We start from the raw sequence: 72,089 nt of genomic DNA, 5'->3' as shown, positions 1-72,089 counted from the left end.
TGTGTGGGTGGGGTGGGGTGGGGAGATAGACAGGGAAACATAACAAAGAATGACGATAAATGTGACATGTGTTTTCATTTATTTCCTGAGATTTTACAATAGATACTGACTTCTTTCTCTGCCTTCCTTCTCTCTCTTCTGATCCATTCTCTTCATTGATATCAGAATCACTTTTCCAAAACACAGATTTGATCATGTCATGGAAATATGGAAGCATCCATACTTAACATAATTTTTTGTCTCCCTGTTCCCTGAAGAATGAAGGCCAGAGTCAGCACATTATTCAAAACCTTCCCAAGCTGGCTCCAACTTCTCTGTCCACCTCTCTTATTGTCACTTACTTCCACCTCTATGCCCTTCTATTTCACTGTCATTTCCCTCCAGCTTTGAACCCTATGCTTTAGCACATTAGACTAAATCACCAAATTTTCCATATTCCTCAGATAATCTCATATTTCTGTCTCCCCTCCTCCCATTCCTTTTGCCTTGAATGCTCTTCAAATCTCCTTCACCTGTAAGTTCTTACTCATCTTCACTTACTCAATGTTTAGAAGTCACCTTCCTCAACTTCCCTACCCTGAGGCAGAATAAATTACACCCTCCACTATTAGAGAATTTATTTCACAGCATTATAGTTAATTCATAGCTTACATGGTGAGTTCCTTCCCAACCCCAAACACAGTGCTCAATATATGTTTGTTGAATGATTGGAAAAAGAACATTTATAAAATATTTAAAATGTACAGTGTACCATTGTAAAGAGTGTTCTTATTTTTACTGGTAATGCCACTGTGAAAAATAAGGATATTTAGAGTCTCCAAATACCTGGACAGGGCAATCAAAATTCCTGCATTTTGAAATAAAAAAGAAATTTCCTTTTTTTTTTTTTTGTCAATCCCTTCTTTTTTGGGTCAAGTTTGGGGATATGAATTGAAACATTTCTGTTACGTTATCCAGATTTTCCAAAATGTAAAATTAGACCAGATGACCTCAGGAATTCTCATCGAAGTCAGCAGTGGTGTGAGAGAGTATTCGTCAGGGGTGCTGGAGGTCAGGAGAAAGTTCCCACTTTCATTTCATCAGTGTGACTTAGGTTCTTTCACAATCTGTCTCATAGTTATGGTGGTGAGGCATATGTGAAAGTGTGTAGCAATAGTTGGAAATAGTTTAAAACTAAAACCTTAGAAATGAAATGACCTAGGCATGATTCACTAGTCACTGTCAGCGCATCTTCCCTAACAACTTTATGAGTAAGTGGCAAGATATCTAGGCCTAAGTGCTTTTTCCTACCAAACCCTGCTTTGAGAATACAAACAGAATGCTTTAGAAAAGAATCTACCCCACATCCAGTTGGCTAAAGATTTCTCATACATTTGGGAAAAATCACTCAGAAAATTTTTACCCTTGGAAATGTGTCCTGCATTGCAGAATAATCTCCAGAATTTCATTTTATGGAATGTCCACTATTTCAAAACATTCCCCACAGGGAATGCTATCAATGGATAGGAAGTCTCTGGGAGGTTACAGATAGGGGCTGGGATTCTTTCCTTTTTTTTTTTTTAAAGGATTTCCAAGAAGTAAGACACATGATCCCTAGAACTGGTTTAGTGTTGCATGTTTTTAGACTCTTACAATGTTGGAACTGGAAGGGACTTGAGGGAACATGAGGGTTAAACCCCATCACTTTACACATGGTGTCAGAGAGATTAAGGGCTTTTTAAGGTCATATAGATTGTTAGGGGTGGAGCTGGGACCAGGACCCTAGTCTCCTAATTCTTAGTCCAAGGATTTTTCTTCTATACCAAGTTAGACACAAGACAAATTGATGCACACTTTACATGGAGAAATTTTGAAGTCTAAGTGTAAGAGTTTAAACATTTCAAGTATGGACTTGTGCCACTGTTTTTCTGAGACCTGAATTTCATGGTAAGATTAGCTCTCAAAGACAGCTCAGTAGAGGCTTGCATGCCAACCGTGACCTCAGATATCATATAACTTATGTCCTATAGTATTTGCTAGAAGTGAATCACTAGGTTCAGGCCATATATAAATGGAGGAGATTACAAAAGAGCATAGATACCAGGAGTGGGTATTAACAGGAACCTTTTAGAAGCTAACAACCCTCTAAGCCTTCTCCTCAAACCTGCTGGTACCCATTAAAGTTAGGTGTCACCTATTTTTCTCCTTGTATTTACTACTCAGCTTCTTAAGAGAGGAGTCTAAATTGCTGGCCTTTGCTTTCTGTAATACATTTACACCTTAACTGTAGCTTTCATTCTCACCATACTATGGAAAGTATTTTTTTTGAAGATTGAAAGTGCAATCCTGATTGCCTGATCCTTTTCTTCTCCTCTATCTAGGCACTTTTCAGCATCTGATTGCCCTTTCTCCCTTAATAGTCTCCTTCCTTGACTTCCATGGTACTGTACTTTCCAGAACTTCTCTGCTCATGTCTTCTCTGGCTCCTTCTCTACTGGCTCCTCAAATTTGACCAATTGTTACACTAGACTGGATATATTAATTTTGTATTTGAATAGGACATATCATCTGAGAGAGACTGGAGAAGTTTTGGGACTGTATCAAGATTTCAAAGGACAGCAAATAATGAATCCACTAAGCCGGTTTGGAGGGCAGTATAAGAAAAGATAAATTACTTTAAAATGCACAGTATCAACTATCAAAGCCAAGAAGAGCCTAAGGAGATATGATGACTAAATACAATGTGGTATCCAGGATGGGATGCTGGAACAGAAAAAAAGACATAGGTAAGAAAGTGGTAACTGAGCATAAGGTATACGGGAACTCTCTTTACTATCTTCACAATTTTCCTATAAATCTAAAAATGTTCTAAAATAAAAATCTGATTAAAAATGAGCACATATAGTTCTACTCTTCCTATGTAAAGTTCATACTTGTGTTATGGATATTTATGTACATATCTCATGTCTCTACAAGACTCTACCCTCACCTACTGTGTTTACCTTCATACCCTCTTAGAACTGAGAGTCTTGGACTTTTGGTAAGATGGTGGAATAGGCAGATAAGCTACACAGAACCTCTACAACAAAGAAATGAGAAACCAGTCGACACAGATACAGAAGATAATCCTGGAACCCTGAGCTTTGAAGGGAAGAAGGATAAAGAAGTGGATTAAATAGCAGCCACTAGAAGAACCTGCATGAAAACAGTGAATAAGTGAATAAGGAGACAAATGGAGCTGTGAACTATCAGCTGACCTGATGGCACAGCCATTTTGAATATTGCAAATGGCTTTCTGATCCAGACAATAACCTAAGAATTGGCTCCATTTGCCAAGGACTGGTGATTGATGACTAGAAAGGTATGATATTCCCCTAGAACCTTACACCCCTCTCAGTGAACAGAGGTGTGGCCATCCCCCAACCCCACCCACCTCTTAGACCAGTAGGAATTCCATATCAGTCCATGCGCCCTGCCATCAACTGCCTTCTGGCACTAGGCACCCTGTTCCCAGTCACCTTTTGGGTTAATAAGAACTTTTTATGAGATCAGGTACCCTATACCCAGATGCGTTTTGGGATGGCAGGAAGTTGTTTTTCTGAGGAAGGGACCCTAATGCCAGTGACCTTTTGAGACAGCAAGAATTTCATCTGGTACTAGACACTCTACCAACAGCTGCTTTTTGAGGTGATTGGAACTCGCTCTGGAACCAAGTGCCTTGTTCCCAATCACCTTTTGGACCAGCAAGAACTTCTTCTGGGTCCAGGAGCTCTGCCCCAGATACCTTCAGGACCAGCAGAAACTCATTTGAGATCAGGTGTCCTGATCCCAGTTGCCTTCTAGTTAGCTAGAAACTAGCTCTGAGATCAACTGCCCTGTTCCAAGCAGCATTTTGGGCTGACAAGAACTTTTGCTGGGATCCAGCATCCTATGCTAAAACCCCTTTCAGGACAGCAGGAACTTTTTCTGGGAGTAGGGCACTGTGCCCAGCTGCCTTTTGGGACCAAAAGAACTTTTTCTGAGACCAGATGCCTTGTCTCCAGTTCCCTCCTGAGTAGGCAGGAACTAGTACTAGGACAAGGTGCCCTGCTCCCTATTGCCTTCTTGGCCAGCAGAAACACAGTCCAGGTGCCATGCCCCCACTCCCCATATTTTTTTTTTTTCCTCTTTCCCATCCCTTTTTTTTTTTCCTGCATTTTTGTGTCTCCCTTTCTTTCTTTTCTTCTTTTACATTTTTGTTCTTCCCATCACTTTTTGTTTTGCATTTTTCTCATTTTTCCTTTATTATTTTTTTTCTTGTTCCCTTCTCTTCTTCATCCCTTCCCAGATTTTTTTTTAGCCTTTTTTTTTTTCTCCTTGTCATTCTTTTGTCCCTTTTTTTTGTTTTTATTTATATTTCTTTTCATTTATTGCTTTTCCCTTTTGGGGTTGTTGCTATTTTTCATTGTTTTTTTCTTTTCCTTATTTTTAATTTTTTGGCATTGTGTTTTTTTATCCAATTGAGTGGGAGACAGCAATTGTGCTCACATGATGCAACCACATCCACACCTCCTTCAGCCCCACCCACTGGGCAAAAGCCACCACCTACTTCTGTACCAACTGATCAATGACAGATGGCAGCCAATACCAGCCTAACTTGCCTTCAACTGCTCTACATGAATAGCTAACAGAGATCTGTGCACACATTCTCACCTTCTATTACACCCACCAGGAGACAAGTGGTAAGAACGTAAGTGTTGCCAAACTAGTGAACAGAGTAGCACTTCAGTCCTGCTCACTTGGATATAGCAACACAAAATATGGCAAACAAGCAAACAAGCAAACCTGGGTGAATCACACCAACATACAATCACCAATTGTGGTGGTTATGTTTGTGTGTCAACTTGGTTGGGCCTGGTTGAGTGGCTGGGCAGCTGGTGGTAGTTGTTCCCCATGATAAGACTGGCAATCAACTCCATGGTGGGATCTACCACAAGCAGCTGAGTAGCTGCCTTAGGGAATATGGTCTGCTTCCTATATATAAGAAGAAGCCTTGGGGAATGATCTCTAGCTTATGGTACCTTGAACCCTGCATGTAGCCATGTCATTCATTGTTCAGCAGCCTGCCATGCTCTGTTGACCTTGGGACTTACAATGGACTTGAATCAATGGCCTGCCATGTGATTTGGTAATATCTGGACTGTGCCTTTTTATTTTGTCAACCTTGGGCTTGGCAGCTTCAGCAATCAGTAGCTTTCTGAGTGAAGAAAAGCCTCTAGCTTCAGTGGGCTGGGAGCTGGAGGCAGAGCTAAAGCTTAAGGCTGAGGGGCTTTCAACCAGCCCCTAGGGCCTGGCAGTTTGAACTTGGACTTAAAGCCTCCAAATTTTAAGAATAAATTCCTGTTTGTTAAGGCCATCCCATTTGTGGTATATTTCTTGTCAGAGCAGCACTAGATAACCAGAAAACCAATTAAATACAAATAAAATGACATCACAATGTCTTGGAGACAACTGACCATCTCAGTTCACACAAGGAAGCAAGATAAAGTAGTACAAACAAGGGACCAGGATACAGATGCAGAACACATCCCTGATGAAGAAGCAGCTTTGGAAGTACCCGATAAAGACTTCAAAACAATTATATTTAGGTACTTTCAATGGATCAACATTCTGATGAAAGAAAATACAGACAAAATCAAGGAAAACACTAACAAAATTAAGGAACATATTCTGTATGATTTAGGAAAACAATACAAGAACAAACTAACAAAATCATAGAAAAATTAGAAACCATAAAAAACCAGCAAATAGAAATTCAGAAAATTAATATTAAGATTTTAGAAATAGATAACACACTAAAAGGGCAAAGGAATAGAATCAAATCAGTGGGAGGCAGAAATAGTGAGAGTGATGACAAATCTCTCAATACTACTTTGTTAAGGGATCAGTCAAAGAACAAAATTAAGAAAGCCTAAGATTTATGTGGAACACAATCTAGAGGAATAACTTATGTGTGGTTAGAATTCCAGAACAGGAAAAGACAAATAAAACCACAGAAAATATTTGTTGGAAGAGACTTCCCTAATATGATGAAAGACAGGAAAATATCCATTCAAGAAGGTCAACTAACCCCAAATATGATAGACCCCCAAAGAAAATCACTGAAACTTATAATCAAACTTACCAAACTTACCCAAAGGCAAAGAAAGAATCCTGAAAAGCATGAGAAAAATAAAAAGTTACCTACAAAGAAAACCAATCAGACTAAGTTCTGATTTGTCAGCAGAAACCATGCAGGTGAAAAGGCAACGGGATGACATATATAAAACCCTGAAAGAAAAAAATTTCCAACCAACAATCAAATATTCAGAAAAATTATCCCTCAGATATGATGGTGAAATTAGGACATTTCCAGATAAAAAGAAATTAAGAGAATTTTTTAAAAACCAGACCAACCTTACAAGGCATACTAAAGGGAATCTTTGGACAGAGAACCAACAACAGCAGACAACAAACGATGATTAATACACATGACTCCATAACATAGAAAACAACCCAGAAATAGATGTATCTAAAGTAAAATAAACTTACAAGACTGTAAACAGATAACCAGAGACATTAATTGGCAAGTGAGGACAATTACAGACCAAAAAGAGGGAATAAATAGTGTACAGAACTTCCAAATGAAGAGGAAGTCAAGATAATTGTGAGATAGAACAGACTTTTAAACTTGGGAAGAAAATTATAAATGACAGGGTAACCTCAAAGAAAAATAATGAACTTTGCCATCAAAATAAAAAAAAAAAAAAAAAGGAAAGGCACAAATCTTTAACAAATACTAAAATGACTAAAAACAAAAATCATAAACAAAATGAACTGAGCACAGAAAATTATATGGAACAAATAACTCAACAAACCAAGAAGAAATCCATAACAAAATGACAGTAATGAATTCATACTAGTCAATAATTACACAGAATGTAAATGGATTAAATGCACCAATTGAGAGAAGAGAGTTGCAGAATGGACAAGAAAACATGCCCCATCAATATACTGTCTACTGTCAAGGGGCTCAACTTAGACACAAACACAAAAATAAGCTAAAAATCAGAGGTTGGAAAAAATATATTAAGTACTTGACAATCAAAAAAGAGCAGGAATGGTAATATTAATTTCTGATAAAATAGACTTTAAGACAAAAACCAGCAAAAGAGACAAAGAAGGACATAATACAATGATTAAAGAATACATTGAACAAGAGCACATAACCATAATAAATATATATGCACCCAATGAAAGACCCCCAAAATATGTAAATCAGACTTTAACAAAATTGTAAAGACAAATAGATAACTCCACAGTAATAAGAGACTTTGATATACCACTTTCAATGAGGGTTAGAACAACTATAAAGAAACTCAACAATGAGATAGAGAAACTAAGCAATACAATCAAGCAACTTGACCTTATAGACAAATACATAGCACTTCACCCAACAATGGGAGCTCTGCTGATGTAGTGCATAAGGCATTTCACTGCTAACCAAAAGGCTGATGGTTCAAACCCATCAGCCACTCCTTGGAAGTCAGGTTGGCAATCTACTTCTGTAGTAACACTGCCTCAGAAACCCAAGGAGAGGTCACTCTGAGTCTAAATTGACTCAATGGCAGTGAGTTTGGTTTTGTTTTTTGGTCACCCAACAACAGCACAATACATATTCTTTTCCAGTGCACATGGAACATTCTTCAGAATAGGCCATAAGCTAGGTCACAAAACAAACCTCAATAAATTAAAAAACATTGAAATACTGCAAAGTGTCTTCTCAGATGACAATGCTATAAAATTAGAAATCAACAATAGGAAGGTCAAGAAAAAACAAACAAACAAACAAAAAACCAGGAAAACTGAACAATACCCTGTTTAAAAACTCCTGCATGATAGAAGAAATAAAAAGTGAAATAAAAAATTCCTTGAATCAAAAGAGAATGAAAATACAACATACTAAAAGTTTTGGGACACAGCAAAAGCAGTAATCAGAAGGCAATTAATAGCAATCACACATCAAAAAGGAAAAAGGAGCCAAAATCAACACCTTAACCCAACATTTCCAATAATTAGAAAAAAGCAGCAAAAATATCTATAATCACCAGAAGAAAAGAAATAGTAAAGATTTGAGCAGAAATAAATAAAACAAAGTAATAGAAAGAATCAACAAGATTAGAAATTAGTTCTTTGAGAAGATTAATACAGTTGACAAACCACTGACAAATTTAACAAAGAAAAAGAAGGAGAAGATGCAAATAACATAAATAAGAAAAGAAACAGGCAACAATAGACTAGACTACAATAGAATCAACTGAAATAAAAAGGATAATATCAGGATACTATGAAGAACTGTACTCCAACAAATTTGAAAAACTGAAGAAATGGACAGATTTCTAGAAGCACACCATTTACCTAAACAAAAACAGATTGAGGTAGAAAATTTCATCAGACCCATAACAAAAGAAATTGAATAGGTCATTAAAAAAACTACCAACAAAAAAATTCTGGCCCAAATGGCTTCACTGGAAAATTCTATCAAACATTCAGAGAAGAGATGACACTAATCCTACTCAAGTATTACAGACAATAGAAAAGGATGGAATCCTCCCAATCCTTTATTTCATGAAGCAAGCATAATCCTGATCCCAAGAACTAGGCAAAGCTACCTCCAGAAAGGAAAACTATAGACAAATATCCCTTATGAACATAGATGCAAAAATTTTTAACAAAATGCTAGCCAATAGACTCCAACAACATATCAAAAAAAAACAATACATCATGACCAAGTAGGATTCATACCAGGTGTGTAAGGATGGTTCAACACAAGAAAACAATCAACATAATTTGTCACATAAGTAATATAAATAAATAAGAAATAGCAGGATCATATCAATCAATGCAGAAAAAGCATTTGATAAAGTCCAATATCCATTTCTGATTATTAAAACAAAACAAAGCAAAAACCTCCAAGCAAAATAGGAATAGCAGGGAAATTTCTCACCATAATAAATGATATATATGCAAAATGAACAGCCAACATTATTCTCAATGGAAAGAAACTGAAATCATTCTCCTTGAGAATGGGAACCAGACAAAGATGCCTTCTATCACTACTTCTCTTCAACATTGTATTGGAAATCCAAGACAGGGAAATAAGGCAAGAAAGGGAAAGAAATGACATCCAAATTGGTAAGGAAGAAGTAAAACTGTCCTTATTTACAGATGATATGATCCTATACATAGGAAATTCCAGTGACTCAGCAAGTAAGCTACTGGAACCAATAGAACGATTCAGCAAAGTGGCAGGCAGGATACAAGATCAACATGGAAAAATCAGTTGGATTCCTCTACACCAAGAAAAACATTGCTGAAAAGAAAATAAGAAAAATGGTATCATTTACAATCACTACCAAAAAGATAAAATCCTTAAGAATAATTTTTTTTTTAAATTTTTATTGTGATTTGGGTGAAAGTTTACAGAGCAAATTCACTTTCCATACAGCAGCTCACATACACCTTGACTCATGATATTGACTGCAATTTCCCACAATGCAACAGCTCTCTGCCCACTTCCTCCCCATAGTTAAGTCTTCCCTATGTTCTTCCCTCGTGTGCATTCCTGCTCCCTGAACTATCTCCCTGTGGATACACAGCCCTTCTATTCTCCCATGATTGATCTCTCTAAGGAGTGTATTTACCTAATGTAAATGTTCAGCTCATATGTCTGTCTTGTGTTGGACTGGAGGCCCAAGAGTGGGTTCAATTCCAGACCTGAAAGACAGCTAGGGTCCATAGTCTCAGAGGTTTCGCCAGTCTCTATCAGACCAGCAAACCTGATCCCCCTCCCCCCGCCTTTTTTTTTTTTTTTTTTTTTAAATTTTGAGTTTTGTTCCACATTGTTCTCCCACTCTATCCAGGAACTCCTGCATAGATCCCCCTCCAAGTGGTTGACAGTGGTAGCCAGGCACCATCTAGTTCTTCTGGTCTTATAGTCATACAGGCTGAGGATTGCATGGTGGACCAGTCCCTTGGACTAATTGTTCCCAAGCATCTTTGGTTTTCTTTGTTCTTTTTTGCTCTGGATGAGGAGAGACTCATTGTTGTATCTAGATAGCCGCTTGCAAGCTTTTAAGATCCCAGTCACTACTCGCCAAAGGATGTCAAACAATGTTTTTATGTAGTATGTTATGCCAATTGAGCTTGATGTCCCCTGTGATCATGGCCCCTTGGGAATAAATCTTACCAGGGACACAAAAGACTCATACAAAGAAAAACTACAAAATGCTATTACAAGAAACTATAAGAGATCTACATAAATGGAAGAACGTACCATGTTCATAGATAGGATGACTGAACATTGTGAAAATGTCAATACTACCCAAAACGATCTACAGATTCAATGCAATGTTGATCCAGATTCCATTAGTATTCCTCAAGAACATGGAAAAACCAGTCACTAAGATAAGGAATGAAAAGGGACCTTGAATAAGCAAAGAACTACTGAGGAAGAGGAACAAAGTAAGAAGTATTACACTTCCTAATCTCAAAACCTACTATACAGTCTCTGTGGTCAAAACAGCCTGGTATTGGTACAACAATAGACACATAGACTAGAATAGAATATGAACTAGGATAGAGTATAGAGAATAGACACATGAGAATAGAATTAAGAACCCAGAAATAGAGCTATGAACAGCTGATCTTTGACAAGGGCTGAAATTCATTAAATGGGAAAGAGACAGTCTCTTTAACAAGAGATGCTGGCATAACTGGATACCTGTTTTCAGAAAAATGATACAAGATCCACACCTCACACCATACACAAAAACTAACTCAAGAAAGAGTGAAGAGTTAAAATTTTAAAGTTCATCAATGAAAAAATAGTGACAAACTTAAAAAAAAAAGCCCAACTCACTGCTGTTGAGTCGTTTCCAATTCATAGAGACTCCTCCCATAAATAGTCTATCAAACATCACTAAAAATGCGCAAACAGCAGAAGGTAAACTAGATGACTAGGACTTTCTGAAAATTAAATTCTTATGCCCATCAAAAAACTTCTCCAAAAAAATAAGAGAACCTACAGATTGGGAAGAATATATTTGGCAGCAACATATCTGACAAGGGACTTATCTAGAATTTATAGAAAACTCCAATATTTCGACATCAAAAAGACAAACAATCCAACTAAAAAATGGGCAGAAGATGTGAATGACACTTCACCAAGAAAATATTCAGGAAGCCAATGAACACATGAAGAAATGTTCACAATCATTAGACATTAGAGAGATGCAGATCAAAACAAAAATGAGATATCATCTCACCCCAGCACTAATAGCAAAGTTCAAGAAGACAGAAAATAAAAGATGCTGGTGAGGATGCGGAGGGTTTGGGAATCTTGTACATTGCTGGTGGGACTGTAAAGTGTTACAACCACTGTGGAAAATGGTTTAGTGCTTCCTTAAAAAGTTCAAAATAGAAATACCATTTCATCCAGCAATCCCACAACTAGGTATATACCTAAAGAAATAAGAGCCAAGACACAAAAAGATACTTGTACACCCATGTTCATCACAGCACTATTCACAATAGGAAAGAGATGGAAGCACCTAAGTGCCCATCAGTGGATGAATGGATAACCAAACTATGGTATGTACATACACACAATGGAACACTATGCAACATTAAAGGATAGTGAAGAATCCATGAAACATCTCATAAGTGGAGAACATATTCTGAGTGAAATAAATCAATCACAGAGGGATAAATATTGTTTGAGTCCACTATTATAAAAAGTCAAGGAAAGATTTAAACATGGAAGGAAATTTTCTTTGTTGTTTACCATGGATGGGAGGGGAGGGGAGGGAAAATTATTAGATAGCTAAAAGACAAGCATTGATTTGGGTGAAGGTAAAGGCAATGTACCAAAAATGAGTGACCAGCACAACAACACTAAGGAAAAGGAGATACAGAGAGGTCCACAAGAGGTACAGACAATGAAGTTAAACACTTTTTTATACACAATACTGCATTATCAGTAATAAAAAACATTATTCCATGGATTGATACATAGGTAAATAGGCTAAATGAACACATATGGGTAGGCAAAATGGAATATAACCATGGCCATTTTTCATTTGGTAGATGATACTTCTACATACTTATTTTATGTGCTGTAAGAATGTACATATATATAATAGAGCTAATGGAGGTGGGGGGTGGGTTGTTATGATAACTTCTTAGCCATAGCCAAACACCTTGAGGGAATGAGTTGCTGGGCTTGTGGGCTCGGACCATGGTCAAGGGGGACATGAACTCAATTGGCATAATGTACTACACAAAAACATTGTTCTACATTCTACTTTGGTGTTGAGACTGGTCTTAAAAACTTGCGAGCAGCCATCTAAGATGCAACAATTGGCCTTTCCTTGCCTAGAGCAAAGACGAATGAAGAAACAGAAGAACAAGAGGTGCCCAGCTACCACTGTCAACCCCTCAGAAAGGGATCAAAATAGGAGATCCTGGGTAGAATGGGGGAAGAATGTGGAACAAAACTCAGAATCCTAAAAATACCAGGCTCATTGGTTTGACTGACAGAGACTGGTGAAACCACCAAGACTGTGGCCCCTAGTCACCTTTTGGGCCTGGAATTGAACTCAGTCTCCTGACTTCCAGACAAATTATAGTTCAAAGTGAACAATTACACTAGGTAGCTACATTCCATAGAGCAACTAATTATCAGAGATCAGAGGACAGCATTTTTATAGGGAGATAGCTCAGAGGTCAGGAATGCATAGGAAAGAAAAAACAAAACCAGAAAGGACAAAGGAAAAAGGTAACAACAGGAAGGAAGTGGGAAGAGAGCTGTTACATTACGGGGATTGCAATCAATGTCATGAAACAAAGTATATGAACAATTGAATAGAAAACAAATTTGCTCTGTAAATTCTCACCCAAATCACAATTAAAAAGAAAAAAAATGAAAGAGAGGGGTAAAAATAAGAATTTAGAGTCTTCACATTCTACAAGTAATTGTTGAATGAATGAATGAACAAAAGAGCAAATGATTGTGAAATACCAATGTGAGTTCTTGGACAGACTGTTTAGTAAAGACATAACTAATCCTGGCAAAGCCAAGGGAAATGGAAACATTTTATTGACCTTTGTCTTCAGTTCATTCAGTTCAACGAAACCTCTAAAGTGGTGTGTTTCCACTTTCTTCTTTAAATTACATGTTCCTACTCCATATTTATCTCTGTTACTTCATCTTCTTTCTTTTTCTTTTTCTTATTGTTGTTTCTTCTACTGTGGTGCAGTTCCCATTCATTTTGACCCAAACAATGGTTGTTCTTCCTGATGTGTTGTGATATAGTGGGAAGTTTCTTGAGTGTCAATGATGAGCTGTGACTGAAGAAAGAGGAGAACAAAGACATTTGGTCCTGGATGGGTGCCACCCAGGTAACCACAGATCCTGGACAGGAAAGCTTTGTTCCACTTCCCATAGAATTAGTCAAAACTGACTTGTCTTTACTAGCACTACACAATTAAACTTAATCCCCACATTTCATAATATTGGAAAAATGATTTTGATTTTCATTAGCTTCAGTTTTAGAATTTTCTCATGGATATGGTTGTTAAAACAAGAGGAAAATCTCTTCTCTATTGGTCACACAAGGCGTGCCCATCTGTACATGATATCAAACAATATCATATTCAGATGATTGGCATCTTTCCTTCTCTCTCTCTCTTTCTCTCTCTCTTTCTTTCTTGATCTCTTGCTCTCACTCACCCTTCCTTCCTTCTTTCCACCAGTAGGTACATGGCTTGCTTATTTATGTATTTGTTTTTTTCCAGTACCTACCTAAATGTGCTCTTTCTCTTTCTTTCTTCATGTGTCAAAAGTAATATTTCATTCTCTATAAAGGAAGCTACTGCTGTTAACTCATCCTCAAAAGGATAGATGGGAGTCTGGTTAGTCAGCTGTTCAGGGTTTAAGCCTAGCTATGACATAAGAACAAATGTAGTTAATGAGACCACAAAGTTTTGGCCTCAGCAGCACAATTTTTTGACCATCTGACATAACTGGTTGTAGATTCAAATAAACCACAATGATTAAATACTTGGTTGCTAACTAAAATGTTGGCAGTTTGAACCCATTAGCCACTCTGCAGGAGAAATATGTGGCAGTCTGCTGCCATAAAGATTACAGCCTTGGAAACCTTATGGGACAGTTCTACTCTGTCCCATAGAGTCTCTATAAATTAGAGATGACTCGATAGCAAAGGGTTAATCTTTTGTTTGGATTTGTATTTTTATAGTGTTTCATGCTCTTCAAAGAACTTTATTTTATCTGATTCTCACCTATAACCTTATGATATAGTTCTTGCGGGAATCCTAGTTCTCAGATTTTCAGACAAGCATGGTGTTGGGTGGGAGCTGTGATTGTAGGGTAATGGATGTTGGGCAGAACTAACCTTGGACTATGCTTAGACATTCTTGGACTATGTTGCAGAGTGGTGAAGGCCTTAGTGTATGGCTAGGAGGGAATTTATGGTCCTGCATGGATGCAGGGTCTGTGTCTCTTCTGCTAATGCTATATCCCTAGGGACTAGAGTAGTGATGGCATAAAGTAGACACCCAGGGCATATTTGCTCAACATTTCTTTCCCTTGGTGGAGGTGAGAATAGAAGGTGTGATTCACTCTCATCATCCATGTTCCAAAATAGAGGCTTCAGTCAACAGTCTTGGAGAGGTTGTGGTTCTCAGATCCTTCCCTTCATGCCTCTGACAGGGAGAATGAATTGTTAATTAGATTAGTCACAGTCCGGAACATAGAGCCATATTTACGAGTGGGCAGGATTCAAAAGACAACAGGCTGGTGTGTTTACCTACCCACACATATTTGTTAGGGCTCATCTCTTGGGTCTTTTGCAAGTGGCCAGAAGTGGTAAGGCCATTTAGCTATTAGGCAGGTACATGTGCATCAGCCCAGCTTCCCAGAAAGCTCTGCAGTGGAGTTTCAGGCCTAAGCCCAGTTATAGGGTTAAATAGTAGTATGTTGGTCTCTTTGTCTTAATTACCTGTTGTTGCTATAACAAAATTACCACAAGTGGGTGCCTTTAATGAACAGAAATTTACTTTCTCACAGTTTATAAGGCTAGAAGTCCAAATTCAGGGTGCTGGCTCTAAAGGAAGGCTCTGTCCACTCTGGAGGAAAACCCTTGTCTCAGCTTCTCTAACATTCTTCTTGGTATTCCTTGGATTTCCGTGTGGTGTCTATCTTTGCTACATTTGTGCTTGCTTCTTTGTGACTAATCTGCTCTTTTTATATATAAAAAATAAGTAGGTTTAAGATACACTGTTGTTGTTGTTGTTAGGTGCCGTTGAGTCGGTTCCAACTCATAGCAACCCTATGTACAACAGAACGAAACACTGCCCAGTCCTACACCAGCCTCACAATCCATGCTATACCTGAACCCATCACTGCAGCTACTGTGTCACTCCATCTCATTGAGGGTCTTCCCCTTTTTCGCTGACCCTTCACTTTACCAAGCACAATATCCTTTTCCAGAGAATGGTCCCTTCTGACAACATGAACAAAGTAGATGAGGCGAAGTCTGGCCATTCTCACTTCCAAGGAGTGTTCTGGCTGCACTTCCTCCGGGACAGATTTGTTCATTCTTCTGGCAGTCCATGGTGCTTTCAGTATTCTTCACCAACACCACAACTCAAAAGCATCAACTCTTCTTCTGTCTTCTTTATTCATTGTCCAACTTTCCCATGCATATGAAGCTATTGAAAAAATCATGGCTTGGGTCAGGCACACCTTAGTCTTCAAAGAGATATCTTTGCTCTTCAGCACTTTAAAGAGGTCTTTTGCAACAGATTTTCCCAGTGTAATATGTCATCTGATTTCTTGACTGCTGCAAGGTATACACTACCTGCTCTCATACGACCTCATTAACTCAACAAAGGAAACATTACTGTCAAATGACATTATATCCACGGGTATATGGGTTAGGTTGCACAACACATATTTTTGGGGAACACAATTTAATCCAGAACAGCTGTTTTCCCATTTGCCATCATCCCATGTGCTCATGTCTGTCCTGGAAACGCACAAGAAGGGGTGGTGGCTGAGCTAAAGCAGATCTCAAGTACTCCTGGATTCCTTGGCAAGACTCCAACCAAGAGGGTCTGATCTTACCCAGTTCTCTAATATTACTGTAGGAGGTGCTACTCTCCCTTAGCTCTGCAGGAGCTCTTTAATCTGAATAGAGCAGTCACCAATGAATGCTTACTTGGTATAGAAGATTTTACAACCTGTTGGCCCTTCTTGTTCCTTCCTTTAATCCCATCCCCAGGCCTGTCTATAGTCAGTCCTAGAAATAAGCAATGTATCAGTTTCCTGTGGCTGCTGTAACAAATCACAACCCAGGTGACTTAAAACAATTCTTACAATTCTGAAGTCTGAATCAGGGTGTCAGCTAGGTTGCACTCCCTGTAAAAGCTCTAGGGAAGAATTTATTTCTTGCCTCATCCAGCTGTTGACATTCTTTGGTTTGTGATTGCAATACTCTAGTTTTCAAGGGCAGTATCTTCAAATCCTTGTCTTCACATCACCTTCTACGTATGTCTGTGTCTAATCTCCCTCAGCCTCACTCTTCTCAGGGTACATGTGGTGATATTTAGGGCCAACTCAGATAATCCAGGATAATCTCCCTGTATCAAGACCTTTAATTTAGTCAGGTCTGTAAAAACCCTTTTTTTTTTTTTTTCCCTGAATGAAGTAACATTTACATATTCCAGGAATGAGGAACTGATATTTTCTGGAGTGGTACAAATGACTAAAGTGCTCAGCTGGTAACCAGAAGACTGAAGGTTTGAGTCCACCCAGAGGTGCCTTGGAAAAAGGTCTGGTAATTTGCTTATGAAAAATTAGCAGCTGAAAACTCTTCAGAGCACAATTCTACTCTGATACACATGTGGTTGCCATGAGTTGTGGTCAACTTTAAGGCAAATGGTATCTTTTGGGCCACATAGTTTAGTTCACTATAAGAAGATTCTAGAATCTTGCTTTCCTCTCTTTTTCTGTAGAAATGTCCTTTAAAAACAAAAGTGGCATGTCTAAAGCTGGCTTTCTTTGAGCAGGTTAAATTCCTAGGTTTTGTTCTCGGGTATGGTTTAGGAAAGCATCTTGCTTATAAAGGACAAACAGCATCTCATTTCTTCCACTTGTGATGCATGCCAAATTGCAATGGGAAACACAACATCTAGATGTAGCTGCAGGACTTCCAGGCAGGGTTTACATGTACCAACATCTGGATGAGCAGCAACAAACATGCAAACAAACAAAAATCCCATTCAATTAACCAGATGCTTGTTTCCAATCATCTAGATGTATTTGGGGTACAGAAAACACTATGGAGACAGTCCTGAAAAAGGAGGGGAAAGTTTGCCTTCCCCCCTGATACAACTGAGGAAGTTTGTAAATAGCAAGTTGAGCCTGATAGCAGACAGGTGAGTTGCTGGTGGTCTGAAGTTGAGGGCACACTTTCAGGAGTGGGATGAGATGATGAGAGGGGAGGAGGAGGGGTTTTTGAATCAGTGTGACAGAATTGTGTCCAGGAACTTGGGGTGGAGGCATCCTCTGTGGAGAATGAGGACACAGCTAGCTGCAGAGGCTGGGGTTCTGGCCCCTCTGAGCAGCCATATTAAAGATCAAAAGGATGAAGGCCCTGCATTCCAGACAGAATCAAGCGGCAAAGAGAACTATGAAAGCATTCTTGGCTGTCATACCCTCAAGTGCAGCGAGCGGGCTCTCTGCACGACACTCTGTGTTCTGCCTACTGAGTTGAGAATGCTCATTTTAGTCTTCACAGAGTCTGGGCTGTGACAGGGGATATTTTGAGTACAATCAAAACAAGATGCTTCAGAGTAGTGGCTCCTTTCTGCTTCCCTGGGGACATTTGGGGCCTCTGGGAATTGGAGAGTGGAGGGACCTGGTCTATTTGGTTTCTGGCTTTCTGTGAGCAATTTAACTTATTTTTAGAGGTCAGTGGTGATTCAGTAGTAGACTTCTCACCTACCATGTAGTAGACCAACATTTGATTCCCAGCCAATCAATATACATCATACACAGCCATCACTTGTGTGTTGCCATGATGCTGTGATGCTGAACAGGTTCCAGTGGCGCTTCCAAACTAAGATGGACTAGGAAGAAAGGCCTGGTCCAGATCTACTTCTGAAAATCAGCCAAGAAAACCCTATCACAATGGTCACAATGATCAGATACTTAACCTATCATGGGGATGGTGTAGGACCTGGCATTCTTTCATTCCAGTGTGCATGGGGTCACATGAGTTGAGGGCTTTTGAATAGATCAGGTTTTCAAACAGTCCCTTGATTGACAGTTCCTTTCCCCTTTGGCCTTTCTGAGAGCATAAGATTCCACACTCCAGTCACAAGAGACTGCCAAACTCTGTGTATAAACACGTGTGCTTGATGAAAGAATGGGTCTAAGCCTCAAGGCCATTTGTCGGGTTGTGATGTGTTTTCCTCTCCTCACAGTGACTTCCATTATCTTCTTCACAACTGGACTGACTTTTAAATTGGCTAATGGAAGTGGAGCTCTGGTAGTGTAGTGCTTAAGGCACTTGACTGCTAACCAGAAGGCTGGCGGTTCAAACCCACCAACCACTCCTCGGAAGGAAGGTTGAGCAATCTACTTCTTGTAGTGATATCGCCTCAGAAACCCAAGGAGGGGGTTGCTATGAGTCCCCATAACAACAACAACAACAATGGAAGTGGGCCATGTTGGTTTGGTTATAGCTCCGCTGAGAATCAACATCCATATAGGCCCACAATGAGTCAGTGTTCGTGGGGCTCAGGGCCTAAGCTCTGAAGTTAGTATTAATGACACTAATCTTGGACCTCAGTTTCTTCCTCTGTGACAGTGTGATAATAATGCCTACTTTTTAAGCTGTTTGTGAGGACTATAGGAGATAACTTTTGTGAAGCACTAGCTTAGGGCCTGGCCCATAGTAAATAGTCAATAAATGCTGGGTATGTTTATTGCTATTATGAAAAACACTTATTGGAGAAGGCCTATTCTTCCCTCTTTCCTTTCCCTTGCCTTACTTTTCCTGTCACTTTAGGATCCCACATCTAGGGATTTAAAAATATGGAAGGGGGAAAGAGAGACAGACAGACAGAGAGACAGAGAAAGACAGAGAGAGAACACACAGGCTATGGATTCTTCCAGAGACCTTCTCACTGTGGTTGGGAGCTTATTTTTCTGTAGTAAAAAAATTGTTCTCAGGCAATTAGTAATTTAAAAAAATATGCAAATTTTAATTAAAGAAAAATTAACCCCATTAAGGTTCTAGATAGAGTTAAATCCAGTTAGTAGCTTCATATGCCTACTAATTTTTATCTTCCATACAAGACATCGGGGAATTCTGGTAGCATAGCGCCTAAGGCATTTGACCAGAAGGCTGGTGGTTCAAACTCACCAGCCACTCTTTTGAAGGAAGATGGGGCAATCTACTTCCATAGTGATCTCACTGCTGTGGAGTCAGATCCCACTCATAGAGACCCCTCTTTGGGTTTCCGAGGCAATATCACTATGGAGGTAGATTGCCCCATCTTCCTTCTGAGGAGTGGCTAGTGGGTTTGAACCATCAGCCTTCTGGTTAGCAGTCAAATGCCTTAGGCACTACGCCACCAGAGCCTTGGAAACCCAAGGAGGGGTTGCTATGAGTTGGATCTGACTCCATGGCAGTGAGTTTCTTTCTTTCTTTCTTTTTTTTCCACAAGACATCATTTTGGGGGACCTTTGGACCAAGCTGTATGTTCTCTTCATGTTCCCCTCTGCCTTATCACTATCTCCTTCCTAATGTCTAGATTTCCAGGTCCTCTGATATTTCAAGCTTGTTCTTCACATGTAGGTCATGCCTACTTGATATTGAAAATTCTCATGAGCAAATTCCCTGACCTATATAGTATGTGCTCATTAAAACTAGGTTGAGTGAGTTTGTTGAATAGTTCTGTTTGTTTTAAAGGCAACCTATTGATTATTCAAGTAAGCTTCTTTCTTCTTATAAGAAGGGAAGTGCTCTGGACCAATGTAAAGTTAGTCTGTGGTTGCCTGGATGGCATTATTTAGGAGTGGGAATAAAGACCTGGTACTTATATAGAGAGCCCTTACCTGCCAGCTAGAGTAGAATGAGAATGAGATTTGAAATCAGAGAACCCTGATTCTAGTACTACCTCTACTGTTTACTGTGTGGCCTTGGGGAAGCTATTTATCCCATGAGAACCTGGGTCACTTCATCTGTAAAATACACACAATAATACACATCTCAAATGTTGCTAGTAAAATTTAAATGAAATTGAAGTGCCCAATATATCTGAATATCAGTGAAAATTTATCCAAATGATTCCAAGGGAGCAAGCTTAGATTTGAGTTCATACAAAGTCTCTCATATTCCAGGGAACTCTCTCAGTTACTTTGTTTTGAATAACAGGGTTTGAGGAGGACTGAGATTGAAACAACGCTAAACAATGGCGTTTGGGATGTTTTGGGGTTCTTTAGATAGAATCAATGAAAAAGGAGTCAGATAAATTTAATATATTGTTGTTGCTGTTATATGCCGTGGAGTCAGACCCAACTCATAGAGACCCCTCCTTGGGTTTCTGAGGCAGTATCATTACGGGAGTAGCTTGCTCAACCTTCCTTTTGAGGAGTGGCTGGTGAGTTTGAACCACCAGCCTTCTGGTTAGCAGTCAAGTGCCTTAGGCACTATGCTACCAGAGCGCCCAATATATTGTTAGGTTCCATAAAGTTGGTTAAGTAGCAATTAAATAATTATTCCTGGAGGATCAGGCTTCACACTTCCAAATAATGGAAACAATTGTAAACAAATACTTTGAAAAAACTAAATTCACTGCTGGCAAGCGGGATCTGACTCATAGTGACCTCTCTTTGGGTTTCTGAGGTGGTATCACTATGGTAGTAGATTACCCAATCTTCTTTCCGAGGAGCAGCTAGTGGGTTTCAACCAGCAGTCTTCTGGTTAGCAGTCAAATGCCTTAGGCACTATGCCACCAGATCATGAATTTTTTGAATGAAAAAACATAAGGTTTCTGAAGTTATGAACTGCTTTGTCTTCTTTCTTTTTTTAAAATTTTTATGGCTTGGGATAAAATTTCCAGTGGTAAGCTTATATACAATATCAAACAACAAATGGAAGAAGTTAAAATGCTCTGGAAAATGATGTCCGATAGCTCAAAATATGTCTCCAGGGAGGCCAGTACACTGATATTAAAAAGAAATATGAGGAGTTTACATAAAACTGTTTCATGAACAATGAGTATGAAACCAAAATCTCTAAAGTATTACATTATTTTTTAAACTATTCAGTTTTAAAGAGGGGTAGTGGGTAAGGCATGTGGGTGCTAACGAGGCGGTCAGCAGTTCAAAACTCGCTAGCTGCTGCTCTGTGGGAGGAAGATGAGGCAATCTACTTTGGAAAATATTTACAATCTTGGAAACCCAGTGGGGGTCATTATGAGTCAGAATCACATTTATGACAGTGGGTTTTTTAATTTTAAATATTTTTCTAACTAATTTTTCTATTATTGACACAATATTTCATCTACTGCCCTACATGTCTATATATTAAAATTGGGGAAAGCCTTTTTTTTTTTTTTGGACTATAGCACTGGGCCCAGGGAATTGGCCGTGAGTAACTCTGGCAATATGTTTTTGTTTCACTTCTGCTTCTCTGTCATTGCATCTTCATTCTTCTCTCACTGTGAATCTACTTTTTTAATCTTCCCGGTCAGACCATGGGAAAAAGTATACCCACCACTCCTGAGTTTTTACATTTTATTGTTTAAGACTCTGGCCGAGAGTGAGACTAAATTTGAGTCAAGTTTCCTAGGAAGAGATTCAGATTGGTCCAGTTTAGGTCAGGGGCTCAACCCAGGATCACTCAGCTTTGACCAGGGCTATATTGTACAAACATGGCTGCCAGGAGCTTGCTCCTACCTCCCTGCATGTACAATGTTAAGGACAAGTCATTTTGACTGAACTTGGTATGAGATAGGAGTTTTTGAACAACTACATCTGAGGAGGTTAATCTGGTAATAATGTGAGGAATGATTTAAATGGTGAGAATGATTTACTAGAAATTCTTTCAGCAGAGTGGAGGAGGGGAATCAGGAAGGCTCTGGGGCCCTCAAAAAGAATTTTCTAATAATAGCTCACAATAGACAGAGGGAGCTGCCTTTTCTGGAATTATTCCCTAGGAATGGGATATAGAAGGAGGGCAGCAATAAGGAGGAAAGAGGAGCAGAGTCTTGGCGGGGGGGGGGGGGGGGTTTGCTATTTGAGGAAGGAGAGGCAGTTCCTAGCAGAACTTGGGGTCAGGCATCACACTGAGCCTTGGGCACCGGCCTTTTCTCATTAGAGCTTTCTTAGCAGCAGGGAAACACCTGGCTCCTGGTGCCTAACAGAACCTGACTTTAAGCAGATCTCATGGCCTCTGAATGGGAATTCCAGAACACTTAATTGTGCTCATGAGGAACCTGTACATAGACCAAAAGGCAGTCATTTAAACAGAACAAGGGGATACTGCATAGTTTATAATCAGGAAGGGCGTACGTCAGGGTTGTATCCTTTCACCATACTTATTCAAAGGAGCTCTGGTAACATAGTGCCTAAGGCACTTGACTGCCAACCAGAAGGCTGGCAGTTCAAACCCACCAGCCATTCCTCGGAAGGAAGGTTGGGCAATCTACTTCTGTAGTGATACTGCCTCGGAAACCCAAGGAGGGGTTACTATGAGTCGGGGCTGACTTGACGGCACATAACAACAGCAACAACATTCAATCTATATGCTGAGCAAATAATCGGAGAAGCTGGACTATGTGAAGAGGAATGCAGCATCAGGATGGGAGGAAGGCTCATTAACAACCTGTGGTATGCAGATGACACACAACCTTGCTTCTGAAAGTGAACATGACTTGAAGCACTTACTGATGAAAATCAAAGATTACAGTCTTCTGTATGGGTTACATCTCAACATACAGAAAACAAAAGTCCTCACAACTGGACCAATAAACAACATCATGATAAATGGTGAAAAGATTGAAGTTGTCAAAGATTTCATTTTACTTGGATCCACAATCAGCATCCATGGAAGCAGCAGTCTAGAAATCAGATATATTGCACTTGGCAAATTTGCTGCAAAAGACCTCCTTAAAGTGTTAAAGAGCAAAGACATCATTTTGAAGACTAAGGTGCACCTGATCCAAGTCATGGTATTTTTAATAGCCTAATCTATATGTGAAAGCTGGACAATGAATAAGGAAGATGGAAGAAGAGTTGGTGATTTTGAGTTGTGATGTTGGTAAAGAATACTGAAAATTCCATGCAGTACCAGAAGAACTAACAAATCTGTCTTGGAAGAAGTGCAGCAAGAATGCTCCTTAGAAGCAAGAATGACCAGACTTCATCTTATCTACTTTGGCCATGCTGTCAGAAAGGATCAGTTCCTGTGGAAAGATATCATACTTGATAAAGTAGAGGGCAAGCAGAAAAGGGGAAGATCCTCAGCAAGATGGATTGAAAGCTTTCCCCAATTTTAAGTGGCTGTAATGATGCGCTTAAGTATAGCAAGGATTGTGAGGATGGCCCACTACTGGGCAGTGTTTCATTCTGTTTTACATATGGTTGCTATGAGTTGAAACCAACTTGATGGTCCCTAACAACAACAACAACAACATGGCCTCTCACATACCATGAGGCATGCCAAGCTCCACCTCTGCTGGAAGACATTGCTCTGGGAGGGAGGTGGAGATGGAAGAGGTAAGGGGGAAGTAAGCAGTGAGTCACTGAAGGACAGTGCAGTGACATCGCTTAACAAACGTGAGAGGAACTCTTGACTCATCTTGGCTGGTGGTGTTTGCTGAGTGTGTTGGTATATACATAAACACAGAGACACCCACACCTCTTCACATACCGGGACAGATCCAATGGAGTCAGATAGTGACTCAGAAGGCAGTAGATAAACCCACTGACTCATGGTTTTAAATTCAGCTTCCTCTTCAGACAGGTCCTGGGTCTGAAGGACAGGTGACTCAGACTGAACCTCTCTCTGGTCCTGTTTTTCCAAATGTTGTCCTTGGTTCTCCAGGTCATCAAACCTCTGGGACATCACTGCTCTGAGGGTCAATCTATACATATTTGATCTTTAGCCCATTACTTAGTTTTCTTATTAGCATTTTCTTTCCATCCACCTTTCCATTTCTAAGATCTTTCAAGCATTCAACACATATGCGATCAATGCCTATAATGTGCTGGCTCCATGCTGAGTGCTAGGTGCAGTGAACAACATAAAATCCTGCCCTCAAGTGGCCACAATGGCCTCCTGGTGAATGTTTCTGTTTCACTTTGTGTGAAAATTTGCTCAGTCAGGAGAGAGATACCTCTTCATGCTTCCCTTTCACAGTGGCCCAGGAAACTTGTGCTTCCTGATGGAAGCTGGTGGGTTTCCTAGTTTGAGCTTAGTGCCAACCTTGTACCTCCCTTGTACTCACTTTATATTGCCTACTACCTGAAAAAAATTATTGTTCCTCTTTTCACCAAATGTATAGTAATTTGGGATTTGTTTGATAGCCAGAGAGCTGTTTGAGTGTTTCTACTGAGCTTCATACACAAAATATCACGTAGCCTTCAACTCTTGGTCAATGTTTATTGATTCATCATTGGAACAACTTATTGAGCCTTAATATTTCATACGGGAGCTCTGGTAGCAGAGTGGCTAAGGCACTTGACTGCTAACCAGAAGGCTGGTGGTTCAAACCCACCAGCCCTCCTCAGAAGGAAGATGGGGCAATCTACTTCCGTAGTGATACTGCCTCAGAAACCCAAGGAGGGGTCGCTATGAGTCGGGTCCGACTAGACGGCACATAACAACAACACAATAACAATATTTCATACACATTTTGATAGTCATAACAACTCTGGGCATTTTTAAGATTATTAATCATCACCATTATTTTATATGTCAGGAAAATTGAAACTCAGAAAAGTTAAATCACTTGTCAAAGGTCACACAGCTTATATGAGACACTCCTGCTTGACTCTAGAACTGCATCCTCAATGTCTACACGTATTGTATGAACCTCAAGGTGAGTCAGGGTGAGTTCTTCACCATCTTTGGGTCATCCTCATCTTGAGATTGTGTGCTCCTCATCTTTTGTCTTTTTCAAGTGCCTGGCCCCCAGTGGCTTTGAAAGCATTGGCTGGCAGTAGAAGGAGGGGACAAGGTACAGATGAGAGTTTGAGTGCAGATACAAATGAAAGTGGAAAATCCATGTTGTGACCAGGACTTGTGATGGGTCTGCAGAGTGGTCTTGGACAAGGCTTGCATTTATATTTAGGAATCTAACCCTTTTAATAATGCCTTCTCACGATCCTGGTTAAGTAATTACTTTGTTAGATTGCTCCCATCTCTGCTGCCCCTTCAAGAATCTGGTGAGAGAAGGGTCTTGGAATCATGATCACATGACTTTGAGCTGAAAGGAGCCTCAGAGATAATCTGGTCTAATTTCCTCATGTTATAGACAAGATAAGTGAGAGACAGAGAAGCTTCCATTTTTCTTGAGTGAGTGAGACCAAGACTTGAACCCAGGTTTCTTTTCTGCTTAGTGCTCTTTCTCTGACCTCACCTTTCAACACTCTGAACAGGATTACAGGCAGCATGAGAGTCTATAAGCTTGGACATGAAACACAATGAAGCTTTCATCTGTAGAAATCACGCAGATGGGCTACTCCTTACCCATCCCCTGGCCTCCCCTCCTCAGATGACTCACCTTGCTACTCCATCCCAGCTCCCTTGGTGCCCAGTTCTCTTCCTTATTATATTTATGTTGTCTTATAAAGAATCCACAGTGTAAGAGTTCTTTCCCAACAATGGCATCTGAGAGTGGAAAGTTTAACAGTAAGTTTGGCTGGAAGAGCAAGCATTGCATTCAACTACAGATGTTCCCCTTCTCATTCTTGGCACTTACAACTGTCTCTCTCTCTCTCTCTCTCTCTCTTTTTTTTCCTGAAGAACCTGTGTTTGGCAGAATACACATGTCAGTATCCTTGTAAAGTACATTTCTCTTTGTGAGAGGTCTTCTGTTGTGAATCCTTAGCTTCCTTTCTTTGGGAAACATCCACTATAACCTTGTCCTATGCCATGACGCTGTGTGCTGTTGGTGGAAGACTTCATATCTGAAGTCAAAGAGAACCCAGTTTGAGTCCCAGCTCTACTGCTTGCTAGTGGTGAGACCTTGGAAGAGACACTTAAAAAGAGAGTCTTGCTTACCTCATCTGTGAAATGGTTATTTTGGGGATCACACAAGGAAATGTGTGTCAAGGGATCTCACAGACAAGATGCTCCAATACTTCGTGGGAGAGGCATCTTTATCTTTAATAAAGTTGATTGCCTGAGAAGGTAAACTCTTTTTATTTCCACAGGCAATCAACTTTCCTCAACGTACTAACTCTTTCTAGCACAGTTATTATTTTGGTACACATACATTTGTGAAATAATCTTCCTCTTGCTGGTCTTGGTGTTATTTTCCTGAATGGCATTATGGAGAGAGAGGTTTGGTGGTGCTGTTACTTGTCTGTGGGGAGCAACATGGCAGAGTGATGGGAAATTGGCAATCAAAATTCCTCTTTATAGCATCAGAGAACCAAGAAGCTGGAAGGAGTCCCAGCAGCCCAGGTCTTATAGAATGCTTCCACTCCCTCTAGGCTCCCTGGCAGGTGGTCCTGCAGGCCTTCCCTCCACCCCTCCTCTCTTCACTTCCATTTCCCCCACTCCCACCCCTTACCCAGCAAAACTGTTGTTGCCAATTAATGTGATGCCTTTGGGCTGTTCTTCAGGCTGAGACACACTCTGGTTGTACTTAAGAATATGAATCAGTTTGGTCTCAGATTGGATCTGCCAAAGTTAGTAAATGTTCTCCCAAATCAGATAACTGAAAATTTGATTCTATCCTCTTTGTTTGATCAATCTACTGTGCACCTAGGTCACTGGGAATCACCCATTGGTTCCTGGCTCACTTATTAAAAATGTGGAACAATTTAAGTTCTTGCTGTTTGACTGGAAGTCAGTGAGCACATGTTTCCAGCAGGCTCTGGGGCAGGAGGTCAAGTTTCAGATGTGATTAATCCCAAATAAAGGTGAGCCTGACAGGTCTGGAAGAAAGAACAGTGGATGTCTGATTTATGATGTGACTTTTAAACAAATCACTCCCAAGACCCAGCTAGTTTCTGCAGCAGGGGCTCAATTTGTGTTAAAGTGTCATCTTTGGACCCCAAATGCTGCCCCTGCAGTCAGCAGCTGGTGGAAGGAAATGGGATTTCAGTAGTTCCAGAAACCATGCCATGATGTTTGACAAAAGAAATCCTGATGCCTTCAGGTTCTTCTCATGTTTACTTAATGACAAAGCATGCCGTCAACACCTGGGGATGTATGTGACTGGACAAAAATCACCCTGTGAGTCCCTGTCCTTGGGGCTGAGGGTGATGAAGTAGGTAAGAACCCCACACAAACTGCCCTCTGCATCTATGACCTGATGTGGTTTTCTGGGTGACCAGGATCAGGAATAGTGACAGGTCTGGCATTGAAGCTGCTTTGTGCTTTTGGGAAGCAATGCCTGTCTGGGAGTGTTTACAGGGATCCTCTCCCTAATTAATGTGTTTCAGTTTACTGTGTTTGCAGGAAATAGAAAGCATGCATTAGTGTCGAGTAAATAGAGAATGTGACTAAAATCTTCTCATAGGTTTAGGGAGGGTCCAACTTCCAGGAATTTCGGTGTTTAATGACAGACAGTAGTTACTCTTTGTGCCTTCTGTTCCAAATATGAAATGGAACATTTTACCACCATCCAGGAACACGGGGGCCTCAAGTGGAGGCCTTGAGTGTGGCACTGTGGGGAGTGACCCTAGGGACCAAGAGTGAATATTCTTTCATCTTCTGGTCTTCCCGTCTCCATGATAATGACTCAGAAGCAGAGAAAGTGGAGTAATTTCTAAATCCCACACATGCTGATGTGGGGACTCCTACTTCGTGGCTCCAGGCAATAGCTAGTGAGAGCTATAAGGGAGCCAACTGCCGGGTAAGTGGAGGACAAAACATAGAGCAAGGAGCCCCGAAAAGCAATGGAAATAATGGATGAAAACCTGACTGTGACAAGTTGGAGGGTGCAGACTTTTAGCCTAATAATGCATTCAAATAGTTGCTTGGCTGTTCACCAAAAGGTTGGTGGTTCATGCCCACCAAGAGGCCCCTTGGAGGAAAGGCCTAGTGATCTACTTCTGAAAAGTCAGGCATTGAAAACCCTAAGGAGTGTAGTTCTGCTCTGACACTCATGGGGTCACCATGAGTCAGAATCTATTTGATGGTAACCGTTTTTTTGTTTTTTTTTTAAACACTAAGTAATAAATTGCATCCTGGACTTCTTGGCCATGCTCTGCCCTCTCTTCAGATTGAAGCTGACTTGTAACAGATGATTGCTCCTGGGATGGGCAGCCATCATTCTGGATGTTTGCAGAAAAAAATGTCAGCTAGCATCTGGAACCCTGAGGCAAAGATACCAACCTCTCTTGGCTGGGCAAGAGGCTTCCCGGAGTTTTGAATTGCATCCCATAAAAGGAGAATTTATGAACAAATAAGGAAATTGGCATTTTTTTCTGCAATAATAATAAAAAAAATTCTTTTCAATATGAAGTCCCCAACACTGCTGTTTTCTGGTAAACTAGTCAAACTTAGTAAATGTACTATACTTGCATATTTTTGTCATCTACAGTCCCCCTCCCCCCCCGAACTCCTCTGGCAAGTTGTTTGTATTTTTCCTCTTTCACTCATCACAGAATGCTTGTGTTTTGGATATTTCTACACATATTTCTGATGTTATTATGGTTTGTTGGAAAGGGTTTGAAGTTTGGAGCCAGACAGACCCAAATTTGAACCAAAATCCAACTTGTCAGTGGCTGTGTGAGCTTGAAAAATTGACTTAACTTTTCCTAACCTGGTTTCCTCCTCTGTAAAATACACTGTTGTTGTTAGGTGCTGTCGAGTTGGCTCCAACTCATAGCAACCCCATGTACAACAGAACGAAATACTGCCCAGCCCTGCACCAGTCTCACAATCCTTGCTGTACCTGAGTCCATCATGGCAGCCACTGTGTCAATTCATCTCATTGAGGGCCTTCCCCTTTTTCACTGACCCTCCACTTTACCAAACATGATATCCTTCTCCATAGATAATTTCTATTTCAGGGTTGTACTAAAGATTACATAGGGCAATGCATTATAATTTCAATCAGTATGATGCCTGGTAGAGGGCAGGTGTTATACTCTACATTAAGACCCATCTCTCTCCCTACCACACACACACACACACACACACACAACAAAAACAAAACAAAACAAAAAAACTTGTTGCCATCGAGTCAATGTCCACTCATAATGACCCTATAGGACAGAGTGGAACTGCCCCATAGGGTTTTCTTTCAAGGATGTAAAGTTTTATGGAAGCAGACTGCTTCATCTTTCTCCTGTGGAGTGGCTGACTGATGGTTTTGAACTCCCAACCTTTTGGCTAGCAGCTGAGCACTTAATCACTGCACCACCAGAGCTCCTTTCTCCACCCCCAGTGTGACTGTAATTTCCTTAAAGGCAACATTGCTGTTAGTTGCCATTGGGTCGGTTCCCACTGGAGGCAACTTTATGTAAAACAAAAAAAATTGCCTGGTCTTACATCATCTTCAGGATCGTTGGTATGTTTGAGTCCAAGTCAAAATGATATCATATTAATTTCTGTATCTCTTGCCACACTTAACTCATCACCTTGTATATAATACTCTAATAAATAGTGAGTGGACTACTTTTAAGGAGCCTGGTTGTGCTGTTGTTAAAGCATTTGGCTGCTAACCAAAAGGTCTGTGATTGGAATCTGCCAGATTCTTTTTGAGAGAAAGATTAGGCTGTTTCTGTAAAGATTTACAGCTTTGGAAACCCTGCGAGGCAGTTCTACTGTGTCCTATATGCTCGGTATGGAACAACTTGATAGCAGTGGGCTTGGTTTTGGCTTACAGTACTGTGGTAGTTAAATCTGTATGTCAACTTGGCTGGGCCTGGTTGAGTGGCTGGGCAGCTGGTGGTAGTTATTCCCCATGACACTGGCAATCAACTCCAGGTGGGATCTACCACAAGCAACTGAGTAGCTGCCTTTGGGATGTGGTCTGCTTCCTCTATATAAAGAGAAGCCTTTGGAATGGTCTCTAGTTTACGGCACCTTGAACCCTGCCTGTAGCTGTGTAATTGTTCAGCAGCCTGCCATGCTCTGCTGACCTTGGGACTTACAATGGACTTAAATTAATGGCGTGCTCTGTGGTTTGGTAACATCAGGACTGTGCGTGTTTACTTGTCAACCTTGGGTTTGTCAGCCTCAGCAGCTAGCAGTTGACTGAGTAAAGAAATGCCTCTAGCTCCAGTGGGCCAGGGGCAGGAAGCAGAGCTGGACTCCAAGGCTGAGGGGCTTTCACCCAGCCCCGAGAGCTTGGCACTTTGAACTTGGACTTAAAACCTCCAAATTGTAAGAATAAACTCCTGTTTGTTAAGGCCATCCCATTTGTGGTATATTCCTGTCAGAGTTGCACTAGGTAACCAGAACAGAATATGGTACTGAGAAAGCTGCACCACGTAACCAGAACAAGTACTTTTATTTAAAAGTAAAATGGAGTGACAAAGGGACCAAAGGGTAGTTGAAAGCAATGTCTAATTTGGCCAGACCCTCCTTACTCAAAGTGTGGTTCAAAGACTGGCAGCATCAGCACCACCAGAGAACTGTTTAAAATGCAAAATCCCAGGCCACACCCCTGTGTGTTCATGGTAAAGTTCGAGAAGCCCTGATCTAGAATTTTACATCAATAACAATGCATTAAGCAAATGAATGGAAAATTATGATTAAGAAGCCAGTAGAAAAAAATCACTAGGGCTTTACTGGATTTATTTAAAAGGAAAAATCTATTAAAAATGATATGTAGTAACTATGAATTCTAAGCCTCAACTGCAATTTTACTCCCACTCCAGACCCTGTCAATGTCTATTATTGCATAGCCACATATATTGAGAGGTCCTCCTCCCCCTTAGCTCTCCTGACTTGTGAGCCCCTGCGTACTCTCCTCCTGTGAGCTTATGTTCTGAAGTAGCTGTGTGGTCTCTGTGGCTATTGAGTCCTTTCCCCAGTACTGCAAACTATTTGCTGCTTGGGGGTCTCACCTTCAGTCACTGTGGCTGTCCCTCTGTCTGACTGTGGGGACCGTAGTCTGTGATCCACAGAACATGTATTGTTCTTGTTTGGATCACTGTTCTAAACTTGGGTTCATTCAAAAGTGCCTAAGAGAATCTGGCTCTCAGCTTTGTCTTTCAGAGCTGTGTGTACCTGGAGAGCAGTGTCTGGACCACTTCTTGTAGGAAGACAGAGGACCTCTTTGTGTCCATCTGTTGTTCTCATTGGTACAAGCTGTGGGAGTAGTGTGTCTTTTCTGGCCCTCTTCCTTTGTTTTAATGCTTGGCAAATAAGTCATCCACTTTAGATCTAAACCCTGCCGCTCTCTTTGGTGGTGGAACGAAGTTACGAGCATCTGTCAACTCCATCTCTGAAGTACATCTTTTTCCTTCTCTCCTCTCTATGGCTACCACTTAGTCTAGGCTACCACCCTCTCCTGCCTGGACTATGACACCCTCCTAACTGGGTCCCTGCAAGTTATTCTCACAGTTGGCAGGAGATTTTTCTCTTAATACATAAATTGGATCATGCCTCTTTCCTGCTTATGTTGTTACTATGTTGTTATGTGCCATCAAGTTGTGTCCTTCAATAACTCCCCACTGAGAATGAAGTCCAAATTTCTTCTTGTGGCCTCCAGGGGCCTTTGCCTTCTGCCCCTGCCTGGTTCTTACCTCACCTCCGTTCCTTCTTCCTTGCCAAGTATGCCTCAGGTACACTGGTCCTCCAGTTGCTCACACCCACCCCCCAGATCTTTTAAGTCTCAGTGGAGATGATCCCTATCATCCTAGCTAAAATAGGGTCCCCTCTGCCAGTAGTTATTCTCCAGCTCCCTTTGTTTCTTTCCCTCACACAGTTCATCACTTTTCTAATTGCTTTATTCACTTGCGGGTTCACTTTGTTGTCTGCCTCCCCCACTAGACTGTAAGCTCCATGAAGGAAAAGAAAGTGTCTGCTTATTCATCACTATGCCTTCTGTGTCCGACATGGGGCCTGGAACATACAGGCATTCCAGAAACATCTACAGATGTTTGAATGCATTGAGTATTAGGCATTTTCATCTGAAATTCCCTTTATTTTAGTCTCCATCTATTTTGATTTTCTTCACTCTTCTGGACTTCACCTTCCTTCATGAAGACATCTCAATCTATTCTGGCCCAGAGTTATCTTCCTTCTTAGAATCTATTGTTTGTGCCATTCACTTAACAATTCTATCATCACATTGAAAAGACAGCTCCCCAGCACTCACACACACTCTGTTCTGTCTGTATTGGTCAGACATTATTATGCTTCCAAACAAAACAAAACAAAATAAACAACAACAACAAAAAAGTCACTGCTGTCGAGTTGGTTCTGGCTTATGGCGACCCCTCCTTGGGTTTCCAAGGTGGTGTCTTTACAGAAGTAGATTGCCCAGTCATAACAAGTTCCCTTGTTATGCTTAGAGAGGTGCAGACTCTGGAGCCAGACTGCCTGAGTGTGAATCTCTTGGCTTTGTCCCTTACTAGTTGGGCAAGTGGTTCACTCTCTCTCTTCCCTAGTTTTGTCATCTATACAGCAGGGGCAGTAATAGTAACTTTCTCATATGGCTGTTGTGAGAATTAAGTGGGTTAAGAAATATAAACATATATAGAACAGTGCTGGGCATAGGGTGTACACTATGTAAATGGTGGGTGCTCTGGTGGTGTAGTGCCTAAGGCATTTGACTGCTAACCAGAAGACCGATGGTTCAAACCCACCAGCCACTCCTCAGAAGGAAGATTGGGCAATCTACTTCTATAGAATACCACCTTGGAAACCCAAGGAGAGTTGCTATGAGTCAGAAACAACTAGATGGTAGTGAGTTTGGCTTTTACTATTGCCATTTAATTAAGGAAGAAACTGGTGAGCAAGTACATGATTTTGTACTATAAAAAAAAACTCTTATGGAACTAGGATTTAAACCTAGATTTACCCTAAACCAAGGACCTTTCCTTTCCACCTTCACCATGGCTGCTAAAGGCTTCCCTTGAGACAAAATTTCCCAGGGTCTTGGACATACATATATTTAGATAAATAAAAGAGCTTGACAGAGAATATGATGTTCAGTCATTGAGCAAAAATGAATGTTCTTCCAGCAACTTGAGTCACTCTGCTGCCTTCCTACCCCCTCAGCTGAAAGCAAGAGGACAAAGACTGGTGGTGGCTCATAGGATGGGCTCACAGGCAGATGTGAGAACTGCCCTGAAATCAGGGCCCTGGGTTAGCTGCCCACTGTGGTGTATGCCCATTTTCATCTCAGCGTGTGAGCTAGAATTCACTCTTTCCTGGAAACTTCCTCTCTCTATCTGTTCTGCAGCTTGCTGACTTCTTGCTGTCGGTGTCACTAGGGGCGTGTGGGGGTGGGGATTTCACTCCTTGACATTATCAGAGAGGTTGACACCAAAATGACCCCAGGGTTTGTGGCAGCAGTGAGGTTGGTGCTGCCGGGGGTGGGGCCACCAAAGCAGTGGGGTCACTGGAGTTGGTGTCACCTGTCATCCAATGTAGTAACTTGTCACAGTCCTCCTCACCCATCAGTTAGGATGTGGATAAGTGTGGGCCAATATGCCTGGAGAAGTGGGGCAATGCCACCCCACACTTGGCCTTGCAGGGCCAAGCCACTCCATTTCAAGATGGAGGTGGAAGTCTCTAGCTGGCTCTGCTCACAGGGGGTGACACATTGAATTATCACACTGGATGACACCAACTCTAGTGATGCCACTGTTGTTCTTGCCTTATTTTGGAATTAAGTTGTCTTTTGGTGTTTGTGTTACTTTAATCTCATCCCTCTCTATCTCTTTCAGCTCATTTCTCTGTCCCTTGCATTCTCCTCTCCCTCCCCTAGCCACAGAAATTCTCCATAACTGAAATGCTTCCTGTTTCTGGATTCCGCTTATATTTGCTACTGTTTCTCAGCCTTTCCCAAGATAAGGACTACCTGGTATGCAGGTTAGATACATAGCTTACCAGGCCATTTTTCTGGAAATCTTTATTCATGAGATCTGGATAGGAGTCCAGGCATACATATTTTGTAACAAGCATTCCTGGTGATTTTTGTCTTCAGGGAGGTTTGTGAGTCACTGACCAGGGCTTTTTCCTTTTCCTCTTTCTCCACAATACCCACAGTCCTCCTCTGGCCCACACTGCAGTTCATCCCTTTGACAAAGGTAATAGCTTTTATTTTGTTACCCCTGGTGGCTCAGTGGTAGAATTCTCCCCTTCTATGAGGGAGACTGGAGTTCAGTTCTCTGCCAAACCACCTCAAACACAGCTACCACCCTTCTGTCAGTAGAGGCTTGCATATTGCTATGGTGCTGAATAGGTTACAGTGGAGCTTCCAGACTAAGACAAACTAGGAAGAAAGGTCTGGCAATTTCCCAAAAATTAGCCAGTGAAAACCCTATGGATCATGATGGTCTGATTTGTAACCAATCACAGGGATATTGCAAGCATCTCACTTTGTTGTGCATGGGGTTGCCATGAGTTAGGCTGACTGGATGGCAGCTAATAATAACTTATTAACTGTTTCATTTCCTGAAAATGGGCATTAATTTTTTTTTTCTCACACAGTAGATCCTTAATTAATATTTGGTTCGAATTTTACTTCTTCCTCATGTTCATTTTGAGTGAATATTAAAATTGTTTTACCTAAGATGTCACTTTGAAAACTAAGGTGCTCCTAACCCAAGCCATAGTATTTTCAATCACCTCATATCCATGTGAAAGCTGGACAGTGAGTAAGGAAGACTGAAGAAGAGTTGATGCTTCCAAGTTGTGGTGTTGGTGAAGAATACTTAAAGTACCCTGGCCTGCCAGAAGAAAATCTGTCTTAGAAGTAGTGCAGCTGGAATGCTCCTTTCTAAACGAGAACAGCCAGACTTCGTCTCACTTACTTTGGTCATGTTGTCAGAAGGGACCATTCCCTGGAGAAGGATGTCATGCTTGGTAAAGTGGAGGGTCAGTGAAAAAGGGCAAGGCCCTGAACAAGATGGATTGATACAGTGGCTGCAATGATGGGCTCAGATATTGCAAGGATAGTGAGGCTGGTGCAGGACTGGGCAGTGTTTTGTTCTGTTGTACTTAGGAGTTGGAGCTAGGAGCTGGAGCTGACTCGGCGGCACCTAACAACAACAACAAAGCATCAAAGGGTAATGAGGAAAAGAATTTAGAAATATGCTAAGTAAAAGAGACATGTTAATTTGTGATTATTCAGGTATCTTCTGTAGTCAGGGTTTAAGTGAGTGAGGTTGAATGAAAACATCTCCAGTCTTTGGGATAATTTGCTGGTGTCTGAAAGAGACACTGACAGCTGTGATACTTGGACAGATCAATGGGTATCTGAAGAAGTTCTCCAATTCCTGGCTTTACCATGGACTAGGGTAGCATAGTGGCTAAGACACTTGCCTGCTAACCAGATGGCTGGCGGTTCAAACCCACCAGCCACTCCTCGGAAGGAAGGTTGGGCAATCCTACTTCCGTAGTGATACTGCCTCGGAAGCCCAAGGAGGGATCGCTATGAGTCGGGTTTGACTCGACGGCACATAACAACAAGGGAGCTCTGGTGGCATAGTGCCTAAGGCACTTCACTGCTAACCAGAAGGCTGGCTGTTCAAACCCACCAGCCACTCCTCAGAAGGAAGATGGGGCAATCTACTTCTGTAGTGATACCACCTGGGAAACCCTAGGAGGGGTTGCTGTGAGTCGGATCTGACTCAATGGCAGTGAGTTTGGTTTGGTTTTAGGAGGAGTGTGACCTTAGGTCTGATGTGTCCAGAAACTGAACCTATGTTTCCTTATTATAAAAAGCAGGTTAAATCTCTACCTCATGGGGTGATGGGGTTATATTTGATGTTGTTTATAGAATCATTTTATAAACTGTAAAGTGCTGTACAGATGGTAGGAATTAACACTGAGTCATCCTTAGTTAGTTTTACAGCTCACATGCTTTCTGTACTCCCTCAGGGCTTTCCTACCTGAGTCATGTGACTAGAATGTCAATGCTATGTTGGGGAGCCCAGAGAATCTACTTCCCAGAAAAAACTGTGAAACTTCCCATCCTAGAGATAATTGAGAGAGACAAAGGGGAACAGTGACTCAGAAGCAGCTCTATGGGAGCGGTTAGCTCAGAGGAGATGCTTTGAAGAGATTCCTGGGCCTGCAAATGTCTTCTTGGATGGGTGTGTCAGGAAATCAGAACAGAACCATTCTAAGCTTTTGTTCCTTTCAGAAAGAAATTTAGAAACTTTGCAGTAATGGGGATTTTAAACATTTTAAAATAGACAAAAATGGTCAGAGGAAAATGCTGAACCTCTGAAAAATAGCAATAATCATAATAATAAAGGATAAAGATACTATAGCACAAGGACACTGTTGTCCTATAAATGAACTCCTAGAAAATCAGATTTTCTGAATTTGATAAGAATTTATTACAGGAGGCGTTTTTCAGAGTTCTGTGAGCTTTGGCAAGAATGGGAGAGTACGAATGGAAAGAAAGCAACAGATTTTTAAAATCTGTCCAAACACCAATAGAAATAAACTTGCAGCTTGTTGTGACGTACCCACATCATTAGAGTTTTTACCCTTAGCATCTCTCTTAAATTTGACTCCAGGAAATAGATTTGGAACCTGATCAATCCCATCCTCTGCTCTGCCATCCTTCTCTCAGAATTATAAACATAAGATTATTGCAGTGCATTTCCTGCATGTGCCTGCCATGTGGCTCCAGTCTCAACTTCACAAATGTAGCAAGTAAACACTCCCCAAATGTAATTCTGAAGTGTTGCCCATATGGTGCGGTCTTGAGGAGGGAGAGGTGGAGGAGGGGGAGAGGAGCATGGGCCCAGGGAAAGTATATACGGCCTAGCCCAGCCTGGGGAATATACGAGATGATGCTCCAGGGTGAGGGCAAACTCTCTCCTGTTGGCGCAAAAGTCACCCTTCCTTCACTGCTTTGCATGTTTGGTTGGTGTGTGGCAGCTCAAAAGGAGGGTTAGAAATGTTTTCTTTTAAAAAAAGAAAAAAATCTATTTCAATCCATCCCATTCCTGGAAAAACCACAATACCCCCCAGCAGTCTCTAAGCCCTTCAGTTATGAAAAACACACAGCTTCCCCACTATCCTTTGCTTCTGTGGGTCTGTTCTGAACAGCAATTAATTTTTGTGTAAATGAGTTTGGGGCTGAGACTTTCACTAATGTATTAGGATTCCAGGCTCCTGTGGTTTGACACCACTTACATGCACAAATTATTAACTTGACGAATTTTCTACAATTTTCCTTCTTCTTGAGAGTGTCATATGAAACTCATTTCCCAAAAACTAACTAAGGCCCTCTGACCTCTTGCTTGAATTGCTTAAAGATCTCCAGTTCTTTTTCTTTGCCTTCTACTCTTGATATTGGAAGGTGAACAGAACTTCAAAGGGCAGCAAGCCAGATGTCTTCTATCCCCCACAAGGTGCCCCACAAGATGCCGACTTCCTGTCGTTTGTCTGCACCCTCCGTGTGTGAGCCAGACTGGTGTCCATTTCCCCTGGGACTCAGCTTGTTCTCAGATGCCTGAGCCTGAGAGTCTAACTTGTGAGATTTGCTGGTCCTGATGCTGGAGGAATTAGAGAAAGTTCCTTTTTATTTGTGTTGTTCTTGTATGAGCATGTGGGAGTATGTGTGCCCTCTATCAGCACCAGCAGATACTAGACCTATGCAGTCCAGTCCAGTAGCCATGAGCCATATGTAGATACTGAGCACTTGAAATGTAGCCAGTCTGAATTGAGATACACTGTATGTGTGAAACACACACCAGATTTCAATGACTTAGTATAGAGAAGAGAAATGAACTTCTGATGCATGCCACAACATGCACTTTGAAAACATTATGCTGAGTGAAATAAGTCTGTTGCAAAAGGACAAATACTGTATGATCTCACTTATATGAAATGAGCAAATGTACAGAAACCAAAGATTATTAATCATCACCAGGAATAGGGAGATGGGGAAAAGTGCTAGCCTTTGTGGGGTCATTGGGTTTATGTTAATGTTATTGTTGTTAGGTGTTGTTGAGTTGGCTTCATCTCCTAGCAACGCTACAGACAACAGAACGAAACACTTCCCGCTCCCGTGCCATCCTCACAATCCCTGCTATACCTGAGCCCATCGTTATAGCCACTGTGTCAGTCCATCTCTTTGAGGGCTTTCCTCTTTTTTGCTGACTCTGCACTTTACCAAGCATGATATCCTCCTCCAGGGAATGGTCCTTTCTGACAACATGACCAAAGTAGGTGAGATGAAGTCTGGCCATTCTCACTCCCAAGGAGCATTCTGGTTGCACTTACTTCTTCCAGGACAGATTTGTTAGTTCTTCTGGCAGTTCATGGTACTTTGAGTATTCTTCACCAACACCGCAACTCAAAAGTATCAACACTTCTTTGCTCTTCCTTAGCCATTGTCCAGTTCTGTCATGCATATGAGGCGATTGAAAATACAATGGCTTGGGTCAGGTGCACATTACTCTTTATGTTAATGTTGTTGTTATGTGCTGTCCAGTCAGACCCGACTCATAGTGACCCCTCCTTGGGTTTCCGAGGGGATATCACTACGGAAGTAGGTTGCCCAACCTAATAGTCGTGGGATATTTTAGAAAAGGATAAAAATAGTGATGGCACAACATGACAAATGTGATCAATGTCATTACATTGTAAATGTGAAAGTTGTGCTGGCAAATGTTTTGGTGTACACACTTCTACCTTAATGAAAAAAATAGAAAGTAAAATATTTCAGTAAGTTTTTCTATAGGTAACATGTTAAAGTGATATTTTGAATATATTGGATTAAATGAAATATATCGTCAATATAATATTAGTTTTTCCTATTTTTACTTTTTAAAATGTGGCTTCTAGGACATATAAAATCAATCACAAGGCTTGTGCTATATTTCTCCTGGAGAACACTGATCTAGATCAGTGAGGGAGGCTCTAAGTCAGATGGAGCTGAGTCACATTTGCCCAACGGCTTCCAATCTGTAAACTGTGCAGTCAGTGAATAGTTGGGCTTCCGCAAATCATGTTTCATAACTTGGGCCTGCAGAAGACACTCTGTGTGTGTCTTCATGATCCCCAGTCAGGCTTTCATAGGTGGCACCTCTATCCTGGCCAGGTTTATCTCGTGCCTACGTCTTCATGTATAGAACAGGGAGGCTGTGCTCAAGGGTCTGGAGGTGGGAGGAAGCTGCTGGTGACTCAGGCCTGGGTGGCCACAGTATATGCTAGGTGTATTTGTCCTGGACAATATCCAGTCATCTCCCAACAGGTCTAGGCTGGGTCACTTTTGACTTTGATGTATTTGGAATGTAGCTTACTGGGAAAGGACCTTAAAGATGATCTATCTTATCTTTTCCTTTTACAAAAAGAGGGCACTGTGACTCAATGGCATGGTGCTAGAGGGTAGTGATTAAGAGCTTCAATTCTGGCATAGACAGCCTGAGATTCAAATCCTAGCTCTGCTACTTATTAGCCAGGAGACCTTGAGTCAGCCTTTTTTAACTTTTCTTTGTTCAGTTTAGACTTCCGTCTGTGAAATGAAGGTAACAATAGAATAATAATACCTCTCCCATTGAACTGTGGTAAAAACGGAATAAGAAAAAAAAAAAAAATTTGAAACTTTTTATGGTAATTTGGGTAAACAGGAGAAAATTCATTTTCTATTCAACAGTTCATACACCCCTTGTTTTGTGACATTGATTGCGATCCCCACATGTAACAATTGCTTTCCCACTTCCTCTCTGAGGTTACTTTTTTCCTGAGTCCTTCTTTCCTAAGTATTCCTGCCCTCTGAGCTATCTCCCTGCTCAAATCCTACACTTCTGATCTCCCATGGTCGATTGTTCTAAGGAGTGTACCTATATGATGTCGTTGTTCACCTTGTACACCTATCTATTGTGTGGCTGGAAGTTAAGCCATGGGAGTGAGTTCAATTCCAGGCCCAAAGGGCGACTAGGGGCCATTATCTTGGGAGTTTTTAACCAATCTCTATCAGACCAGTAACCTTGGTCTTTTTTATGATTTTGAGTTTTGTTCCACATTTTTCTCCCACTCTATCCAGGATCTCATATTTTGGGCAATTTACTTCTGTAGTGTTACTGCCTCGGAAACTCAAGGAGGGGTCACTATGAGTTGGATCCGACTTGATGGCAGTGAGCTTGGTTTTTGTTTTGTGAGGGGTTGACAGTGGTAGCCAGATACCATCTAGTTCTTCTGGTCTTGGGGTCATGTAAGCTGAAGTTCACATGGTCCACTAGTCTTTTGGACTAATTATTTCCATGCATCTTTGATTTTTTTCATTCTTCTTTACTCTGGATGAAGAGAGACCAATTGTTGCATCTTAGATGGCTGCTTACAAGCTTTTAAGACCCCAGTCGCTATTTACCAAAGTAAGATGTGTTGTTGTTGTTATGTGCTGTCGAGTCAGACCCAACTAATAGTTACCCCTCCTTGGGTTTCTGAGGTGGTATCATTACGGAAGTAGATTGCCCAACCTTCCTTCCAAGGAGTGGCTTGTGGGTTTGAACTGCCAGCCTTCTGGTTAGCAGTCAAGTGCCTTAGGCACTATGCTACCAGAGCTCCTCCTAAAGTAGGATGTAGAACAATGTTTTTGTGTAGTACATTACGACAATTGAACTTTGTGTCCCCCTTGACCACGGTCTGAACCCACAAGCCCAGCAACTCACTCCCTCAAGACATTTGGTTGTGGCTAAGAAGTTATCATAACTTTGCCCCCTGTTAGCTCTATTATATATGTGGACATTTTTATGACACATAAAAATACATATGTAGAAATATCATCTGCCAAACCTATACAACCCAACAACCAGCCCAATAAGATCCAACTCATAGCAACCCCTCATTTAGGTTCTGAGGCAGTATCACTACGGAAATAGATAAGTTATTCAAACTATAACCTGGTAGAAAATGTTGTTGTTTGTGCCATGGAATTGGCCCCGTCACAGTGACCTTATATAAAACAGAACAAAACATTTTCTGGTCTTGCACCATTCTCACAACTATTTTTGTTGCTATTTTTAAGCCCATTTTTGCAGCCACTGTGTCAATCTATCTCATACAGTGTCTCCCTCTTTTGCACTGACCCTCTACTTTACCAGGTAGAAAGTGAGTGCTGGATAAATCATCATCATCATCATTATCATTAGGTAACTCTTGCAAAGTTGTACTACCTGTAATTGGCCAACGTGGGGAGTTTACAGGCTAGATCTTGATTTCCTAATTCAGTGTTCCTGTTTCACCAAAGAGGCCAGGTTGCACATGAATTATCACAGTTAGAGTTGAGGTACCAGGACTCAGAGACCAATTGCACGCAGCTCTGTCATGTGTTCCTGCAGCTACATGTCCTGCCCCTGGCCAAGCACTTTCTGCTCTGCAGTCACCTAGAGACTGTAAACCTATTGAGGACAGGTCTGTATCTTATGCATCATCACAGCCCTTACACTCTTTCAACAATGCTGATGATCTACTATATACCAGGCCCTGCTCTAGGCTTTTGGAATGTGTGAGGTAAGGCAAACAGAAAAAGATCTTGCTCTTATGGAACTAATATTCTAGCTGAGGGAGATAGATGCCATGTTAGAAGGTTCTGCTGGATTCAGTTTATGCACAGTTGAGAGCTACACACTTACCTTGTTGTTTGGCTGGGGCAGCTCTGACAACAGCTTGGTCTTTCTATGTTGACCTGGGGCACTGCTGCCTCCACCACTACCTCTCTTGTACCTCAAGGTACACTGTGAGGACTGATTCCTGTCCCTCATGTTGCTCACAGGTGTGTTCCATAGTCCCTTGCCTAGTGCCTGTGCTGCATGTCTCTCAACTCCCATCCTCCACCCTAAGGCTTCCCTGATACCACTAAGTTGAAGAACACCATAAGAGCCCCTTTGAATCCACTCATGTAAGCCTCACCTGGAAGTTAACACCTATAGGGCAAATTTTGACCAATGGGAGAGAGGAACTGAAGGCTTCATCTTCTTTCTTCCTTCTCTGGGTAAACTGTTCAAAAATGTCTCTCTGAAGATGTGTGGGACTGAGTCATTGGCTTGTTACAAAGCTGTGGTCATTTGGAAACACACTATGTTTACTTTTTCTCTTTCCCTACATTACACCCTCATCCATTCTTTTCTGCTTCCCTGGAACTGCATTCTTTTAGGCTATGTTTTCTAGGGAAACAGTAGGTGATAAGTGCTATGGAGAAAGAAAATGTAGGGCAGGGTAAGGAGAGGCAGGAGTGTTGTTGAAGGGTTGCAATTTCCAACAAGATTTTCTTTTTAAGGATTCAACAGGATTGTCTGAAAAGGTGATGTTTGAGCAAAGACTTGAAGAAGATGAGAGAGTTAGCCACTCTGGAGAAAGGGTGTTCCAAGTGGAGTGGAGGGATAAGCCCATGCAAAGGCATGAAAGCAGAAGTGTGTTTGGAACATTCATGGAAGGGTGAGGAAGCCAGCTTGGCTTTTGGGGTGGGGAGTGAGTAACAGAGAGCCTTGTAGGAGAAGGAATCAGAAAGGTGGGGGAGGGGAGGAGTCATGTTGGGTCTTATCCGTCATTTCAAGGACTGGCTTGTTTACTCGGAGTAAAGTGGGGATCTGTGAAGAGTTTTGAACAGTTGTATGATATGGTGTCTAGCAAGTGCCTAATAAGTAGCACAATGCCTAGTCCATAGTGGGTACTCACGAAATGTTTGCTGATTTAAAATAAAACATGCAGTTGATTTCCCATGGCTTTCCTACCACCCTCTGCTTCAGAGCAGCACCCTGCAGAGGAACCCCCTCAGAGGGCTAGAGCCGGACTTGTACATTTCTAACCAAGAGTTAAAAACAGATGGAAACAAAATGCCAGCATTAATACAAAAAGCATGTGGAAGAAAGATCAAATGGGAGAAGATGAATGCTTTTTCAGCAGAGTTGTATGCTTCTTTCAGAACCACGTTTGTGGGCAGCTGGCTGAACCAGCTTTGTGACTTATGGCAGAGAATGGTTTCTCCTGGAGCTCTGGAGATAGGAAAAGTGTATCTATCTTCCCTACTCCAGTGAAGGCCAGACTCCCCCTCAGAGCCTGGCAAGCTGTGTGAGCTTTGACTTGTCGAAAATGTACACAACAGAATTTGCCATATTTGGTTCTATGAAATCCTACTGGCAGCATCCTTTCAGGTTTAAATTCTGTGGTTCACACAATTTTTAAGTCCCTGTGAGTACAGTGGCTGGCTCATTTTCCTGTCACCAGGCCAGCTGAGGACAGGAAGAGTGTCAGGAACAAGAGTCCAGGACATATATTCTTGTTTTCCCTAGGGGCTCCTCTTCTTCCCCTTGGCCCCTCTCTTTTATGCTGTTACTATTAGTTGACATTGTGTTGAATTCCACTCATTGTGTCCTTATGTATAACAGAATGAAATATTTCTCTGTCCTGCTTCATCTTCGTAATTGCTATGTTTGAGCCTATTTTTGCAGCTATTGTGTCAATCCATCTCATTGAGATGGTCCAACAGGGATCCTCTACCAAACAGTATGTCCTTTTCTAGTGATTAGTCTTTCCTGATGACATGTTCAAAGTAAGAAAAACAAGTCTTGCCAGCCTCTCCTTAGTCTTGCCAGCCTCTCTTCTAAGGAGTATTCAAATGCATCAATTCTTCTTGTGTCATTGATTTTAACTGTCCAGGTTTTGCATGCATATAAGGTGATTGAAAAGACAATGAGTGTAAGAGAAGAAGAAAATGTCTTAGGTGGTAGCTGGGAAATCAGACAAAACTCCTGAAGCATAGATAAGAGAACAGGACAATGGAAGCATTCCAAACTTGTTCCCTAATAAGGGGAAATACTGTTTCCAAACAGCAGAAGAAAAGGGAGGTGTAACTACATAAATTCTTTTATTTGGGGACAATGTGTTGGGGAAAGGGAAGAATTTGTAGGCAAATTGTTTTAGAGTCCGCATTTGATAGGATGTTGTTGTTGTTGTTGTTATGTGCCGTCGAATACTGGTGATTTATTGTGAGGACATCAGGAAACTTGTGCCTGGGCCAAGGAATATGGTTGGGCTCTTTGTCAAAAATCTTGCAGGTCAACCTTCCTAATCCTCTCATTTTGATGCACAGCTACCCCTCAGCTATGCTGCTAAAAGAAGAGACCAAGCCCGAGGAGTCTCAGACCTTTTCCAAACAAGACCATTTAAATCTTTGGAAAATAGAAAAGATCATTTAGTCTCCAAATCAGGGAAGAGATTGAGATGTATGATGGTAAATAAAACATCGTGTCTCTGCAGAAGGTCTGACTGAAGACCTCACAAGTTGGAGCCAGCAGATGGGCAAGAGCAAGTCTCATAACTGTTTAAGAAGATTTGCCTATCTCCCACATAGGCAACTAAGGCCACAGGGAGATCTGGCTGCTTAGGTGGCATGGCCCTAGGTGTCATCTGACTTTTTTAGCAACCAGAGGAACATTTTCATCACAAGCATAGGTATTGCTTTGTTTCTTTGTTAGATTTTTTTTGGGGGAATTTATTACCATAATATGATATAGAAATATTTTGTTAGCTGGTGGTGAGGTAGGTGCCTTCAAATTGGCCTCCAACTCATGGAGACTCCATGCATAATTGAAAACTTCCAGTCTTGTGCCATCTACATGATTGGTTGTAGATTGGACCATTGTGATCCATAGGGTTTTCATTGTCTGATTTTCAGAAATAAATCTAGGAAGACCTTTCTTCCTAGTCTGTCTTTGTGTGGAAGGTCCACTGAAACCTGTTCAGCATCATGGCAATTGTGTGCAAGCCTCCACTCACAGATGGGTGGTTGTGCATGAGGTACATTGTCTGGGAATCAAACCTGGATATCCACTACTGAACCACTAATGTCTTCACTACAGAAATACAGCAAGCACTATTCCAAAGTTTAATTAATATGAAAACAATGTGAAATTTCATCACTCTGTCATTAATTGTGGGAGAAACGTTGAACAGTCCACTATTAACAACTTATTGTTAGCCCGACAAGTAAGCACCCATGGAGTCCTGAAAGTAATAGAAAAAGTTATTTTCTTTCATTTCTGTCTTATATCCCATCCTATACAGAATCCACAAGAGGATAAGTTTGAGAGAGGCTCCACTTTGTGAGGTGACCCATCCCCAGCTCCTTGTCCTTCATGAGACTCTTATTTTAAACCAAGGGATGGAACTAGTTAAGGTTGTGTGTCAGTGCAGCTGGGCAGCTGGATGTAGTTGTTCCCCATGGTGAGATTGTCATCACGTTCATGATGGAATCTGCTGTGAGCAGCTAAGTAGTTGCCTTGGAGTGAGGCCTGCTTCTAGTGTATGATGAAGTACATAAGAAAGGTCTCCAGCTTTTGGCCCATCTGGATAATGCATTTGGCCACATCACCAGTGGCCACCTGTGTTGCCTGCCAATCTTGGAATTGCTGCTTTTGCAGCCTGTGAACCAACAATTCACTGTTTTACCTGCTGATCTTGGATTCATCATCTGCTGAAGTCAGCACCCTGCTATACTGCCTGCTGATCTTGGATTGGTCAGCCCCTGCAGCTGTTTGAGTCAGGAAAAGCTTCCAGTTTGACTTTTGACCCATGGACTTGGGACTTACCAGTCTCTACAACTGTGTGAGCCATTTCCCTAAGATAATTTTTTTTTTTTGTCTCCCTCTGTACACACACACACACACACACATATAAGCTTTACTGGTTTTGCTTTTCTAGAGAACCTAGCCTAAGACACCAGGGATGTGACTTACACAATTAAAATTATAAAACACTGCTGAAAGAGACTAAAGAAGACCTAAGTAGAGGGAAAGACATTCCATGCTCATGGATTGGAATACTTAATATAGTCATGGCAATAATACCCAAGATGATCTACAGAAACAATGCAATACCAATAAAATTCCAACAATATTCTTTACAGAAATAGAAAAACTAATCCTCAATTTTATGGAAAGAAAAGATCCTTTGAATAGCCAAAGCCATTTTGAAGAAAACAAAGTAGGAAGCCTCACACTTCCTGACTTCAAAATATATTACATAGCTATAGTAATTAAAACAGCCTGGTACTGGTTTAATGATAGATATGTAAACCAATGGAGTAGAACTGAAAACACAGAAATAAATCCAAATATCTATGGTCAGTTGATTTTCAGCAAGGGAGCCAAATTTATTCAACGGAGAAGGAACAGTTTCTTCAACAAATGGTGCTGGCAAAATTGAATTTCCACATGCAGAAAAATGAAACACGATCCATACCTCATGAATTCACTAAAACCAGTTCAAAATGGATCAGAGACCTACATGAAATCTTAAACCATAAAATTCTTAGAAGAAAGTATTGGAGCAAAGCTTTGGGTCCTAATTTTTTTCAGGGATTATCAAACACAACAACAAAAGCATGAGAAATAGCAAATGAAATAGATAGCCAGGATCTCATAAAAGTCAAATACTTTTATTTATTAAAAGCTTTTATGCAAAAAGAGTTAAGGCACAGACTGGAAAAAATCTTTGGGACTGATATAACTGTAAGGGTCTAATATCTAAAATATATAGAGAATGTCTACAATTTAACAACAAAAAGACAAATAACCCAATCAAAACTGGGCAAAGGATATGAACAGACACCTCACCAAAGAGGATATTCAAACAACCAACAAATGCATAAAAAGATGCTCAACATAATTAGCCATCAGATAAATGCAAATACAAATCATAATGAGATACCATTTCACTACTACTGGGATGGCTAGGATTAAAAACAAAACAAGACAAAACAAAAACACAGGTGTGGAAGGAGATGTGCAGAAATTAGAACCCTCATCCATTGCTGGTGAGGATGCAAAATGATATAGCCCTTGTGGAAAACATACTGGTTATTCATCAAAGAGATAGAGGTAAAGCTACCATATGATCCAGCAATTCCACTCCTAGAAATATACTCTAGGGATCTAATAGAAGTGAAATGAGCAGATATATGCACACCTATGTTCATCATAGCACTATTCATAAAAAAAAAAAAAAAAAAAAAAAGATGCAAACAACCTAAGTGCCCATCAACAGATGAATGGGTAAGTAAAATGCATACATACATACAATGGAATACCACTGACTGATACTGAAAAATGAGCTACCTAAACATTTTATAGGACATCTGGTAGTGTAGTGCCTAAGGCACTTGACTGGTAACCAGAAGACTGGTGGTTCAAACTCACCAGCCACTCCTTGGAAGGCAGGTTGGGCAATCTACTTCCATAGTGATACCACCTTGGAAACCCAAGGAGGGGTCGCTATGAGTCAGGTCCGACTTGACAGCACATAACAACAACAACAACAAACATCTTACAACATGGAGGAACCTGGAGAACATTATGTCAAGAGAAACAAGTCAATCAGAAAAAAATAAATATTGTATTGTTCATACTTTACAAGATAATGTGTATAGGTAAATATACAGAACTAATGTTCGTTAGTGATTACCAGGAGTAGGAGAGGGGAAGAAGAGGGAGAAATACTCCTTCAGTGGTAGTCACTTTTTGTTTATAAAAATGGGAAAGATGGCATCTAATATGGGTGAAGTTTGCAAAGTGTGACCAGTATAACTGATGTCAATAAACTACACAGGGAGAAGGGATAAATGGGCAACACTAGGTTGTATATGATTTTGTAACAATAAGAACAACCAGAAAAAAAACAAAAGCAATAAAACAAAACAAGAGTAGGGGATGCTATAGATGTGGATACTAATTAGACATAACCAATCATTTCATAGAATTAGTTTTCTTGGTGACAATCCAGTCTCTTGGTGTAACATAGTTCTTAAAGTTTATGTTCTACCATGAGTATGGTGAATAGCGTCGGGGGTCGTAAAAGTTTACAAGCATCCATCTAACTATTGGTCTTTATTCACCTAGAACAAAAGAGAAAGAAGGAAACACAAGAGTCAGAGAAGGAACTGGACTACAGGAGTAGCTGTCTACATGAACTGTTTCCTTCTCCACCTTGAGACCAGAAGAACTAGATGGTGCCCAGCTTACTACTACTGAATGTTCTGGTAAGGAACGTAATAGAGAAATCCTGATAAAAAGGGAGAAAAATGTGGAATAAAACTTCAGGTTCTTAAAGAATCTAGACTTATTGGACCTATGGAGTCTGGAAGAGTCCCTGAGATTATGGCACTGAGCTGCTCTTCAAACCTTGAACTGAAAGTATCACTTGAAGTAACCTTTAAACTAAGTATCAGTTTGTCCCAAAGAGTAAAGATAATCACCCCTGAGTATTGTGTTATTATTATTATTATTTTAATCTGTGTAAGACCAAACAAAGCTCTGGTGGTGCTGTGGTAAGGCATTCAGCTTCCAACCAAAAGATCAGTGGTTCAAATCCTCCAGCTGCCTCATGGGAGAAAGATGAGGCAGTCTGCTTCAATAAAGATTTATAGTCTTGGAGAATCCTATGGGGGTCACTATGAGTTGGAATTGACATGATGGCAGTGAGTTTGGCTAAAGCACTTGACTGCTAACCAGAAGGCTGGCGGTTCAAACCCACCAGCCACTCCTCAGAAGGAAGGTTGGGCAATCCTACTTCTGTAGTGATACTGCCTCGGAAACCCAAGGAGGGGTCGCTATGAGTCGGGGCCAACTCGACGGCACACAACAACAACAACAACAATATCAACCTTGCAGGACCCCTGGTAGCATAGTGCCTAAGGCACTTGACTGCTAACCAGAAGGCTGGTGGTTCAAACCCACCAGACACTCCTCAGAAGGAAGATGGGGCAATCTAATTCCGTAGTGATACTGCCTCGGAAACCCAAGGAGGGGTCGCTTTGAGTCAGGTCTGACTGATGGCACATAACAACAACAATAATATCAACCTTGCAGTGTTGTGTGAACAAGCCCTAGAGGCACAGTGTGATTAAGTGCTAAACTGAAAGGTGGAAGGTTTGAACACAATAGCAGTACCAAGGGAGAGAAGACCTGGAGATCTGCTCCCATAAAGATAGCAGGCTAGGAAACTCTATCGGGCAATTCTACTCTGTCCAATAGAGTCACTATCAAAGAAACTATCAAAGAAACTGAAGTGCAAGAAAGTTAAATAACTTTTACAAGATCATACAGCTATTTAGTGGTTAAAATGGGATTTGAATTCAGGTCTATCTGGCTAAAAAAACATTTTATTCTCTCCATTATTGTACCTTTTTCTTGCCTGTAATTTATATTCTAGCAAAATCAACAAATGTATAAAATAATATTTATACAATATTATAAAAAAGAGAGAGAAAAAGAAAGACAGACAGAAATAAAGGAAAAAGGAAAAACAAATTCCACAATAATCCTGCCACCTGAAAAAAAAAAATCCAGCTATTTAACTTGCCCATGTTTCCATCCTGCATCTGTCCACATGTGTATCAAGTGAACATGGTAGAGATGCCATTTACGTTCTGCATTTTTTTTTAAACTCAACATTACATCAACAGCATTTTCCAATGTCTGAACATGATTTTCATAATTGCTACTTTAATAACTTATACTTCATTCTGATCTCAGCATTAATAAGACTCTTTTAAATCCAACGGCACCCCTGTCCCTTCCCTTTTCTACCCATTGGTCTGTAAGTGCATCTGGCCTTTATTGAAGGCAGCTGTGAAGAGAGTGCTGAACTTGGTGCCAGAAAAGTTGGACCAAGTCCCAGATCTGACACTAACTAGTTTTGTGACCTTGAACAAGTCAGGTTCAGTCAATGCAGAGCTCCTTCTCTGGCCTGGCAGCACCTTTAGGGCAGAGACTGGTTTATTTACCCTTTGTAGGCCTTGTGTCTTAGGAGCTCTGGTAGCATAGTGCCTAAGGCACTTGACTGCTAACCAGAAGCCTGGCGGTTCAAACCCACCAGCCACTCCTCGGAAGGAAGGTGATACTGCCTCAGAAACCCAAGGAGGGGTCGATATAAGTCGGGGCCGACTCTACGGCAAATAACAACAACAACAGGCCTTGTGTCTGTCACAGGGCGTAAGGTAAATTCATGCTTGATAAGGGCTCTTAATAGGGATGATGAAGCCTAGTCTACAAGGTTATGATAATTAAATGAGGTTTTATACATACACACATACACTTTGCTGTTGTCAATCATTATATAAATTGGTATAACTATTATAATTTCTGAGTTCATACAATTCAAACAAAAGTCTAGTCAATTATTTGGAGGAACACAAAGCTTCCTGAATAAATGTTGCATCTTTCATCCAGATGTCTGGCATTCTGAAGGCACAGTAGACCACAGACTTATAGGAATCATTCAGTGTTTATGTTGAATTTGTCTGTGTTCCTTCTCTATGTTGTCTGCTTTGACAACAGAAGCTGCATGTGCTTCAATTGCTGGGTACAGCACTATGCTCAGCCAGGACCTTAATAAGTGCACTTTGGTAGGATTAAAATGAGAGATGCGGAATGTTAAAAGTTGGGAGCCAAAGGGCATAGTAGTTTGCAAGAACTAGTTGGTGCAGTCATTTGCTTGGGGGCAGAAACTGCTAGGGTTCACTGGCGTTATGCACAAGGAAACAGTCTAACAGTGTGGTTGCAGTTTTGCAGTTTTCCATTCTTCCTCAGGGATAAGGACAATGATCTTACAGAAACAAGAGAAAGTAGTTCAGAGACTTGTGAAATAATTCTTATATCATCTATTGTGCTATAGTCTCTTTTCCACCATTTCATCATCTACATAATATCAGCATCTTTATTATCAGTCAGTTGTTTACAAAGCTGATTGATTTTAAAAAAACAGAATCACGTTGGTTACATAACAATGGGAAACAAAAAGAAAATTCAAGATTATCCTGTACCTAGATAAACTGATTTAAAGATCAAAGAATAAATAGTGATAATTCAGTTACTTTTAAAAATATCTCTTCTGTAAAACAGATTTGGCCTAAATCATGCAGTACAAGTATTTTGTAGTAAGAAAATGAAATAAAATATGAAATTCCCAAACATGTCCGTCCCCACTCCCCCGGTGGAAAACTGTTGAGCTGTATAATTTTTAAAAATACTGTTTAATCTGATTAATGTAGTTAAAACAACAACAAAACAACAACAACAAAAAAACACCTTATTGCCGTTGAGTCAGATCCAACTCATAGCAACCCCTCCTAGGGTTTCCGAGGTGGTATCACTATGGAACTAGATTGCCCAACTTTCCTACCTAGGAGTGGCTGGTGGGTTTGAACCACCAGTCTTCTGGTTAACAGTCAAAACCTTAGGCACTACACCACCAGAGCTCCCTAATGTGGTTTAGAAACAGTGTAAGGGTGTGTGCTTCCAGTATTGTTAGAGTAACATGTATTGAATTAATCTTCCCATAGATAACAATTATACACTCTGAACCAAATGTTAAAATCAACTATTTAAAGTGACTGAAAGGTCAACGCTGGGAGGATATTGTCTGTTGAAAGAGGGAAACTTAATGAGATTTGTACACCTCAGTACACAACGCAGTCTGCATGGAGAAGAATGACTGGAACTCAAGCAGAAAGTTTCAGTTTTATTGCCATGAAGTGTCAGAGGCCAGAGTTTGAGTAAGCCAAAGTAGATGCAAAATGAGGGAGAAAATCCTAGACATACCAACAAGAAGAAAAATGTGACCCATAATCAGGAGTGAAGTCAGTCCATAGAAATAAACGTTGAAACAAAAATGATGATGGAAATCTCTGACAAGCATTTTAAAACAGCTCTTACAAGTTTGTTCAAGTATTTCAAGAAAACATAAACATAATGAAAAGAAATGTAAAATATAAAAAAGAGCCAAATGGAATTTCTAGACTTGAAAAATACAATATCTGAAATGAAAACTTATTCAATGTGATTAGCAAAAGGTACACAGGAGGAAAGATCAGTGAACCTGAAAACACAGCAATAGAAACTATCCAGTTTGAAGTACAGAGAGACAAAAGACTGAAAAACAAAAACAGCCCAACAACTGTGTCTTAACAATGGGAAAGACAATGTCAGGAAGTATATGTTAAATTGAAATTCTAGAAGGAGAGCAGAGGAAGAACAGTAAAACACTTGAAGAAACAGTGGTCAAAAAGTTTCCACATCTGATGCAAACTATAAACCCACAAAGGGCAATGAATTTCAAGCAGTAGAAATAAAGTATGTTGTCACCAGGCAAATAAATCACTGTCAAATTTATAAGAAGTACTGTTAAAGATAAAATGGCAAAAAGCAATGGTTGTGAGGGGGGAAGGAGAGATATGAAGTGTAGAGAAACAAATAGAAGAAATTCTAAAAAATTATTGTCAGAAACCATGTATGCCATGAGACAATGGAATGGCATCTTTAGAATGCTGAAGCAAAACAAAAACATGTCAGCCTAGAATTCTACAGTCAATGAAAATGTACTTCAACAAAGAAGGCAAAATAGAGAGGTTTTTAAGGTAGAAAGAAAATAGTACTGGATGGATTTAGACACAGACGTGAAAACCACTAGAAGTGACAAATATGTGAATAAATACATTTTTTTTTCTAATTTTCAATTTTTTTAAAAAAATTATTATTTAAAGTAAAAATGAAAACAATGTATTGTAAAGTTCTTAATATATGCAGAAGTAAATGAATGAAAACAATAGGACAAAGGATAGAGGGTGATATGGGAGTATAGTGGTGTAAGTATATAAATATAAATATAAATAAAATATAAATATATTCCATTTTACATGAAGTGGTATAATAATTATTTAGAGGGATATATTTTATATATATATATATATGATATATATATATATATATATATATATCATATATATATATGATATAGATGCATATTATAAGCTCTAGAGTAGCCAATTTTAAAATAGACATGATTATGAGGTGGACATTAACTAGAATATTAAAAAACAAAATGAAAGCAAGAAACCATAGCTGATCTAAAAGAAGGCAGAAAAAAATAAAAAACAAAAGGAAAACATATAGCAAGATGGAAGATTTAAGCTCAATCGTATCCATAGTTACATTACATGTAAATGGTATAAATATTTTAATTAAAAGGTAGAGATTGTGCGATTGGTTAACAAATGCAAGGTCTGACTATATACTGTCTAAAAAAACACTTTAAATAAAAAGATATAAGTGACGGAGAATGACCAAAAAAAGAAAAACAAAAAAAAAAAAAACCCAAACCTAATAAATAGCATTTACGGAGAAACTTAACAGCTAACTCAATGTTTAATGGAGAGAAGACAAATATTTTCTCCCAATATTGTAAATAAGACAAGGATGTTGAGTATCACTATTTCTTTTTAGTATTTTACTGGAAACTACAAATGACACAATTTTGTGTATAAAATCCTAAGGAATCAACAAAAAGCTATTAGACATTATAAATGAGTTTAGCAAAGTCTCAGGATAAAAAGTCAGTATACAAAACTTAATTGTATTTATATTTACTACACCCTGCCATAGAGTTGAGTCCAACTCATAGTTAATCCCATTGGGTTTCCAAAACTGTATATCTTTATAGAAGTAGATTGTCTCTTCTTCCTGTGGAGCAGCTGATTGGTTTGAACTGCCAACCTTCTGATTAGCATCCATGTGCCTTACCTACTATGCCACCAGGACTCCTTAATTATATATACTAGTAATGAAAGTAGATTGCCCAGTCTTTACTCTATGGAAGGAAGACTGGGCAATCTACTTCTGTAAAGATTTACTGCCTCGGAAACCCAAAGAGGGTTGGTATGAGTCAGAATTGACTTGATGGCAGTGAGGTCTTTTTTTTTTTTTTGGTTCAGTAATGAAAATTGAAAAATTACCTTGAAAAGCATTACCATTTAGGAAACATGAAAAAAAAAAAAAACTTGAAAGATTTAATGATAAACTAAACAACTATTTTCTAGACCTGTACAATGAAAACTATAAAACATTGGTGAGTAAAATTAAAGACAACTTAAATAAATGGAGAGATAAATCATGTTCCAAGATCAAAAAAATATCAGCATTGTTGAACTGGCTACTTACTCTCCCTAAATTTATCTATAAATTCAAGGAATCCTAAACAAAAATAGTATATTTTTTTTGTTATAAACAGTACAAGTCAATTCTAATATTTTTTATGGAATTGCAAAAGACTTAGGCCAAAATAATTTTTTTTTAAAGGAACAAATTTAAAAGATCATACTACTTGATTTTAAGAGTTACAGTGAAGCTCCAATATCAAGTCAAAATGATATTGGAGAAAGAATAAGCATATTGATTTGTGAAAGAAGATAGAGTTCAGAAATATACCCACACATACATGGTCAATTAATTTTCACTCAAAGTGTCCAAATAATTCAATGGGTGTATGTTAGGCTTTTCAGTGATGGTGTTGGAACAATTGGTTATTCATTCAGAAAAAATGAACCTCAGCACTTCCCTTATTCTTTACACAAATATTATCTTAAAATGAACAATAGATCTAAAAGTAAAAGTGAAAACTATGTGACTTCTACAAGAGAAAATCTCTGCAAATTTGGAGTATGAAAAAACAAAAACAAAAACAAAAAACAACTCAATCAAAGAGAAAAAACCTTGACCTATAAAATATAATTTAAGTTTTAGAAATTAAAAAAAAAATACTTGTGTTCCTGAAAAAAGATTTCTAGCCACAAGATAAAAAAATTTTATAATTCTACAATTAAAAGACAATCAATCCAATAAATATTTCAACATGCATTTCACAAAGGAATATAAACATGTAGCTCCAAGGAAAACTGAATGGCCAGAGAAAAAGAGGAGCATTTTGTAAAGATAAAATGAGTGGCATTTCACAATGCATTTATCAGGAGAACATGACATCATAAATGAGTATTCACTTAATAGCAGAGCTAGCTTTTACATATATGGCAAACCCTACCTTGGCAGGAGATCAATGTTAGCATCATTAGTATAAGCCATGTTGATAGTAACGTGTGGCCCTTGATATGATGTGAGGAGAATGGCACTTCCTTTCTGAAACTCATACCCCAATCTGGCCATGAGGAAAAATAGTGGAAAATCCAAGTGAGGAACATTCTGCAAAATACCTGACCAATACTTCTCAAAACTGTCAAAGAAAGAAAAGATATTCTGAGAAACAGTTACAGATCAGAGGAGGCTAAGAAGACATGATGACTAAATGTATTGTAGAATCCTGGATGGAATTCTGGAATAGAAAAAATATGACATTATGGAAAAACTTGTGAAATCTGAATAAATGATGGATTTTAATTATTAATAATGTACCCATGTTGGCTCATTAGTTGTGACAAATGTACCATAGCAATACTAGGTCTTAGCAACATGGAAAACTGGGTGAAGGGTATATGTGAACTCTTTGTACCATCTTTATAACTTTTGTGTAAATTCAAAACCATTTTAAATTTTAAAATTTTCTTTTTTAAAAAAAAAAATTATGAGAGAAATGTTTGAAGAAACAACAAAATACCATTTTCCAGAATTGAAGACCATTTCCTTAATGAAAAAAAGTTCACCAAGAAAAGTGCTAGGTAAATACACAGGACTTTCCTAGACACATAGGGTGAAATTTTAGAACACTAGGGGAAAATATAGTTTCAACAGAAGAAGAGAGATAGAACAACTATCTATAAAGTAACAAAAATAGAGTTAACATTAGATGTCCTATTGATAAAACTGGATGCAACAACACAATGGAAGATGAAAAATTACACGTAATTCTATACCCAGCCGAACTATAATTCAAGTGTGCTGGCAAAACAAAATATTTTCTACCTTCTAATATTATGTAAAGAATTACTAAAATATATATTCCAGCAAAGTAATATAAATCTAAGAGAAAGAATTCAAGAAAGGATTATGAAAAACAGTAATCATGAAAGCTACTTCACTGACTAAATTGAAGCTACTTCACTGACTAAATTGCAATAAAAAATATTCTTGCAAAGAATTGAAAACATATTTTAAAATATGATTTTGGTTAAGTAAAAAATGAAAATGGAAATTAGAAACTATTTAGAAATGAATATCAGTAAGAGTTCTCGACATTAGAATGCAGGGATTGTGGCCAAAGGAAACTCAGGGGAAAAAATTTTACTTTTAAATACTCTTTTTTTTTAGAAAGCAGGCAAGATTGAAAATAAATGAACTAAGCTTCTTATTAAAATGTGTTTAAAAATATACTAGTAATAATTTATTAGAAAATGTAATAGAAATATATTTCATTCAGAATAAAAACAGAAGCTATAAAGAACCTAGAAATAACAAAAAAAGAGTCTTAATCTTATTTTAAAATCTTAAAGCTATAAATACCAAGAAATAACAAGAATAGAGCATTGCCTTCATATGGAAAACTTTGGTAAAGAGTGAAAAATAAGACCTGAGTAAACTGGAGGATACACCATGTTTATGCTTTTATTTATGGATGACTCAGTATTGTAATGGAGTCATTTCTCCCTAAATTCAATGTAATCTCAAGCAAAATCTCAGAAGTACGTATTATATGATACATGAATTGTAGAATACCACAAAAGATTAACTATTAAAATTTAAAATTTCTGTGCAACAAAGAAAACATCAAAAATTAAAACACAAGGAACAGTCTTAAATTATTATTCACTGTCGTTGAGTTGGATCCAACTCATAGTGACCTCTCCTTGGGTTTCTGAGGCAGTATCACTATGGAAGTAGGTTGCTCAACCTTCCTTCTGAGGAGTTGCTGGTGGATTTGAACCGCAGGCCTCCTGGTTAGTAGTCAAATGCCTTAGGTGCTACACCACCAGAGGTCCCTCTTAAATTATTAGCAGCATATAATATGAAAATAAAGAACATCATACAAATCAATCAATAAAAATAAAACAAACAACCCAATTTAAAAATCATTGCATGATAAAAACAAGCAATTCACCAAAGAACTACAAATAGCTATTAAACATATGTTCAACCTCACTAGTGAACAGTAAGTAATCAGGGAGATTCAAATGAAAATGACAATTAAACACCATTTTCTTAACCCATCAGATTGGAAAAAAAAAAGTTTGATAATATGAAGATTTGAAAAAGATGTAAGAGCATACACCTATCCAGTGATGGTAGAAATAAAAATTGATACTTTGGAGAGCAATTTTGTAGTGGCAATTAAAATTTCAAATGTGTGTGTCCCATAATCCAGCAGGTCCATTTCTTAAAGACCTCCTGGTTTTCATTGGCTAATTTTCAGCAGACAGCCAGGCCTTTCTTCCTACTCTTAGTCTGGAAGCTCCACTGAAGCCTGTCCACCATGGGTGACCTTGCTGGTATTTGAAATGCTAGTGGCATAATTTCAACATAACAGCAACAGACAAGCCACCACACTATGACAAACTGACAGATGAGTGGTAGTAGGAAAGTGGAGGGGGGCTAAAATAAGAATGATTGGTTGAAATTCCTGTAAGAATTTACAGCCTTGATATCTTCTTCCATCCCATGTTACTGAATGACTGCTCCTCCCTGACTTTGGAGGAAAAAATAGGTAATAATTAAATCCAGAAGGGAAAAAAAAGCTGTACAGGGAAATAATTTAATCATAACTTACTACATGACTCAGCTCTGAATTGCATAATGAAAAACAAACCAAACTCACTGCCATCGAGTCAATTCTGACTCATAGTGACTCTCATTGGGTTTCCAAGGTAGTAAATCTTTACAGAAGTAGATTGCCTCATCTTTCTTCCATGGAGCAGCTGGTGGGTTTGAACTGCTAACCAGAAGGTTAGCAGTCAAATGCTTTAGGCATTGCACCACCAGAGCTCCCAATTACATAATAGTCATCATAATATAAATTCTAAGCATTATTCTAATCAAAATCATGTTATAAGTATATTGAGAAGATGAAGGGAGGGTAGAATATATGTTGGAGAATGCTGTGGGGGCTGGGAGGAAAGTTTGCTAAGACTCATCATTTATTGTAGCAATTCAGTCAATAATTCCTAAAACTGAAAAAAAAAAAACCAAAAAAAAAAAACCCAAAACCCAAAGAAAACCAAAAGTGGTAATTCAAGTATTTCATTAAGAGATAAGAAGTGAAAACCAGAAAGAATAAAGAATCAGCCAGAAGAATTGCAAGAGTTTGCCTCTGGGAAGAAAGAAATGAGGGTTGGGAAGCTGGGGACTGGTATTTGATTTAATAGACCTTGTTGATTTTGTTGTCTATAAATTATGTGCTTGTATAAATTTTACAAAAATTAGAAGTTATAAAAAGAAAAAGCAAAAGCAGTTCTAGACTGAAAGGTATTTTATGATACAATTTTCGTAAGTGCCCCCACACTATATTTTATAGGCCCATATATGTTTGTGTGAGTTACTGCAGAAAGAGGAGCATACCCACCAAACTAGTCTAATAGCAGTTATCCCTGGGGAGATGTGCCTGACTTTGTGAGTCTGGTATAGTGTTTAATGGAAAATTTGATTTTATTGTCATAAAAATGTCTTCATATGTTACCTGTGAAAGTAAGCATAAATAAAAGAAAAAAAAATTTTTGGATCTGGAATGTAACAGCTTAATTAAAAAGCCATTTTTGAACTAATCTCACTTTTCAGAGTGATGGAAATGTCAATAGAGAGGGTTGAGCTGAGTAAAGAGACTGTTATTCAAGGGAGCAACAGGGAGTTGTGCCAAGGTAGGGGACAATGCAGAAGACCTATTTCTTTAATTTCACTATATATAATTAGAAGGTTGGCAGTTCAAACCCACCAGCCACTCCAAGAAAGAAGCTTGGTCAATCTACTTCCATAGAGACACTGCCTTGGAAACCCAAGGAGGTATTGCTATGAGTCGGAGCCGACTCAATGGTACATAACAACAACATATATAATTATTTCATCCATTTCAGGAGGTGGCATATGATCAAGAACCAATGGTATTGAAGGACGAAGTTGAAATTGCACTGAAGGAATAGGTGAAAAACAAGGCTGCAGGAATTGACAGAATAGGCATTGAGATGTTTCAACAAATGGGTGTCGTGCTTGAGGCACTCACTCGGCTATGCCATGAGATTTGGAAGACAGCTACCTGGCCAACTGACTGGAAGAGATCCATATTTGTACCCATTCCAGAGAAAGGTGATCACACAGAATGTGGAAATTATCGAACAGTATCATTAATATCATACGCAAGTAAAATCTTAACTGAAGATAATTCAAAAATGGTTGCAGCAGTATATGGACAGAGAACTTCCAGAAATGCAAACTGCATTCAGAAGAGGATGTGGAACAAAGGATATCATTGCTGATGTCAAATGGATTTTGGCTGAGAGCAAAGAATATCAGAAAGATGTTTACTTGTGTTTTATTGACTATGCAAAAACATTCAATTGTGTGGATTATAACAAATTGTGGATAACATTGAGAAGAATGGGAATTCCAGAACACTTAATTGTGCTCATGAGGTACCTGTACATAGACCAGGAGGCTGTCATTTGAACAGAACAAGGGAATACTGCATGGTTTAAAACCAAGAAGGGAGTGGGTAAGGGTTGTATCCTTTCACCATACTTATTCAACCTGTATGCTGAGCAAGTAATCCAAGAAGCTAGACTATATGAAGAAGAATGTTGCATAAGGATTGGAGGAAGGCTCATTAACACCTGCAATGTGCAGACGACACAACTTTGCTTGCTGAAAGTGAGGATGACTTGAAGCAGTTACTGATGAAGGTTGAAGAATATAGTCTGCAGTATGGATTACACCTTGATATAAAGAAAACAAAAATCCTCACAACTGGTCCAATAAACAGCATCTTGATAAATGGAGAAAAGATTGAAATTGTCAAAGACTTCATATTACTTGGTTTTATAATCAACACCAGTGGAAGCAGCTGTCAAGATATGAGATGATGTATTGCACCGCGCAAATCTGTTGCAAAAGACCTCTTTCAAGTGCTGAAGAGCAAAGATGTCTCCTTGAAGGCTAAAGTGCATCTAACCCAAGCCGTGATATTTTCGTTTGCCTTATACTCATGTGAATACTGGACAATGAATAAGGAAGAGTGAGGAAGAGTTGATGCTTTTGAGTTGTAGTGTTGGCAAAGACTACTGTAATACCAGGGACTGCTAAAAGAACTAACAAATTTCTCCTGGAAGAATTGCAGCCGGAATGCTCCTTGGAAGTGAGAATAGCCAGGTTTTTTCTCTCATACTTTGGTCATGTTGTCAGAAGAGACCAGTCCCTGGAGACACATATCATGTTAGGTAAATTAGGGGGGCAACGAAAAAGGGGAAGACCCTCAATGAGATGGAGTGATACAGTGACTGAGACAATGGGCTCAAACATAACAAAGATTGTGTGGATGGCACATGACCAGGTAGTGTTTTATTCTGTTGTACATAGTGTCTGTGCTGCATAGGGTACTGACTTGAAGGCATTTAATAACAAAAACAACAATGGCTAATGATTGCAAGCATTTCTTCATGTGTTTGTTAGTTACCTGAATGCCTTCTTTGATGAAGTGTCTGTTCATGACCTCTGTCAATTCTTTAGACTTTTTAAAAAATTGTTATTATTATTATTGTGATTTGTGCAAAATTTGTAGAGCAAATTTATTTTCCGTACAACAGTCAATGTACATTTTGTTTCATGACATTGACTGCAATTCCTATAATGTAACAGCTCTCTACCCACTTCCTCCCTGTGTTTACCCTTTTCCTGTATCCTTTCCTGTGCATTCCTCCCTTCTGAGCTATCTCCCTGTGCAAATAGTGACCTTCTGATCTCCCATGGCTGATTGTTCTAAGGAGTGCACCTGCTCTGGTTACCTAGTGCTGCTCTGACAAGAATATACCACAAATGGGATGGCCTTAACAAACAGGAGTTTATTCTCTTCCAGTTTGGAGGCTTTAAGTACAAGTTCAAAGTGCCAGGCTCTAGGGGCTGGGTGAAAGCCACTAAACCTTGGGGTCCAGCTCTGCCTCCTGCTCCCGGCCCACTGAAGCTAGAGGCGTTTCTTCACTCAGACAGCTGCTGGCTGCTGAGGCTGACAAGCCCAAGGCTGACAAGTAAAAAGGCACAGTCTCGATGTTACCAAACCATACGGCAGGCCGTTAATTTAAGTCCATTATAAGTCCTAAGGTTGGCAGAGTATGTCAGGCTGCTGAACAATGACACAGCTACATGCAGGGTCCAAGCATGCCATAAGCTAGAGACTATGCCCAAGGCTTCTCCTTATATACAGGAAGCGGACCACATCCCAAAGGCAGCTACTCAGTTGCTTATGGTAGATCCCACTGTGGAGTTGATTGCCAGTCTCATCATGGGTAATAACTACCACCAGCTGCCCAGCCACTCAACCAGGCCCAGCCAAGTTGACACACAAACATAACCACCACAGTACCTATCTGCTGTAAATGTTTACCTTATATACCTGTCTATAGTTTGGTTGGAAGCCACAGGAGTGAGTCCAATTCCAGGCCCAAAGGGTGACTAGGGACCATAGTCTCAGAGGTCTAACTAGTCTCTAACAGACCAGTAAGCCTGGTCTTCTTTTTATAATTTTGAGTTTCGTTCCACATTTTTCTCCCACTTTATCCAGGATCTCCTACACTGATTTCTTTCAGAGTGGTTGATGGTGGCAGCCTGGCACCATCTAGTTCTTCTGGTCTCAGAGTAGTGTAGGCTGAGGTTTGTATAGTCTGCTGGTCCCATCAACAGACTGTTTCCATGCTTCTTTGGTTTTCTTCATTTTTCTTTGCTCTAGAGGATGAGAGACCAATTGTTGCATCTTAGATGGCTGCTTGCAAGCTTTTCAGATCCCAGTTGCTACTCACCAAAGTGGGATGTAGAACAATATTTTTGTGTAATATGTTATTCCAACTGAGCTTGATGTTCCCTGTGACAATGACCCTTTGCCCATGGGCCCAAGAACTTGCTCCCTCAAGGTAATTAGCTGTGGCTAAGAAGGTGTAATAACTTTGCTCCCTGTTAGTTCTAATATATATATATATATAGACATTCTTATAGCACATAAAAATATGTATGTAGAAATATCATCTGCCAAACTTATACTTTTATATGGTCATGGGTAAATTCCCTTTTGCCTAGACATACCTGATCATTCAGTCTATTTACTTATGTAGCCACCCATAGATTAATGTTTGTTGTTACTGATAATGCAGTATTGTGTATGTACAAGTGTTTATCTTTGTTGTCTGTACACTCTTCTGCACCTCTCTGTGTCTTCCTTTTCCTTAGTGTTATTGTGTTGGTCACATGCTTTTGATATATTGCCTTTCCCTTTACCTAAATCAATGCTTGTCTTTTACCTACTGCGGTAGTTAAGATTATGTGTCAACTGGGCTGCACCTGCTTTTGAGTGGCTGGGCAGCTGGGCATAGTTTATTCCCCACAATGAGACTCATAATCAACCTCATGGTGCAGTGAGCAGCTGAGTAGCTGCCTTTAGGGATGTGGTCTGTTTGCAGTATATGAGAAGTCAGCTTTGAGAAAGGTCTCTGAGCTTTTTGGTGTGGTTGGACCCTGCATGTAGCTGAATCTTCTTTCGGCAGCCTGCCATGCTGGCCCTAATAATCTTGGGACTGTTAATGAACTTGAATGAGTGGTCTGTTGTGTTGTTTGATAATCTTTGGACTATGCCTTTGTACTTGTCAGCCTTGGGTTTGTCAGCCTCAGCAACTGCCTGAGTTAAGAGAAGCCTCCAGCTTCAGTGGCCTGGGAGCAAGATGCAGAGCTGAAGCCCAAGGTTGAGGGGCCTTCACCCAGACCCGAGAGCTGGCACTTTGAACTTGGGCTTCTAGCCTTACAAACTGTAAGAGAATAAGTCTGTTTGTTTAAGCCATCCACTTGAGGTATTTTCTGTTAGAGTGGCACTAGAGAACCAATATACTTATCTAGTAATTTTCCCTCCTCTCTACTCCTATCCCTGGTAACCAACAAAGAAGTTTTTCTTCCATATGTAAATCTTTCCTTGACTTTTTACAATAGTGGATTAATACAGTATTTTTCCTTCTGTGATTGACTTATTTCACTCAGCATAATGTCTGTGGTAGTTATTTTTGTGTGTCAACTTGGCTGGACCTGGTTGAGTGGCTGGGCAGCTGGTGGTAGTTATTCCCCCTGTGAGACTGGCAATCAACTCCATGGTGGGATCTACCACAAGCAGCTGAGTAGCTGCCTTTGGGATGTGGTCTGCTTCCTATACATAAGGAGAAGCCTTGGGAATGGTCTCTAGCATGTGGTATGCTTGGACCCTGCATGTAGCCATGTCATTGTTCAGCAGCCTGCCATGCTCTGCCAACCTTGGGACTTACAATGGACTTATGTTAATGGCCTGCCATGTGGTTTGGTAGCACTGGGACTGTGCCTTTTTACTTGTCAGCCTTGGGGCTTGTCAGCCTCAGCAGCCAGCAGTTGTCTGAATGAAGAAACACTTCTAGCTCCAGTGGGCTGGGAGCAAGAGGCAGAGCTGGACTCCAAGGTTGAAGGGCTTTCACCCAGCCCCTAGAGCCTGGCACTTTGAACTTGGACTTAAAGCCTCCAAACTGTAAGAGAATAAACTCCTGTTTGTTAAGGCCATCCATTTGTGGTGTATTTCTTGTCAGAGCAGCACTAGGTAACCAGAGCAATGTCCTCCAATTTTATTCATGTTATGAGGTACTTTTGGATGCTACATTATTCTTTAGTGTTACATAGTGTTCCATTGTGTGTATGTACCGTAGTTTGGTTAGCCATTCCTCTGTTGACGGGCACTCTTAGGTTGTTTCCATCTCTTTGCTATAGGGAATAGTACTGTAATGGACACGTGCATATGTCTATTTGTGGCCTGTTTCTTCTTTAGGATGTAATAGAATTGCTGGATCAAATAGTATTTCTATTTCCAAGGTTTTAAGGAACTGCCATACTGTTTTCCATAGTGGCTGTATTAATTTACAGTCCCACCAGCAGTGTATGAAAGTCTCAATCTCTCCACATCCTTGCTAGCATTTGTTGTTTTCTGTCTTGTTAAACTTTTGCTGTGAGTGCTGGGGTGAGATGGTATCTTGTTGTTTTGATTTGCATCTCTCTAATGGCTAGTGATCATGAACATTTCTTCATGCATTTGAGGGTCACCTGAATATCTCCTTTAGTGAAGTTTCTGTTCATATATTCTGCTGATTTTTTAATTGTATTGCTTGTCTTTTTGTTGTTGAGATGTTGGAGTTTTCTACACATTATGGAAAGAAGTCCCTTGTCAGATATGTTTTTGCCATGTATTTTTTTTTTTTTCTTTTCACTCTTTTGGAGAAGTCTTTTGATACCAATAAGAACTTAATTTTTAGAAAGTTCCAAACACTTAGTTTATCTTCTGCTGTTTGTGCATTTTTACTTATGTTTGGTAGTCTATTAATGGTATATATCAAGGTCTCTAAGTTCGCCACTATTTTTTCTTTGATGAACTTTATAGTTTTAGGTTTTACATTTAATTCTTTGATCCATCTGGAATTAGTTTTTGTGGATGGTGTGAGGCATGGATGTTGAATTTTTTTGCAAACGGGTATCCAGTTTTGCCAGCACCATTTGTTGAAGAGATTATCTGTCCCCTATTTAATGAATTTTGGCCCTTTGCCAAAGATCGGCTAACCATAGGTGGTTGGATCTATTTCTGGGTTTTCAATTCTGTTCCACTGGTCTATGTGTCTGTCATTGTACAAATACCAGACTGTTTTGACTACTGTGGCTGTATAGTAGGTTTTTAGATCTGAGAGCATGAGATTTTGTACCTTGTTCTCTTCTTCAGTAGTGCTTTGCTTATCTGAGGGCTCTTTCCTTTCCATATAAAATTAGTCATTGGTTTTTCCACATCCTTAAAGAATGTTGATGGAATCTGCATCAGGATTGCATTGAATGTATAGATTGGTTTGGGTAGTATTGGCAATTTTACAATGTTCAGTCTTCCCATCCATGAATAAAGTATGTTCTTCCATTTCTGTAAGTCTTTGGTAATTTCTTGAAGTAGTGTTTTATAGTTTTCTTTGTATATGTCATTTGTGTCTCTGGTAAGATTTTTTCCCAAACATTTTATCTTTTTGGAAGCTATTGTAAATGGTATTGTTTTCCTGATTATCTTTTCAGAGTTCTCCTCATAAGGTTAAGGTATCCAACTGATTTTTTGTATGTTGATTTTGCACTCTGTCACTTTGATGAAACTTTCAATTAATTTCAATAATTTTCTTACTGAGTCTTTGGAATTTTCTATGTATAAGAGCATATCATCTGCAAATAGATATAGTTTTACTTCATCTTTGTCAATATGGATGCCTTTATTTCTCTTTCTTGCATTATTGCTGTGGCTAGGACTTTCAATAAATATTGAGTAGGAGTGGTGATAAAGGGCATCTTTGTCTGGTACCCATTCATAAAAGGAATGCTTTCAATCCCTTCTCATAGAATAATGTTGGCCATTGGTTTTCTATATAATTGACCAATTGTTGAGTCTTCAAGGGAAAGCTTTCTCCCTCCAGACCAGAGGTCCAAGAAAGCTTCAGTTGCCATTGAGTTGATTCTAATTCTTGGCAACACCATATGTGTCAGAACAGAACTATGTTCCATAGGGTTTTCAATGATTGATTTTTCAGGAGTAGATCATCAGGCCTTTCTTCCAAGGCACGTATGGTTGGATTTGGACTGCCAACCTTTGAGTTAGCTGCCAAGCACCTTAATCATTTACACCATCCATGGACTCCCCAGGAAGATTCTCACTGCTGTCAAGTTGATTGGACTCATAGGGACCTCTCTTTGGGTTTCCGAGGTGGTATCTCTATGGAAGTAGATTGCCCAGTCTTCCTTCCAAGGAGTGAGGGCTGTTGTCAGTGCTCCCAGGCATAGCCAGCTCTGTGACATATTTACCTGAAATTAATTGCCTATGTGAGCTGGATAATTCACAGTTGCTTTTTTTTTTTTTTACCAGTTACTACAGCCCTGATGTGTCTCTAGCCTTGGTTTGTCAGCTCTGCTTCCCACATGGGGGGCCTGGGCATTTCGCAGCAGGCCTGTGCCCTCTTTGTGACACACCATGCTGGGATTGTGTCCTCTGTGGAAACTGTTTGAGTGCAAATTGCCCCTTTATGACAGAAAAACCTAAGAACATTCCCCAAGGGTGCTGTTTGCTGTGGTAGTTTGTCTACAAATTTTCCCACCAAGATCCTGGAGCAGCTCCAGCTTGGAATTGCCACTGTCATGAGAAGGGGACTGATGATGATGGAACTAAGTAACAGCTCTTCCCCTGCCCAACCCTTTGACTTCAGGAAAGCTGTACTCATTGTTAGTGGTTAGGAGTCCTGCATCTCCTTTTTGAACTAAAAAGACGTGGGAATGAGAGATCTGTCTGGTGCTTAAATGCAGCAACTAATAGGCCAGAAAACCATTATGTGCAGCTTGAGCAACCCTTGCTATGAACCTCCCTGGAATATAGCCAGGAAAACAACCAGTCAGCCCTGAAAATAGGCTCCTTGTAGGCACTTTCCTAAAAAAGAGAGAAAGAGAAAAAAAAAAAAAACTAAAAAAAAAAAAATACTCCACTCATAAGCAGTAATATTATTTGTAGAATGCATTTCTACTGTTGCTCACTTGGCTCAAGTCTAGTTATCTGTGAAGAAATATGTTATCAGTTGACAAATACCATGATTGTTGAGAAATTCATCACTATTTTTTTTCCCCAAAGCAGCTGGTTTCAGATTCAAGCAAGGGCTCTGCACAATGTTGTTTTTGCTTTCACCAGAGATGTCAACAAAAGGGCATGAGTCTCTGTGAGGCATGGGGAAGACTCCTTCTGAGGGTGGGCTCCATATTATTCATTGCCTTTGTCCAAGAGACTTTTCAGATTGAGTAGGTTGGAAAGCCATCTACTGAAGGAGGGCTACGTTATGGCAGACACTCCATATAGCACTTCTGCAAACATTGACTCATTTGAACTCAGAACAACCACTTGCGGAGTCTACTTCGAATCTCACTTTTCTTCCACCATGCCAAGGGCTAGCTATATGAATAGTGAAACCCTCTCCACCCTTTGTATATAAAAGTGTTTCTTATAAATAAGTTGATGCATTTATTTAAATAATCATGCATTCATTTATCCATCATATATTCAATGCTCAGTATTTGCCAAACACTTTGCTAAGATAGTGGAGGAGGTTTTTTGTTCGTGACCTAGAATTTCTGAGGGGGAGAAAATGTAATTGATTATAATTGCTAAGAGGTTTCAGGCCAATCAGAAGGAATAGTCAATCGAAAAATGTGAGATAGCCCCAATATGAGAGAGTTGACTTATAGGAAGAATGCTCAAAGACCTGGATCCCTCAGAATATTCCCCTCACTGTATTTGTTACCAAGATTTGTATGAGTATTACTGCGTGTGTAGCCCTATAAGCAGCATGACCCATCCCCCTGCACAGCAGACCCCCATCCTGACAATGTCAGTGCACAGATGAAGGAAGATAGGGAAGATCATGTATGTATGCATAGAAAAATAGTGAAATGGTAACAAAATTTTACCAGTGGTTTAGATCTGAATGATGGGGTTACAGATTATTTGAATTTTCTTTTACAATATTGTGGGTCTTTTTTTTTTTTTTTTTTCCTGCTTTTTCTCTGGTTTGAAATTTTCTAAGAAGGAAAAAGGAAGAGATTGCTTTCCCAAGGCCAGGTTGGTTTCTGTAAAGACAGGGGAGGTGGTGGTGGTGGTGGTGGTGGGATTTGGGAGAAATGCCCCAGATTGAATCATTGCTCCTGGTAGACCCCTCAGGCAGACCTTTTCCATAATGACTCTGGGTATGGTCATCTGACTTGTTTTGGGCAATAGGACTATAGCAAACAAGGTGCAAATAGAGACTTGAAAACACTTAGGCACTGCTGAGGGGAATTCTTCCTCCATCACACAAACAAATGTGGTCTGGTATCCTGGAGGATGAGAGACTATGTAAAGGGAAGCCCCAGATACCTAAACAATTCCAGCTGTTCCATCTGAGACTTCAAACATGAGAGTGACAGCATTCTAGACCTACTCTGTCTAGTAGAGGAGCCACTTGCCATTTGTGGCTATTGAGTCCTTGAAATGTGTTTTGTCTGAATGGACAAGTCCTATAAGTACAAAATGCTCACTGGATCTTTAAGATTTGTATGATAATAAGAGTATTAAATATCTTATTAGTAATTTTTATATTAATTACGTACTGAAATAGTATTTGGTTATATAGGGTTAAACAAAAATTTATTATTAAAATTAACATCATCTATTTCTTTTAATGTCTTACAATGTGGCTACTAGAAAATTTCAAATTACATCCATGGTTCATTTTCTACTGCTACTGGATAGCACTACACTGGACCAGCTAACCACAGGCAGCAAAGTTAACCTAGACTGCAGGAACCACTCAGATGATCACAGAATTGGAGGAAATAAAATGATGCTGATTAACATCACTACAACCTAATGTGTTGTTATGTAGCAAAAACTATCTGACACTGGAAGTATGTTGTATTTTACAGATCCTACAGTGTAGCTACTTGGGCTTTCAGTGAATGAATTAGAGTCACAAACAAGCTTGGGAAAGCAGGGAAGAACAATGCCCAGCAACCTAGTTACTGGAACTGTTCTATTATGATGAATAACAAAAAAGGGAGCTCTGGCATTTGACTGCTAACCAGAAACCTGGAGGTTCAAACCCACCACTACTCGTTGGAAGGAAGGTTGGGCAATTTACTTCGGTAGAGATACTGCCTCAGAAACCCAAGGAGGGGTTGCTATGAGTTGGATCTGACTCTACCTATGATGAATAGGATGGTAAAAAGGTTTCAGATTTTGGAGAGAGTTAGGGACAGTTAGAGAACTTCACCTTCTCAAATTTACAGCCTGGAAGGCACATAGCCTACAGCTCTGGGGAGCAGGGGCTTGGGAAATCCTGGAGAAGAATCCTTCCTTCCTTTTTCCTGTCACTCCCTCCTTTCCTATCTGCTCTGTCTGTATGCTCTGCTGTCCTACTCTACCCAATTCTGTGGGAAAAAAACACCACATCAACAATAACAACAAGATAATAAGGGGCATGTCAGTGAGAGAACAGGAGAAGGGAGGAGGGAAGGATGATTTTGGCAGCAATAACCCATCATCTAGGCCCTCTGTGCGTCCCTCCATTCCCTCCTCTCTGAACCAGATTGGATTAGATGTCAGAGCTAGCGGAAGCCATAGAGGTCATCCAACCTAGCCCCTTTCTCTTACAGGTGAGGAAACTAAGAATCCCCCCTCTCTACCAAAGTTAAATAGCTTACCTAGAGTCACACAAGATATTAGTGGCAGAGTCAGCACTAGAATTCATTTGCCCAACTCTCAGTCAAGTGTTCCTTCTGCTATTTCCCATGACACCAACTCATCAGGTATTAGTCATGTTACTTTCAGCCTGGGCTTTTGGAGGCTCATTTCCAATATGTATCAATGTTGGTTTCTTAGCCATGTAAGTCCAAGTGTTTCTCTTTGCCGTAGCATCATTTCTATCTCTGAACTGATTCCTTCTCTGCCTCTCAGCCTCTCTACTATTTAACTTCCATTACAAAAGGTCAGCTAGGAAGGAAGGTTGGGCAATCCTACTTCTGTAGTGATACTGCCTCGGAAACCCAAGGAGAGGTCGCTATGAGTCGGGGCCAACTCGATGGCACACAACAACAACAACAACAACAACAACACAAAAGGTCAGAGGTTCAGAGTCTATTCTCTTGGGGACTCTCCTTCCTGTGGTATTCTCCTTGGATGGAGGAGTCTCATTCTTATCTCCACTCTTCTCCTGCACTGTGCTAACCGAGCAGAGCTGTGGACCCAGGAATGTTTGTGGCTCTGGTCTTTCTACACCCAGCACACACAGGCTGATCTTGTAGCATATGGGCAAGAATTAAGAAGTTTTGCCAGAATCTCTCAGGTATGCAAGTTGCAAGGGTGAGATGAGTGGGAATAACGTAGGGCAGGGTGGAGAAATCCTAGAGGAGCCCCAAACGATGAGCTTGACCAGCATAATCCTTGAAGCTCACTGTTGTTTCTAGGCCATAGGCCCACTTTGAAAGGCCAGCCTTCTCATCCCTTTATTGCCTTGTTGCTTTCCTCATTTAACATTTTGTAGGTAATCTGAGGTTGTTCTTGATAATCTGACTACACGCTGAGATGTGATCATCTCAGGGATGTTGGCATTCACAGAGATATCTCTAGCTCAGTTCCTTGATAGAGTCACTTTTTATCTCTGTTTCTTTTCACCTGCTCATCAGCAAAAGCTTAGAACTCTTTGTTTCACCATGGCCACACTCAGAAGTGCTTAACCTTCAGGATTCTGCAATCTCTGATCCCAACCCCCTATGAGTCAGCCTCCACACTGTTCTGCTTCTATGAGGTATTATTCTCCTCTTAAATCTCCTTACTGACTTGGCCTCCTGCCTGGACAAAGGTATTCAATTCTTTCCTTCTAGAAGTTCACAGAAGAATGTACTCCTGAGAGGCTGATTAATGTTGACAAAGTAGCATACAGAGACATTGTTACACATAGCTGTTTTTGAAACCAGTAACCCAAAAAGAATCTGGATTAAAAAAATAAATTTTGTGAGGTATCTGGAAATCTTGTTACAATAATGCCAAGTATCCAGATTTTTTGAAAAGATGCACTCAATATTGGGTAACTATGAAACTACTCACTATAGGAGTATCGTGGGTCAAATAATAACATGGGCCCCATCCAGAGAAATTAGTCTATAGCAGATAATGCCTGTCAAAGATTTAAGGAACTGACTTCTGGGGCTCCTCTTGTCCAAATGACAAGTGCTCAAAGTGACTCACAGTAGAAAAGCTCCATGAAATGATGTGAAAGCTGAAAAGAGGAAAGGCTGTGATGCTATCCAGGAACCATAGGAGGAAAAAACCCTTGCAAGGCAGATTGAGAATTTTAAAACAACACTCTCCGACCCAACTGCCCCATGACATCTGTTAACACAAGATATAGAACTATTTCCTGGAAAGGGTCTCTATGTTTACAAGGGTGAGACCCTCTTGATATTTTTGCAACTTTAATTAAAGAGCCGAGGGATGGATTTACATCCTCTGCATTTCCCGTGGGGGGATACACTGGCTGGCTGTACACAATGCAGCACAGTCAAATGAGAAGAGAAAAAGTCAGTCAATTATCCAGATGTTTTTGAATTTTCCGTGGATGTAGCCACAGTGAGGATTTGTTCCTTGTAACAATATATTATTCTTGGAAAATAATGGGAGAAAAGCAATTTTGAAAGGAAGAAGAAGGAGGTATTTTTCTAATGCTTTTCTATACCTCTCTTTTCTGAGCTTATGTTTTACAACCTCAAGCAGAACAGAACATGAAGACCGAGAACGGAAAACAAAAAGAGGCAGAGAACAGGACTCTTACTCCAACCTGCAGGTGGGTGTTCCTGGTTGGAGTAGAAGCAGCCTTGGGACAGGGATGTTGTTGTTGTTATGTGCTGTCGAGTTGGCCCGACTCATAGCGACCCCCCATTGGGTTTCCGAGGCAGTATCACTACAGAAGTAGATTGCCCAACCTTCCTTCTGAGGAGTGGCTGGTGGGTTTGAACCGCCAGCCTTCTGGTTAGCAGTCAAGTGCCTTAGGCACTATGCTACCAGAGAGGACAGGGATAGTGGAAAGAATATGAGATTGAGTCTGGCTATTCC

This window comes from Orycteropus afer, unplaced genomic scaffold (assembly GCF_000298275.1).
Source record: "Orycteropus afer afer isolate SDZICR_OR568_19922 unplaced genomic scaffold, OryAfe1.0 scaffold00010, whole genome shotgun sequence".
In the NCBI taxonomy this organism is placed as follows: domain Eukaryota; kingdom Metazoa; phylum Chordata; class Mammalia; order Tubulidentata; family Orycteropodidae; genus Orycteropus; species Orycteropus afer.
This window is presented reverse-complemented; position numbering follows the sequence as displayed.